Here is a 72,089-nt window from a genome sequence, read left to right as displayed (position 1 = left end):
TAAGCAGGTTGCTCTCTAAAATAATAGTTAATTAGTTAAATATATATTATTATATATTGAATTATTGTTAAGAATTAAAAATAAATAGCTTCAGAAAATAAGCAAATATATAGTAATATGGGGGGAACTTTCAGCTTTCAGTATCTGTGCGTGCTTTAAGTATCTGAAAGTTTACAGATAATGCACAGATCTATTTCCACATATCAGACGTCTTGTCCTGTTCTGAAAACATAACTGACTGTGTTTACATCAATTTCATATTAGAAGTAGATGAAAGAGCTGGTCTTGATGTAGCAGGGCAGCTTCACATGCACTAGAACCTCAGCTTCCTCTTTAGGTGTGTTTGACTTAAAGCGGTGCTGCTTCGACCAATAGGTGTCTGACATCAAAATACCACGACAGCTGACGGATCCATACGCTCACTCTCGTGGTGCTATGATGTCACACACAGATCGCTCGCTGAAGCACCTCTTCAAGTCAAACACACTTTTTGTCGTCTTGCGCATCTAAGTTAATCGCATGCATACGATAGAGTTGCTGGGGAAGATTAAGAATTCAGAGACCACTTACATGAATTACATGAATAGTAATTTTAATCAGATTTATTATTTCTAACATTCAAATTATTCATTATTATTGATGGAAATCAACAGCATCATCAAGTGTTAAACAATTTTTTTTGTGGCAAATATGCAGGTAAAACATCTTTATTAAGGCATGAGGCACTGGAGCCACAAAGAGAATGAGGGTGAAGTAGTTGATGAAGATGATGATGAGCAACGTAACCAGGGACCGGAGGAGGCTGTGGTTTTAAATACAAATGGGTTCTATTTAGAATTTAATTAATCAAGAAGCTGTTAATACCAAGTGAAATAAGAACAGACTCTTTTTACACTGAAAAAATAGCTGTAATTTCTTGTAATAGTAGATACTGTTTATAACTTTTTAATATAAATGACACCAAATTTGCTGTTAGCACACTTTGCACAAAAAACTAACAAATAAAAAAAAAAAACAATGCCTTTACAAAAAAAGAAAAGGGAAAGCTGCTAAAAGCAATTCTAAGCTTCTAAGCCAGTTTATTGCTAAGAAGAAAATGATGGGCTCTATTTTAACGATCTAAATGCTAAATCTATAGCGCATGGTGCAGGTGCACTCAGGACGTGTCCAAATTCACTTTTGCTAATTTAACAACAGGAAACCAGCCCGTGCACACAGTAATAACAAAGAGTGTTTTTCAGCTTAATGTGCAATAAACCAGAGTTTCATCTCCCATCCCCTTTAAGAATGAGTTGTGCTCGTGTCATGGTGGATTGCTATTTACATGACGGCGGAAAAGCTAAAGTCCGCCTAGTGTTTGACTGGGTAGGTTTTCCATTTTACTGAACAATTTGAAAATATGTAACATTATAAAATACACTGACTTTTTAAATGCACATATATATATATATATATATATATATATATATATATATATATATATATAAAAATTTAATTCATCATTATAAGCAGTAATAGGCAGAACTGCAAAGAATTCTGATACTGTACTCAATGACTGTTCATCCTTACACTTTTACAGGTATGTAGCAACACAATAATAATCTTTTGATCTGTAGTCCTTTAGTTTTTAATATCTGGTATGTGTGCTGCTGATCATCCCTGTGTTAGAGTCAATGCCGTGCTGTGGACCGATCCAGACCGACTACCTCAAGCATGTGACAGAAATGTTACACCCCTTACCGTATTGTGATGTCGTTTTCTGGCGTGAATACAAAAAATATATATATATAACCTCTCCTAAACAAGAATGTGTCATATCCAGTGGAGACATAATTACTGATTGTAATGGGTTATACTGTTTTTCAATGCTTTATCTTGCATTGCACCTTTTTTACCTCATTACCATGATAGCACTGAAACGACATACAACAAGCTCTACCCTTCATTGCTCAAAAATCACGTGTGAATAGCCAGCGTTTGAAAGTAGTTTTACTTTCACAAAACTTGAAATCTCATCATATGACCCTTTTAAAACTATATTAATATGCCTATATTTAACACCACACAAGCAGAGAGTGCTCTCGCTGAGTATTGACTAGCACTCTCTGTACTTCCTCTGCAACCATTTGATGTTTGGTGGCCATATTAACCTGGGTCTGTATTTATCAAACTTCTCAAAGCTCAAGTGGTTAGGAGTTGCCAGCAGGGGCTGGTGGTGGTGCTGAGGAGACAGAGATGCACAAATCTTTCAGGAGAGGAAGAATGCACTTAAAATGTTTGACAACGAGCAGTTAAATCAAAATATTACATTTCCTCAGTTACTCAAAACCAGAACATTTCCATTACTAAAGTACATCATAATTAAGTTATATGCTCTTTAAAACAACACTCCCATTATTGTCAGTAAAGAGATCTACACTGTTTGATATGAAATCTTTTCAGTGATTGGTCCATGCACGTAACCGGAAATCCTGTTTGCAGCACAGCAACAGTGTTGGGTACATTACTTTCAAAAAGGAATTCATGACAGTTACTTACTACATTATCAATATTGTATTTAAATGACTTATTACTTATTAAAGTAATTTAGTTACTTAATAAGTAATGTAACTTTTCAAATGGTTAAACAGAGAGTCTAAACTAGGAGATGGGTTAGATATATGAGAACCTACTGCAGTTATATGACATTGTTTGGTGGACCCTCTCTATTCCAGTGGTTGACGACTAGATACATCAAAGCGAGAAGGTGTGGGACAGTACTCATGTTCATCTTCTTCAAAGAGAGTGGAGGAGTTTAACTGTGTTTTGGACCTCATCACCTGATTTGCTGACAATTGAGTTTGAATTTGTTTTAATAAACATCTACATATAGACTCCCTTGGTTTACGCCTCTCCTTCATTGCGTTATAATAATTAAAAATAGGCAATATACATGTTCTGTGTAATGAAGGGTCATAGACGGTTGGATCCATGTACGACAGGGTATAATCGTGGTCAGACAGGCAAGGTCAAAACAGGAGCAAACGGTACAATCAGGGGGATCCAGAAGACGAAACGCTAACAGGCAATAGGTCGGCAGGCAGGCAGAGAACAATCACAGAAACGAACACGGTCTAGGTCGGCAACAGATAATCAAAACAGGAGTAAACGCTCGGAATTGCTGTATACACAAACAAGACTTCGCAAAGAGTGATTGTGGGGAAGTTCATTATAAAAGGTAGAGGTGAATGAGAAACACCTGGTGGCTCTAATCAGCCCAAGACATGGGGTTGTGGGAAATTGAGTCCTTGGCGATCAGTACTCCGGTGAGAGCTCCCTCCGGTGGTGGTCGGAGAGAGCCACAGAGGTGCTGTTCGTGACATTCTGAATTAGCATATAATATACATGGGTTACAAGGAAAAATAATAATATAATACTGCTTTAATTTGTTGTTGTTTTCCCCCAAAATGTAAAAGGTGTCCTGTTTAAATTGAAAAATTGTTTTTTTTTTCTTCTGAGCAAAAATTAAATATTACACATTTTCCCCTGAAGTAGTAAATTTACCCACTAAAATTTCATTCAGTGTAACAATCTTGTCTGGCATATTTACAACAAAAATGTAAACGTATGACACATTATAAGAAATTACTTTTACCACAAATACCATTTTTTTTGAATTTTTATAGTAAATATGTTGTTAGTAAATTTTTATAAAAGTAGACAATTTACTTAAATTTACTTTTAATATTTGTGAATTTCTTTTGATGCAGACATCTTAACATCTTTGATTCCACATTTATGCTGCATAATATTAAATTAAATGTCTAATACAGAAGCAGACTCAAACTGTATATTTTATAATACATTCTGAAACTACACTATATAGTCAAAAGTAAGATTTTCAAATGTTTTTTAAAGTCTCGTGCTCACCAAGCCATTTTTTCCCCAATATATGTAATTTATTCATGTGATTCCTGTGTAAGTATTTATTATTAGTATAATTTTGAAAAATGCTGAGTACTGAGTTTTCCATTTTTTTGATGAATAGAACATTTACAATAATGAGATTTATCTGGAATAGAACTTTTGTAACGTTACAATCTCTGCCATCAACGCCAGTGTAAGGAGGAGGAGGAAGCCGACGTCGAATCCATTTACAGAAGTTTATTAACAGAGGTTGAAAAAGAAAGCATAAACGTTAAGCCAGGCAATGGGTCAGTAAAAGTGAAACAGTCCGATCTTACAACAAACACAGGGATAATGCAATAAACGATAGTGAGAAGGCAGGCAGTGAATCGTAACCAGAAAGGCAGTTCAGTCCAGGCAAAGAGTCCAAACACGTGGCACACAATCAGATAAACAAGAACGCTTAGTAAGGCAGGTAGACTGGCAATACTTTGCGACGATCTAAAGGAGGGCTCGTGGTTTCAAGGCCCTGGACAGGAAATGATAGTAGAAGAAGACAGAGGGAGTGAGGTACTGCTAGTATTCTGGTGATGGCTCCGTCTGCTGGCTAGGTGTTACAACCAGCAATAATTTATGTCCAGGGAAATTTATTATTGCTGGTGTTGATGGCGGAGTGAATCTACGTTGTTAAGAGGTGGTTGATGGTCCTAGTGGTTGATTGAATGATACAAGTATGGCAGACTTTACTTTAGAGGTCTTCATTAGTGCACTTGACAAATGTCGAAAATATGATTCAATTAGTATTGTGGATCATTACCAAATTCCTGTTTCAAAGTAGCAGCATAAGAAAGAGAGAGAAAAAACGCACTGTGTTGTAGAAATTGGTGGAAGTAACGGAGGATGGTTCCTTGTCTCAGATGCCTGCCCAGAGTTTGGGAAGAAGGAGCAAAGAGGAACTGCAGAGGTTAAGGGGTTCTGAAGCCAAAGCTGTTTGTCGCCCCTTTGAACCTGTTTTTCCAGCCTACGTCTAGTAAAGTAACTATTTAAAGACAATGCAAGAATGAATTATTTTGGAAGTATTTAAGAACTGTATACTGGAGAGCATATCATGTATTAAATGAGCAAAAAGTAACATCCTTGTCTCAAGCTTCTGTCTTTGCTGACACAAGAATTTGATTATTCCTGCACCCCTTGATAACCAGTCTAACCATGAATAAGGTAAAATCCACCCAAGGCTGAAGAGATCAAGACTGTTATTATTGTCATAAGACTGGCTTTTTGATTGCGGACGGTCTAGTGTTAAAGAAAACAACTGCGCTCTACTGTAGCTTCTAATCTTTTTTTAATAGGTTTCCATTCTGGGTAAACCTACAGCACAGTTAAGGGTTAAAATGCTCTGTGACACTGGCACATCCCAGTCCTTCATAGTTGAGATGGGCATTGTTAAAGTCCTGCTAAACCAAAACCATTTGCAGTCAGGTTTGTGTATAAGTTTTTGAAGGTGTTTGTGATCGTTTACCTGCCAAAGGGGTTAAGTTTATCCTAGGTAATGATTTGGCTGGTGGGAAGGTTTTTTTACATGTTGGAAGTGTTTAACAAACTCGTTTTATCAGATCACACTGATGATTTGTCAGAAATATATCCTGAAACTTTTCCTGCTTGTGATGTCACTCAGGCTTAAGCTCAACAAATAGACACTGATGATTTGTCTACATCCTTCATGGCGCTTATATTTGTTAAAGATACTTGGCCAGCTAAAAATGAAAAAAATAATGAAAACTCCACCCAATTCAAGTTGTTCTATTGTGAAGTTCTTCTCTACTTTAGATTTTCTTAAAATCATGCAAATTTGACAAAAGACATACATTTCCTTTCAAAACTCTTTTCACAAGTTTTGCCAACTTGGAATATTTCTCACCCGGATCGGTAGCACATATCCTATCAAAAGCCAAGGTGTTCTTTAACATTTTTCATCAGATGTTAAAGGCAATATTTCAAAAGCACTGTTTGGATACAGGTAAGGATTGGGATGAGGGAAAGTGTAGGAAAGTCTTAGTTTTAGTCACGCTGATTTAGTGTTTGGTCACACTGTCAGAGGCCCACTAAAACTGCTTAAAGCAAATATGCTAGCACTTGATTCTATTTGCAAAATCAACGTGTTAAATTATGCCAGTAAATTATGAGAAATTCATTGGCCTCCGCACAGAAAAACATTAAATATTAGTTCGATCATAAGTCTGTGCAGCATGCTTTAGCGGAAGATGATCAGGTGTAATTCATGATTACTGATGTTCCTAGTATGTTTAATGATGTACCATCTTGTACCACAGTTCTGCAGCCTGACACTAATGTAGAGAACACTGCTCTGACCAAGCAACAACCGTATTGTGTGAACAGCACGAAAAGGACTGTCACGAATACTGAGATTGTGTTTTTGCTAAAGCATAAATTTGCCAATCCTAGCTGTAGTACATGTCATGTCTCCTTGTTCAAAAAAGGAAGACACTGCCCAATTTTGCACTGACTATCATAAAGGTAAATGCTGTAACAGTGCCAGACTGTTTCCAGTTGACAAAGTGAGGACTGTGTGGACAATCTTGATTTAGCTCGATATGTCAGTAAGATAGATCTATATAAAGGATATTGGCAAGTGCCTATCTCAGCTTTTGTAACACCTAAAAACGTCCTACAGTATTCAGTAATGGCATCCGAAATGCATAATGCACCGCCAACTTTATCAGCTTATTAATATTATGCACACCTGGCTGAGTTTAGTCCAACCTGCTCCAATTTTTTTTTTGCATCTGATACTTTGACACCTTGTGTCATCTAATTTTAGCTGTATGTGACGGCCTGAGTGGTGGCCGCACATGAGTGGTAATATACCCGTATCACCTTTTTCACACGCGACACACTTTGTAAATCATGTTTATTTATTTATGGTTTAGTTTAACTTTCTTGTCAGTTGCATTTAATCACATAAGCATACATGGTTTATAACTTTATTTTCCATAGGTTTCATTTATAACATACATTGTTACTGATTTGGAGTGCACACAAATTAGTTGCTTTGTATCTGTTATTTACCTTTGTTTCTATTTTGAGTTAAGTTTACCGGCGACGAGTGGCGACGAGTGGCGACGAGTGGCGACGAGTGTCAGGCCCAAGTACTTCAACTTCCTGGTGTGACGAAAATTAGAGTCCGGGTGGAAACTGGGAATTTAAAGGCGAATGGGTCTCCCTGGACGTACCATTCGGAGAGATGGCCGGGGGACGAGCAAGAAAGGAATAACTGCTGATTTTATTAATTATATTTAGTTGTCTATTTGTTGTTTGGTTATGGGTTAGGTTCTTTGGGGATGATTTAGTGTTTCTTTGTGCTAGGTTTATCTTTTTGATTTGATTCATCTTGTTGAATGTGAAGTGTTGTTGATTTCCCTCTTAATTTGTAATGGGTCCATCTTTCTCTTTATAAGCTGTTGTGTTGTCCATTTTTGGTGGCTTTTGTTTTTTGGTCTGTCTCTGTCTGTCTGGTTTGTTGTGTAAAGTTACTTTTTTGAGTTTAATTAAAAAGGTTTTTTTTTTGGTGACTGCTGGTGTTCCTTGTCTTTGACCTCTCGGTCCCTCACATATGGTGTCAGAAGTGGGATATTCCAGCCAGTCAAGGACACCAAGCTGTTTTATTTTCTTTTTTTTTTTTTGCCCCACGTGGCAGTGTTTTGTTACTGTTATGAGCCGTGCTTCAAAGAAAGGTATACCTAAAGCGCCTCCCCTGCAGCAAGAGGAAGAAAAAGGTAAGGAAGACCAGGATGTGGTGGAAGGAGTTGAAAGGGGCAAGGCAACTGGAGATCAGGATATCTCAGTGAATGAGTTGGCAAATTTACTTCGGGCCCATATGGCAAGGATGGATGGCCAGGAGGCCACAAGAAAGCAGGAGCAGGCAGCTCAGGAGCGACGCTTTAAGGTTTTGCAGCACCAGTTCAGTCTTTTGCAGTTGGAGGTCCAGGCACGAACCTCTCCTAATCCTTCCTCTCCAAATCTTCCCTTACCTGATACAGGCCAAGAGGGCCCTGATGTGGATTTGGCAGTTTCTGATGGACACTCTGAGGTGTCTGTTCCTCAGCAAAGTGGTAATCCAGTGGAGGGCAGTATAGGTCCACCATTGTCTCAGATACCTCGACTGGAGAAGCTGAGCGACACGGATGATGTAGAACATTTTTTAGTTACCTTCGAAAGAATTGCTATTGCCTGTAGGTGGACCAGAACTGATTGGGTTTGGCATTTAATCCCTCTACTGACTGGTAAAGCAAGAGCCGCTTATGTCAACATGGATCTGAATGAATCTATTGACTATGATAGAGTGAAGTGTGCTATCTTAAAGAAATATGATGTCAATGTTGAAACTTACAGACAAAAGTTCCGTTCCCTGACAGTAGATCCAACAGAGAGCCCAAAAGAGCTTTACAACCGGCTCAAAGAACTCTTTGGAAAGTGGATCCAGCCTAAAAGGAAAACAGTAGAGGAGGTGAGTGAAATAATCATTCTGGAGCAATATCTGAGAATGTTGTCTTCTGAACTCCAGGTGTGGGTTCGAGAAAGGGATCCCAGCATCCTTGGCAGAGGTGTTTGTTGCTGCCAGAGGAAAAAAACTGGAAACTGGTCAATGATCGCCGTTCTTCTGATGTGCCTCACTTCCAGCCAAGGAAGGTAGAGGGGTCTGGTAAGCCATATATGGGAAAAAGTGCTGCCCCTAACTTAAATTTTGCTTCTAAACAACCTCCCATATGTTACCTGTGTGGCCAAGAAGGGCATACAAAGCCAAATTGTCCAAAGGTATCAGCTCAGTTTACACAGCTATGCCTAGTACCCGGGAGGGAGGCAACAAAGACCCCAATTCCACTGAGAACTGTAAATGTAGAGATAAATGGTGAGAAATTGACTGCTTTGATTGACACCGGCAGTGACAAGACTTTGGTGAGAAGAGAATTTATACCGCCCTCTTTAATTAGCACAGTGGGCAGACTACCTATTTGCTGTGTGCATGGGGACGAGAGATTGTTACCTACCGCCAGTGTTTATGTGAAGATAGGGGACCAGACCTATCTGGTGGAGGTGGGGGTGACTGATAACTTGTCTTTCCCTGTGATTCTGGGCCGGGATATACCAGTATTGTTGTTGCGTACAGTACAGCAGTGCCAGATGGTGGTGACTCGAGCAAAGGCGAACCAGTCAGAGGAGATTGGGCACACACTAAGCACTTTGCCTTTTTTCAATGAGGAGATTGAGGCTGGAGTGCCAAAGAGGAGAAAGACTAAAATGGAAAAGAGACAAGAAAAGGTAAAATATGCTGCTCGTACAGTACCTGAAAATACACTTTCTAACTTGCCTGTAACTTTCAGATACCCACTAACATCATTCAGCTGCAGCAGGAAGACTCTAGTCTCACCGAGTGCTTTGCTAGAGCTGCAGGTGAAAGGGAAAGACCGCTAAAGGACGGTGCAGCCAGGTATGTGATAATGAAGGGGTTGCTCTATCGAGAAATCGGGGCCCAGAAACAATTGGTGGTTCCACAGTGTGTTCGAGAGAGGGTGTTGCATCTCAGCCACTCGATTCCTTGGGCTGGCCACCTGGGGAAGAACAAGACAACTGCAAGAATCAAAAAGTATTTTTTTCTGGCCTGGTTTGAATGTAGATGTGGCTCACTTTTGTAAAAGCTGTCCTGTCTGTCAAAGTTTCTCTCAAGCGTCCGTCAAAAGCACCATTACAACCGCTTCCCCTTATTGGTACTCCATTTGAAAGACTTGGAATGGATGTTGTTGGTCCCGTGGAGATGAGTCGCTCTGGGAACCGCTTTATGTTGGTGATAACTGACTATGCCACCAGATACCCAGAGGTATTTCCATTAAAATCCGTGAAGGCAAAATCAGTAGCTACCTCCTTGGTTCAGTTATTTTCCAGGGTAGGATTTCCTGCAGAAATTCTAACTGACCAGGGCACAAACTTTGTCTACCCTGTTGAAGCAGGTTTACCAGCTACTGGGAATCAAGAGTCTGCGTACTACCCCCTATCATCCTCAAACCGATGGGTTGACTGAACGATTCAATCAGACTTTGAAACAAATGTTACGCAAGTTTGTCAGTGAGACTGGTCGGGATTGGGACCAGTGGTTGCCCTACCTTCTATTTGCATATCGGGAAGTCCCACAGGCTTCTACGGGGTTTTCACCTTTTGAATTGTTGTATGGCCATGACATCAGGGGCCCGTTGGCTTTGTTACAGGAAATGTGGGCGGGAGGTTCTGGAAAAGATCCCCCTAATGTGGTCTCCTATGTTATACAAATGAGGGAAAAGTTGCAGGACATGACTGCTTTGGCCCAGAATCATTTGGCAGAAGCCAGGGAACAGCAGAAAACCTGGTATGATCCTCTGGCTCGAGAAAGAAATCTGGAGGTCGGGGGAAAGGTACTTGTCATGTTGCCCAGTCAAGAGAGTAAACTGTTAGCCAAATGGCAGGGTCCTTATGAAATTAAGAAACGCCTGGGTCCTACAACATATGAAGTCCGAATACCTGGTCAGGATCGTTCCAGTCGAATTTTGCATGTTAACCTATTGAAAGAGTGGGTTCCCCGTTCTGAAAAAGCACAGTCCCTCATGATTCGCTCAGTGGTAGAGGAAGAATTAGAGGAGCCGTATCTGCCACAGCCAGTTCCTGGAAATCTTGGGCTAAATCATCTAACAGCTTCCCAGAAAACACAGGTACAATCTCTCTTTACTTCAAAAGTATTTTCAGAATACCCCAGCTTTACACACCTAATTGAGCATGATGTAGTGCTGAAGTCTGGTGCTGTGGTGAAACACCAGAGTTATAGAACTCCTGAACTGTTCCAGGCGACTTTGCAAGAGGAGGTGGACCTTATGCTCCGTTTGGATATTATTGAGCCGTCAAACAGAGAGTGGTGTCATCCCATAGTCCTTGTGCCAAAGAAAGATGGGAGCATTAGGTTCTGCATTGATTTTCGATATTTGAACTCTGTATCCCAGTTTGATTCCTATCCTACCCCTCGTATCAGTGACTTAATTGATCGCTTGGGTCAATCTATGTATCTGACGACAATGGACCTATCTAAGGGATATTGGCAGATCCCACTGTCTCAATCCTCTCGTCATCTGACTGCCTTCAGAACTCCAGGTGGGCTCTTCCATTTTAAGGTACTACCCTTTGGCCTTCACGGGGCTGTGGCAACATTTCAGAGGTTAATAGACCAAGTATTACGTGGTTTACCATTTGCTGCTGCATATCTCGATGATATTGTTGTTTACAGTAACACCTGGGAGGAACATGTGCGGCATCTCCAGGAAGTTGTGCAGCGCCTTCAGAGGGCCGGCCTCACTGTCAACCCCAATAAATGTGCTATAGCTAAACAAGAGACTGAGTATCTGGGCTATGTCATTGGCCGGGGTGTTGTACGACCACAAGTTCAGAAAGTTCAAGCTTTGAAGAAGTGTGTGGTGCCTCTGACACGCAAGGACCTGCGATCCTTCTTGGGTATGGCTGGATTTTACCATCGGTTTGTCCCCAATTTCTCTAGCAGAGCAGCTCCTCTAACCGACATGGTGGGGGCACGTTGTTCGAACCGGCTGCAGTGGACTGAGGAGCGGTTGAGAGCTTTCCAAGGTGTTCAGGGAGCTTTGACAACCGACAGTGTTTTGCATAACCCAGACTTTAGTCAGCCTTTTGTTGTACAGACAGATGCCTCTGAGAGGGGAGTGGGAGCTGTTCTATTGCAGGGGCCTTCAGAGAGCCGTCGACCAGTGGCTTATATTAGTCGCAAACTGTTTCCAAGAGAGGTACGCTATTCAACAATAGAGAAGGAGTGCTTGGCCATAAAGTGGGCTTTGGATTCTTTGCGGTATTACCTACTGGGACGTGAATTTAGCTTGGAGACTGATCACAAAGCTTTGCAGTGGTTGGAGAAAATGAAGGATTCTAATGGAAGAATTACAAGATGGTATCTTGGCCTACAGCCCTTCCGATTTAAAATTCAACATGTGCCTGGTAAAGCTAATGTTACTGCAGACTATCTCTTTCGCTGTAATGGCGAGATTTCTGAAGGAGGGGGAAATGTGACGGCCTAAGTGGTGGCCGCACATGAGTGGTAATATACCCGTATCACCTTTTTCACACGCGACACACTTTGTAAATCATGTTTATTTATTTATGGTTTAGTTTAAGTTTCTTGTCAGTTGCATTTAATCACATAAGCATACATGGTTTATAACTTTATTTTCCATAGGTTTCATTTATAACATACATTGTTACTGATTTGGAGTGCACACAAATTAGTTGCTTTGTATCTGTTATTTACCTTTGTTTCTATTTTGAGTTAAGTTTACCGGCGACGTGTGGCGACGATTGTCAGGCCCAAGTACTTCAACTTCCTGGTGTGACGAAAATTAGAGTCCGGGTGGAAACTGGGAATTTAAAGGCGAATGGGTCTCCCTGGACGTACCATTCGGAGAGATGGTCGGGGGACGAGCAAGAAAGGAATAATTGCTGATTTTATTAATTATATTTAGTTGTCTATTTGTTGTTTGGTTATGGGTTAGGTTCTTTGGAGATGATTTAGTATTTCTTTGTGCTAGGTTTATCTTTTTGATTTGATTCATCTTGTTGAATGTGAAGTGTTGTTGATTTCCCTCTTAATTTGTAATGGGCCCATCTTTCTCTTTAAGCTGTTGTTGTCCATTTTTGGTGTCTTTTGTTTTTTGGTCTGTCTGGTTTGTTGTGTAAAGTTACTTTTTTGAGTTTAATTAAAAAGGTTTTTTTTTTTTTTTTTTTTGACTGCTGGTGTTCCTTGTCTTTGACCTCTCGGTCCCTCACACTGTATATTTGAGTTAAAGTTCATTTTCTCCTTAATTGACCTTTCACAAAGACCCACCCTCCTTAGTTACTGTTGCCATGACAGATAAACAATGCTGCTCTCACACTACACACGTGTTCTCACAAAGCGTAAAATACATTGCAGAGCAAAGAGAAAATTGACAACACTTTTGATATTAAACAAGGTCTCATGACTCTCAGCTTTTAAACTGTTATTTTTAAATAAATTCAAACTATAAATAGCGTTTTGTGGCTCTTTAATGTGTTGTGACAGATCACTGTATTGCCTCGGTTCAATATATGTGAACTAACCTTTTAATATTTACATAAAACACAAAATGAAAATTAACCTCTGAAAGTTTTTTTTATTTCATTTCAGTTTTAAAAGGGTCACCCAATGCCTTTTTTGTATTTTGTACTGTTCTCTGAGGTCCACTTATAATTTTATAAAAAAACAAAAAATTACATAAAAAAAAAAACCCATAATAATTTAGAGGTAATGCACGGCGAGTTGTAGACTCGGAAGTAAACGGCCGCTGCTGTAATTGGCTAATAGTTGTGTATTGTATATAGTTGTTAAACAGTCTGTGTTCTTCACAGATGTACACTGCTGTGATTTACGTTAAAAATACAGAACAGTGTCCCAAAATGTTTTCCTCTTTAACTGTATAGTTATTAAAATCACAAACCTCAGTATGTTGAGTTGACAGTTTGGATTCTTTAGTCCACCAGCGAGCAGCTTCCCTCCTGAATCCTGCAGATGATTGTTACTTAGGTCCAGCTCTCTCAGGGGTGAGTTTGGTGATTGTAGAGCGGAAGCCACAATTTCACAGTGTTGACCAGTGAGATTACAGCCTGCTAATCTGAAAACAGAAAGGATAGTTTAAAAAGAATGTGTGCTGATGTCCCCACCAGACTGAAACACTTCAGTGCTTCTCAAACCTGTCCTGGTGACCCTGTTATTGTACATTTTGGATGCCTTCCTTATCAGTTGAATCACAATTCAATTCATGTCTTGGAGTCTCCACAAATGAGTTGATGAGTTCAATCAGATGTGTTGGATGAGGGAGACATCCAAAATGTGCAGTGCTTGGGTACTGAGGACAGGTTTGAGAAGCACTGCCTTGGTTAACAAGCTTTACCATATAATATAATGCCATATAATAACATTCGCTCTCTGTTCCAAAGAAACAAAGAAACAAACAAAAAACTGCACAAGTACATTACATGATTAAAGCACATAATTTAATTCATAGGTACATTATCGTTAATAACTAAGGGTATTTGGTCAGGGTTAAAGCTAAACTCAGCAACAGGGGTAGACTTAGTGGACTTTTAAACCTTAATAAAACATAACACTTTCAATATAACGCTTGTTGAACGTTACATTTAATATAATTGTGTTCTGTTTTTCAGACTTACAGAGCTTTTCTGGAGTTCCTGAGAGCGGGTAACAGTCTCTGACTCCCACCTTTTGATTTAATGGTGAATTTTTTAAGATCAAACTCATCCAGTACCTCCTCTGACATCAGGATTATGTTTGCCAAAGTTGAGCATTGTGCAAGAGAAAGACGTTTTTTTGTTTTGTTAGAGTTTAGAAATGCCTGCATTTCCTCAACAACTGAGTTATCCTTCATCTCAATCAAACAGTGTGTCAGATTTATCCATCTTTCAGGACTAACATTGGTTTTTTGACTTCGTTTGAGGTTGTGGATTATTTTCTTAATACTCTCTGGGTTGTTCTGGGTGTGTATCAGTACATCCTGTAAGAGTCTCTGATTGGACTCCAGTGAGATGCCATGAAGAAATCGAAGGAAAAGATCCAGGTGTCCATTTTTACTCTCCAAGGCTTTATTCATTGCTCCCTTAAGAAGCACATCCACATTCTCACAGTGGAATCTGGAATTTTCTATCAGGAACATTTTCAGAACCTCACTGTTTTTGTGTAAATAACAGTAAAACAAATACAGTGCTGCAAAAAACTCTTGAAAGCTGAGATGCACAAAGCTGTAAACCTTCCTTTGATGAATCACAGACTCCTCTCTAAAGATCTCAGTGCAGATCCCAGAATACACTGAAGCATCAGTGACATCTATGCCGCTCTCTCTCAGATCCTCCTCATAAAACATCACATTGCCCTTCATCAGCTGATTGAAAGCCAGTTCAGCAAGTTTCACAATCACTTCTCTGTTGGACTTCAGGAGTTTCTCTGGATGTCTTTTTTCATACTTCTGGTTCCTCATGTTTGTTTGAATGATCAGGAAGTAGATGTACATTTCAGTTAGAGTTTGAGGGATTTCTGCACTGTGATCTTGGTTCAGGATGTTTTGAAGCACAGTGGCTGAGATCCAGCAGAAGACGGGGATGTGACACATGATGTGGAGGCTTCTTGCTCTTCTGATATTTGAGATGATTCTGCTGGCTTGATGCTCATCACTGATTTTCTTCCTGAAATATTCCTCCTTCTGAGGGTCATTGAATCCCTGAATTTCTGTCATACGGTTTATGTAGTCAGAGGGGATCTGATTGGCTGCTGCTGGTCTGGTGGTGATCCAGATGAGAGCAGAGGGAAGCAGATCTCCTTTCATGAGGTTTGACATCAGCAGACCCAATGATGAAATCTCAGCCACATCAGAAACTTTCTGAATGTCTGAATACATCAGTGAGATTCTGCTTTCATCAAGACCATCAAAGATGAACACAACTTTACATTCATTGTAAATCTTTGGGTCCAGATCTTGAAGTTCAGGATGAAAGTCCAGCAGAAGTCTGTGAAGACTGTACTGATGATCTTTAATCAAGTTCAGCTCTCGAAATGTAAGAACAAACATGAAATCTACATCCTGATTGGCATTTCCCTCTGCCCAGTCCAGAATGAACTTCTGCACAGAGACAGTTTTTCCAATTCCAGCGATGCCTTTAGTAAGAACAGTCTTTATTTTGTTTTTGATCTCTCTTCTAATCTCCTCATCTGCTGGTTCAGGTGAAGGATTAAAGATGTCATTGCAGTTAATTGGAGTGTCTTGAAGTATCCTGTAACTTTTCTCAATCTGTAGCACCTCATGCTCTTCATTCACTCCTTCACTCTCTCCCTCTATGATGTACAGCTGTGTGTAAATCCTGTTCAGGAGGGTTTGATTCTCTTGTAGTTTGACTCCCTCAAATAAGCTTTCGTACTTTTTCTTCATGCTGGTTTTGTGCTGCTCTTTGACTCTCTGTAGATCATTAAGTACTGGTTGATGAGAATTGAGCTGCAGATCTGTTTCTGTGTAAGAATGACTGAAGTGGTTCTGACCGTACGAGGATATGAAGGTCTGAGAGGACATACATCTGAAAAGAAAATTAAAAAGTACAAAGACAAAAACACACAGAAAGAGCTTTAATCAAAACATAAAATATTAAAATAATCTTAATTTTAAATCATACCGCAACCACATTTAGAAAGATGTGTTCGATTTTAAATTTAAATTTAAAGAATGTATTGCAGCCAGCAGACCCTTAAAGATCCAGATCCGTCAAAATTAACCTGAGGCAGAATTCACACTGAGTCCCTTAATATATGTGCAAGTAGACAAAAACGAATAGACATAGAGAAGCACAGAAGATTATTAATAAAGCAGCCTTATTTAACAAAGAGCCTACTTTTCTCCTCAGTTTTTTGTTATATCATGACTTTCATAATGGTAACAATATTTTTTTTTCTTTTTTAATAAAGAACTGTTACGTCCCTAGGATGTGTATATATTTATGTTGACTTGCAGCTCCCCCTGAGGTGTGCATGTGCTCTTTTTGTTTGTTTGGTAATTGTCTACAGGTGAACCTCATCAAGAAAGTGTGCTACAGACGGTGCTGCTATAAAAGAGCAGTGTGAACTTTGTTTGGAGGGTTCACGTCTCCCCTGCTCTAGACTTGAACTTTGATTTCATAGTTGTTGTGTTGTGTAGTTAAACACCTGTTGACCAGCTGAGTGGACTAATTGTTTAGTGACATCTACTTTAATTCTTTTCTTTTTGTTAATGGTATTGTAAATAAGTTTGTTTAATGATAAATGGGAAGCTGTAAGGTGAGGGTGCCATTTAATTTTTGAACTTACTTTTGTCTTTGTTTATGGTTAGTGAGGGAGTGGAGGAAAGCTTTCGTTGCTTATTTCTTTTTACCCACCCCCCATTCCACCCCCCGTTAGTTAGATGCTGTTTTGTTTGTTATTGTGGCCTGGCTCTCCCCTGAAGACTTTTGTTGCTTCTATGCCATTAAGCAGCCTATTCCCTAAAAACTTGTAATTTCATTTCTGGGACTGGAGTGATCTTTACTTTTTTACTTTTTTCCATTTTTCCTTAAGTTTTAAGTTACTTTGTTACTCCCACCCCTAAACTTGGGGGATGGAAACGTAACAGAACATTAATTCAGAAGTTCTGTATATTTCACTTTTGTTATTTACGTGTACATTATTGTTGTGTTAAACATCTTACTTTACATGAATATACTCACACAGGATCAAGGTGTGCTGATTTATGACTGAGATCAGGGGGCTGCTGTGGAGAGGCTGCTCTCTTTCTCTTTCTGCTGGTAGCACTGAGAAAAACAGAAAACATTGTCAATATAAAGGCTCCTAACATTTTGCTCTCAAAAGCATTTTCCTGCTAAAACCATGATGCTGATCAACAACCTCCACATTACAGTCACAGGCCTTTAAAGGGAAATACATTTTTAATACTACGGCATGATCCCATTCATTTTCAATGGAGAGCTGGTGATTTCTGGTGACAAGAGTGCCAGTGATCGTTGGCGACAAAATGTGGGCGACGCAAGTCAAGCAACAAATGTTCAGATTTGTTCAACTTTATGCAAATAAAAAGCGAATGTGACCGACAACCAACAGGAGTGAAGAATCTGTCAGCAGCACTCACACATCACCGTCTCGAGGACACGCAAGACAGGACAGAGGTCCAGAGCGATCTCACCAATTTAAATAAACTGACTGTAACAACAAAAGTGGTGTGAGAAAAATAAACAGTTGACAACCTAAAGTAAGTTTGAGTCATACATTGATAATTCTTATTGTTGATGTAATTCTCTGAGCACTATATATATACATATATATACATATATTATACATACATATGTGTATAATGTGTATATAGATTGTGGAAGCATTTTCTGAAGGTATGTCCAGGCGTGCAAATAAATACCATTCAGTTTTTTTAACCCACCAATCATTTTGTGACTTAGGACATCAATGTATTTTCACGAGTCGCGGGGTTTCATTGTTCAAAATCCATTGAGTTGGTTAACTAATTGTAACTGATAGTTCAATGATGTAGTGTCCTGATTAACTGATCTCATCTGGAGTCAAATCTACAGCAGTCTTGTGATGTTATGGCAGTCAAATATTCTGATAACATTTTTTTTACATTTCATGAAATGTAATGACTTGAAAGCCTTTCAAAATATAAAAAAGAATGAATACAATACTTCAAAAATAATCCATTTATATAGCATACACCCAGATTAGACTCTGGATATGATCCATGAATCAGGTCACTACACAATGACTATGTTTACATGTAGAGCTCCACCGATATGTGTTTTTCAGGATCGATGCCGATACCAATTATTACAGATTAAGCAGACAGATAACTGATATTTTGAACCGTCTTAAGCAGCAAGTCTGTTTAAGGCAGTTCAAAAATATCAGTTATCTGTCTGCAGCAAGTCTGTTTCATATCAGACAGCCTTCAACAAGATTAAAAGTGTGACAAAATATTGTATAGCAAAACTTAGCTCTGTGAAGACATCCAGAGATGAATAAATGGTTAATGATTTGATTTTAGGTGGATGCTTAACCCTCCTTAATATCTTGCTTCTCCCAGCGAGGATAGCAGATTGCTTGAAAAGATGTTATTGATGTCGTCACACTAGCACAATTAAGTGATAAATTGCAGGCATTACAGGCAAACAGTCTATGACAGTTATGTATTGATGTAAGAGGCACTTGCTTAGGTCACACCGAATCTATCAACATTTATCAATCAAGGCAGTCAATTTGCGTATAAATTCATGTACTTCAATCTGGTAGTGAACTCTGGCAGGATACAGGAAAGAGCTGATGCCACCTTGACTTACGTGACCTGCCAGAACTAACTTTATCACTTCATTTTAGTCACATAGTTTTAATTTACAATGCAGTGAAGATGAAGCCATAAAACATTATTTTATGTATCTTTTAGTCAAACAAAAGTTGTAATTGTTGTAGTAGTTTTATTTGATGAATTGCTGTGAGAACCTCCATGTGTAGGTCTATGTATATATTACGATAGTTTTGCTCAAATTAAACGGTCAAGTTCTCATGAAGTCACACTCAAAGCAGTTCTGGGCATGTAGTTGATGTATTTATGTCCTCTTTTAGTGAGATATATGCTGAAAACATTGTAAACATTGTGTACTTCATTATGTGTGTAGTAAACAAAGTGCACGTCTGTGCCATTCACATACAGAGACACGTGGCAGAACATGCAGTATTTATATTTGAATAGGCTTCTGGCAGCTACATATTAACAGATATTAGTCCATAGTGTGAGTTGATTAAAGTGTACTGATTAAATTTGATTAATTCATCCAGACATTGACTTGAATTCAGTGATATTCTGCATAATACGGTAAATTGGCAGCCAGTTGTGTTTCTACCATAAATGCAACGCTTTTCTTTACCCGCCATGATTTCTAGGATAAAAAAAAAACAAAAAAAAAACTATAATACATCCAAGTTCATAATACTCACACAAAGTTCACAGCAGGTCCATCCCTGAGATCGGGGGGCTTATGCATGGAGTTGTTACTCTTCATAGACACACAGCTGAATCCTGAAGATGCCAGTCTCTGAGAGTCAACATCACTGAGATCGGGGGGCTCATACATGGAGTTGTTACTCTTCATAGACACACAGCTGAATCTTGAAGATGCAGATCTCTGAGAGTCAACATCACTGAGATCGGGGGGCTTATGCATGGAGTTGTTACTCTTCATAGACACACAGCTGAATCCTGAAGATGCAGATCTCTGAGAGTCAACATCACTGAGATCGGGGGGCTTATGCATGGAGTTGTTACTCTTCATAGACACAAAGCTGAATCCTGAAGATGCTGGTATGCGAGCGTCAACAGCAGACTCCTCATCTCTCTCCTCAGACATACTCAGTTTATAAGCACTCATTTTTATTCTGCTCCTGTCTCTCCAATCTTCAGTCTGTATGTGGAAACAGAGAAAATACACTATTTTAAAACTTTGTGTAAGTTGCTGCGTAGAAGTAAGAAGGCACAGACTAAATGCCTGGACGCTCTGTAGTCATGGTTTAAAGTAATTTTAGAGCAGTATAAAACGGCTGTTATGCACAAAGCACAAAACACAGAAGCAGTAACACACTCTTGGCTCATTAATTGGGGACAATGATAATAATAATCCTAACAAAATTGCTAAAAGCATAAATCCTCATCACACAGTTTCTTTAAACAATCTAACTTTGAAGGCTGCATCGCACAAGGAATAACAGTTTATAATGCTTGCTTTTCTGAAATCAGTAGAGGTCGACCGATGTATAGGTTTTGCCTGGAGAGAGCACAGTGCATGTTTTCATGTCAATATAAAGTCATTCATTTGTTGACTAGATGCTGCATTGGAGAAAGAACAACGGTTTGTTTTAGTGCTATTTGTCAGAGCACTTCATTGAAAAAAGTGAAAAGCCTCTGCTGTGGTGGCAGAAAAATGTTTCAGTAAAACTAGCATCACACAGAACTGTAAAGCTATCGGTGGCAACCAGCCAAAATAAAAGTGCAAAATACCAAAAAATTACAATACCAAAAAAAATAATTATATAGTAACTATTAAACAATGTTCTTTTAATTTAAATAGTAAATCCCCTTCATTTGCTAAAAATAAATAAAGTTTGATTTTCAATAAAGATGTTTATTTGGATTTGGTATGATTCATAGCTGATATAGGTTTCTAGCTGCTGAAGTGCTTGTGGTCAGCTTTGACGTATTTTTCATTTAATGATGCAATAAAATGTTCTCTATAGGTGAAAGATCTGGACTGCAGGCAGGCCAATTCAGCATCAAACTCTTCTATTGCGAAGCCATGCTGTTGTAATAGCTGCAGTATGTGGTTTTGCATTGTCATGCTGAAATACACAAGAACTTCTTTGAAATAGTCATCTGGAGGGGAGTCTTTATATACCTTTCAGCCATTAAGTGCCCATTAAGTATGCACTTACGCACTTTTGAATTGAATATAATGATAACAGCCTGGAAGGTCTCTCTCCTCTTTAGTCTGGAGAACATGCCGTCCATTATTTCCAACAAGAATGCCAAATTTGGACACTTTGGTAAAACCAAGTTGCTGTGTAAGTGAGGCCAGCAGAGGGGGTGCTCACCCTGTGATCTGTGAGTGACAGGGACACTATACTATCAAATACCACCGTCTAAAGACACATTAAGACACATTAAACTGAAGTCCTGACTTTCTGTGATTATTAAAAATCCCATGGCACTCATCGTAAAGACTAGGGGTGTAACCCTGATGTCCTGGCCTAATTCCCTCCACTGGCCCTTAGCAATTATGGTCTTCCAAATAATCCCCTTCCAGTAGATTGAATCTAATCCCTCTCTCTGCTCTCTAACTGTAGTTGGTGTATGGTGAGCGCTAGTTCTTGAATGATTTCTTAAGTAACCTTGAATACAAAAAATCATCAAGGCAAATGATGTGCCTCGAAGAATCATTTTATCCATTTACAAGGGATTCACTTAATTTTTGGCCGCCGAAAATATCTGCCGCACCTCCACTCCCTGCAGTGTTCTGGTTTCACTGTCCCTCAGCCGTCATCACTGCTTCGTGTGATGCTCAGTTCAATATTTCACTCCATGAATGTGCTTTCTGGTCATTTACCTATCATGCTAACTGGACAGGTTACATCCACTCAAATAACGCACCATCAAGTGTTTTCTATGAAACGTTAGTATATTTGTTCCTGTTTGCGGTAGCACTTCTGTGCTTTGAAGCATCTGTCCTCTCTTGAGGCCCTGTTTACACTAGTGGGTTTTCATTTTAAAATTCATAACTTTTGCTTGACCTATCGCGAACGCCTTACGCTCCTTTGAAAATCAGGCAGCCAAAAACTACATTTGAGCCATGACTGAATGACACAGTTCGTACTGTCAGACATGAGTGCCATAAGGCTGAGTGCAAATGGAAAAAAGACAAACTGCAACTGTTGTTTCATTATCAGAAAACTTATACTAAGAGACATTACATTTCTGAAATCCTTTTGTCAAATTGTAACAAGCTATGTGTTTTAAGACTTTCAATTCTATTCTTCATGCCCCACAAATGGTTTGTGCTGATGTCTCCTCTTATTGATAAAGTAACTTCTACCAGGGCTCTTATTTCAACTCTTACTTATGGCCCTTCAGTCTCTGTCCTCTGGACTGATTACCTGCCCAGGTGTAACTCATTATACCCTCTACATAAACTGTGCTCAGACTCAACCTTAGTGTGAAGTCTTATCCTTGCCCTGGCTGGTTATTCTGAGCGTTCTTGTTGTACTGTTGATTTCCCATGTTGATCTTGGGTCTTAAAACATTACACATTATATAATCTGCACTTTTAAAAGTTCTTTAATCATATAATTTTAGCCACCATCTCAGGTGATTGTGTCATTCTGGTGCTTCTTGGTTTAACTGCTATGTTTGACACTGTGGACCATGAAATCTTACTTTCTCATCTAGAGCAGTGGGTGAGCATCAAGGGCATAGCACTGCAATGGGGTTCAGGTCCTATTTAAAAGGGTGTACTTTCTGTGTTAGCCGTGATGGTTCTGTATCCTCGTCGTCTCCTCTCTTTAGTCTTAGGCTCTCTCCTTTTCTCACTTTATCTGCTATCTCTTGGTTCAATAACCAGGAATCATGGCTAGGCAGATTTGTTAAAAATGACACTGTCAGACCAATACTTGATTTGTCTAGATAATACGAAAGGATGGCTTTTTTAAGTTTTAATGAAATTAAGAAGGAGTGATGGGTTTTGGTGGAACCACTGTGGCCCATCTGATTGATTTGGGTTCCTTGGCTCAGTACATCAAGCCCACCATCACACAGTAAAGGGTGAAACATGATTCAGACCTTAAGCTCAATAGTCAGATCAGGGCAGTAGTTAAATCGAGCTTTTTCCAATCGAGGCAGTTATAATATGACCACATTTCCCCTATTTCAGCCTCGCTTCACTGGCTGCCCATACATTTTAGGATTTAATTTAAGATTCTTCTATTTGTTTTTTTAACCCATTCTCTCAGGTCAGCTCATTAGCCAAAAACAAAGCTCAAGCTTAGCTGTAGCAGCTCCTAAATTATGGAAGGACTTGCCTCTGCCCATCAGACAGGCCTCATAATTTTTTCTCTAAGTTCTCTTAATGTGTTCTTAGTTTTCTATCTATACACAAACACACACACACACACACACACACACACACATATACATATATATGAGAAAATGAAAATACAAAAATACATTGCAACTTCATACATTGAATTATCATTTTGCATATCATAATGTCAATATTAATTTTGTTAACTGTACGCTTCCACAGTTTTACACCAGACAGATTAGGTCTGGTATATTTAGTTACTATATTACTTTATACCATAACACATTTATTTCAATTCTCTGTTCACAAAATAATAGAAATAAATAATAAAAAACATCACATGATGTATTCATCCGAATGCAAACGGTATCGGTTTTAATGGAAAATGTCATGGTCTCTGCTGGTAATTGTTTAACTTTTAAGCTCTAAATCCTAATGTAATATCCACCAAAACACACGGCATGAAACCGTGATGGTTTTAATGGTTAAAAGTTTGTAATGTTTGGTATTTGTATCAGAAATCATCGAATGTATGTGATGGTTTGTTATTATTAGCGGGGTCACCCTGTGTTTTATGAAGTTATTTGTCATAAATGCGGTAGGATTACTATAATGATCGTAATTACTGTGTAGTTGAGGGGGGCCTACTCCCGGGAAAAACCAGGACTGTTTTTAACTCCCACTCCTTCCATGCTTACGTGCCACTCACATATTTCTATACATAAATCTATCAGAGTACATTATTGATACCTCTCGGTCATTTTTAAGTGAACTTCTCGAGGCTGTTTTACGACTTGGACGACCTGAGCTTCTCCTCGGCCTTCAATACTTTCCCCCCGAGCGTCTCTCTGGCGAGAAGAGAACTACGCTCGAGTTCGACAGAACATCAGTTTAAACACAAAACGTAACACGTTATATTATAGTTTTAAACGTTTTAACACACTTACCGTGACATGTGAAGATATTTGTTACAATTATGGTTCTGCGCAAGTGTCTGAGACGATCACTTTCTGTTTCACTTTAAGGACGCCCAGGGATATGACGTCACGTGTCGCGTACTGCGCATGAGCAAAACAGCCAATAGGCATCAGCGAATATTGTCTCCTAGATATAGAAATGTAATTTTTGCACCCCTCGAATAGAAAATTATTATCCTCATTGAAAGACAAAGCAAGAGAAAATGAAAAAAAAAAATTAGACTGGTATTGTGGACATGATCATTTTCTGATCCAAATCATTATTATTAGTAGTAGTAGAAGTAGTAGTAGTAGTTGTTGTAGTATCATTGCTATTATTCTATTATTATTATTATGGGAGATACACATCCATGTAGGGCCCATATGTAAACCAGTAGCTCACGCTTATAAGCAAAGTTTATTTGGAATAATTTAAACATGGTTATTATAACATGTACATTTATTACAAGCACAAGCATCTAAAAAGATCATTTTAAGCTCCTGAAAAACTTCATTTATTGTAAAACACATCATAACTTGTATTCTGCCTGCTGTAAGCAAGGTTTGATCACATGAACATTACGGCTTGCTTGTTTTCAACTTTACAAAAAAAGTGAAGCTCTCGACTAAAATTATTCTGCATAATGTTTCTATATGCATAGTCTAAAATACATTTCACATAGAAAACAGCGCAGCTTCTCGCTCCTCTGTCCTCGCTCCCAACGACCCTTTAAAAAAAAAAAAGACAACAATTAACCAACATTGGAAAGTTTTTTAGCTTCTTTTTAGAAGAGACCAGGAGATTCTTAGTAAAGCAGGAGTGTTTGCTGTAGTCATTGGCAAGAAGTCTTCAAGAAATCTCCAATAAAAATCTAACTGAGACCCAGCGCAGTGAGGTTTATAGGTTTTCAAGGTGGAGGAGTACGTAGAGGTGGAGACCACTGAAACAAAAGCATGCAGAAACAGAACAGGAAGTTTAATCAGAACATGAATCACATTGTCAGAGTGGATTCTCTTTAAACTCCATTTTTCTGCATTCATGGTTTACTCTACTGTTCAATTTTTCAAAGAAATAAATCAGATTTTTAATTGTTTTACAATATAAAGAGGCAGTTTTCAGTGTAATATTTTACATTAGTCTTCTTACTGTTTAAATAAATGTAGACTCGGTGAGCATAAACATATCTAAAAAACTAAAACAGTGTATATATATATATATATATATATATATATATATATATATATATATATACAGACCAAAAGTTTGGACACACCTTCTCATTCAAAGAGTTTTCTTTATTTTCATGACTATGAAATCTGTAGATTCACACTGAAGGCATCAAAACTATGAATTAACACATGTGGAATCGTATACATAACAAAAAAGAGTGAAACAACTGAAAATATATGTCATATTCTAGGTTCTTCAAAGTAGCCACCTTTTGCTTTGATTACTGCTTTGCACACTCTTGGCATTCTCATGTATTCTAAATAAATGATCTGTATATGTATATAGGTGATAATGCGTAGAAGAACTTTTTATTTTGTCTAAATGGTTCCATAAAGAACCATTAACATGTTTCACAAAAGGTTCTTTGTGACCAAAAAAGGTTCTTCGGATTGTAAAAAGGTAAGAAACTGATTTTTTTTTAAAAAGACCATTGACTGAATGATTCTTTCTGGAACCAAAAATGTTTCTTCAATAAGAATAACAGCAGGTGTGTCCTCTGTACGTGGAAAGAAACTCACCTCAGCTCTCGAGAAGAAACCTCAGCACCAACTGAGCTTTAAATTATTATAGAGTCCATCTCTTCTGTTCGCCTCAGTGTCTCCAGCGTTGCGTGTTCCACACAGATTTACAAGAAGTAAAGATATTTGTTATCGAAAAAAATTCCAGCACACGCTCGGTGACCTCGACCTAGCTTAAGTGTTTTTATCCAACACGCTTCTTTCACACGAAGTGAGAGTTTCCTGTGTTGAGCGGTGATCTCCGTCCAGCAGACAAGTTGCCTCTCTTCAAACATGTGACCCTCTCCAAAGTCCCATCTAAGAGCATGCAGCCAGATTCTCGAATGATACCGAATGCTCAAAACCTGTTCAAACAATAAACACCTTTTAATACGGACCCATGACTACAAGCTGTCGGTCTATGCAGTTTGATACAGAGAAACCTCACCACTCAATGCTGCTTTTCTTATTCTTTCAGGTATATCATGAAATATATCTCACACTTTAGCATCAATACACTCCTAGCTAATAGTCAGTAAGGATAGGTTTAGGTATTGGGTCACATTAAGGATGTGGAATATGGTCATGCAGAATAATGTTCTCTATACATACTTATAAAGGCATGAGGTCAAGGTTTTCATTTTTGTTCATGAGGTTCATCAGACAGCTAAGTATCAACTAAAGAAATAATTTACCACTGTTATTGCAACGCGTTACCTTTTTTTTCCCCATAGAAACGAGAGTTGAGATTAAAGAGTCAGAGAGGCCAAACGATCTCCATCATCCAAACCATTCCCAGGTACTGTAGATGCTATAGTGGATTTTAAGTTTTGTCTTCCGCCACATGCGCTCAGCCTTTCTGCATTGCCTTTTCATGATCTGCACTGCTGTTGATTTTCTCCAACATGACTTTTGTCTGCCAGTCTTCTTACTGACTTTCACAGGTGCAATGTCATCCATGACATTCTTAACTTTTGAGTCAAATGACTCCAGGAGAAGATCAACGCAGTCGGCAGAAATGCTTGGCATTGAAGAAACAGCCTTCATAAATAGCACACTTGTGTTCTCATTAATGCATCTCTTTCTGACAGTGACAGATCTGGATTCAGTGGTAGCAGAGATCAATATATCAAAGAAAATACAGAAGTGATCAGACAGTGCTACATCCTTGATAACAATGGACGAAAGCTGTAAACCCTTACTGATGAGTAAATCTAGCGTGTGCCCATGGTGATGTTTAGGTCCATGCACATGCTGAAACAGTTAAAAAGTGTTTAAAACAGTTACAAATTCTTTTGTAGTTTTGATTTCTGCATTTTCTATGTGGATATTAAAATCCCCTGCAATCACAAAACAGTCAAACTCTGAAAAAATCATTGATAACAATTCTGTGAACTCTTCAACGCTGGAGAATATTTTGGAGGCCGTTCGTTTTGCAGTCTTGTGCTTCATTAGAATGTTCTGAAGTCCATTGTTTACATCAGAGACGGTCGCTTGAGGAAAGCAGCATGTAGTTGTCGTTCTGCTCCTGACGTTTCTGATAATGGAGTCTCCGACTATCAGAGTTCTGGGCTCGGCAGCTCTGTGATCTGAACGCCGCTGTCTGGTCGACCTTGAGCGCCTGTTTGCAGCGTTGTTAGCTACTGGCTGATATGACTCCTGCTCAGTCACTTTCGGGGATTCCTCACCCAAATTCATTAAAGATTCAAATCTGTTCTCGAGCTGTACAGGGGGTGATAAAATACCAGTTTGGAAAGTTATGGAAAGTAGAAGCAATGCGGTAATTAGCAGGCAGATTGAGATGGTAAGAAACTGGTGTAACTTGATTAATGATTTTGAAGGGACCCACGTACCTTGGACTTAATTTCTTGCAGGGCAGCCGGAGGCGGAGGTCCCGGGTTGATAGCCAAACCCAATCGCCAGGTGAGTACTCCGGTCCATCTCGGCGACGACGGTCCGCTTGTTCTTGAAACCTTCGGATTGCTCTTTGGAGATGGACGTGAGTGGAGTTCCAAACTTCCTCACTCCTTTGTAGCCATAAGTTGACCGCGGGTAGTGCTGAGAGTTCCCCAGACCAGGGTAACAGTGGAGGTTGAAAGCCCAGTACACATTGAAAAGGAGTTAGCCCGGTAGATTGTTTTCTTAGGGAGTTCTGCGCATACTCAGCCCAGACTAGATAGCAGCTCCAATCATGCTGATTGTCGTGGCAGTAACTCCGCAGGAATTGAGACAGCTCTTGGTTCAGATGTTCAGCTTGACCATTGGATTGGGGGTGATAGCCTGATGTCAGACTCACGTTAATGTTGAGTTGCGAACAGAAGGCTTGCCAGACTTAAGAGGTGAACTGTGGGCCACGATCAGAAACTATATCTTCAGGTAAGCCGTAAAAGCGGAATACTTGTTGCAAAAGCACCTCGGCAGTTTCCAAGGCTGTGGGTAATTTAGGCAGAGGTATGAACCTGCACGATTTGGAAAACCGGTAGATCAGTCACGAAATCGATGGCAATATGAGACCATAGTCTTTCTGGTATGGGTAGAGGTTGTAGGAGTCTTGCTGGGCGCTGATGAGAGGTTTTTGTGATGTTACAATGTTTCGCACTGTTGAACAAAGTGGATAGTGTCAGTGCGGATGGTTGACCACCAGAAGCGATTGCTGACTAGCTGAAGAGTTGCTGTGATGCCTGGATGACCGGCGCTGGGGGTATCATGAACCCAGTGGAGAACTCTTGGTCGTAAAGCTTGAGGCACATAGGTTCGGTTAGGTGGGCATGCTGGTGGAGCTGGTTCAGAGAGTTGGGCCTCTGTGATCTCGGTCATGTTGTCCCACTGGACTGGAGCAACAATACGGGCTGACGGTAGAATGGGATCTCGAGTGAATTTGTGAGGGGTGTTCTCGAACTGCCTAGATAGGGCATCCGCCTTAGTGTTCTTTGAGCCTGGGCGATATGTGACTTTGAAGTCGAATCGGGAGGAAAAACAGAGACCATCTGGCTTGTCGCGAGTTTAGACGTTTGGCCGATTGGATGTACTCAAGGTTTCTGTGGTCAGTAAGGATAGTGAATGGTAATTTAGCCCCCTCTCTGTCCCCCACATCATAGTTGCGTTCAGCTGGCGAAGTCTTCTGTAACGAAGGGTCAAAAACATTTGGATCCATATGCAACGAAGTTTATTCGTGGTCAGGCAGGCAGGGTCAGACAGGAGCAATCGGTACAATAACAAGGGAGATCCAAAAGACGTAAACGATAACAGGCAAAAGGTCGATAGGCAGGCAGAGAACGATCAGAGAACAAACACGATCTAAGTCAGCAACAGGTAAATCAAACACAGGAATAAACGCTCAGAATTGCAGTCGAAACAAACAAGACTTCGCGACAAGTGTCCGTGAGGAAGTTCTTTATATGGGGCGTGTAGATGGGAAACACTTGGCAGGGCTACTCAGCCCAGGGCACGGGGTTGTGGGAAACGGAGTCCGTGACGATCAGTACTCGGGTGAGAGCTCCCTCCGGTGGCGGTTGGAGAGAGCCACAGAGGTGCTGTTTGTGACAGGTACATAGATCTTCTCTACGGTCTTTCACAACGGTATGTGCTACATAAGTCCAATGCAGCAAACCAGAGGTTAATCTAACTGACCCAGGACTCTGCATACCTACATGCTATTTAGTTTTCTCTATTTCTGCTAACACTTAGTTTCTTATCTTTTTTCCTTTTTAAAAAAGAAAAAAAAATCGTAACATCAGTCCCTTTTCCTGTTTGCTTTAATAGATTTCCATTTAGCACTACCATTCCTCCTCTAGTTTTTCTATTAAACCATCATAAACTATGATTAAAATTTTTCACATTTTCTCAAATCTCCTTTCATTTAGTTCATGCACTAATTCTTGACCTGCCCTTGTAAATACTTCTCTAGAATCTCTAGGTTTCCCCATATCATGTCCAAAGCTCTCAATGTTCTCTTTTCATCTTTTTTGTCTTCTTCTATTTTTAACAGTTTTCTTAGTATCACTTCTAATATTTATGGTAGGCTATTTTGTGCTGACTATTTTTATTTGATTGAACTTCTTCTGTTCTGTATTGGCTTGGATGGAAACCAAATAACTCTGTATTAATTAAAACCGATATAATTCTAGGTCTTACCGAACTAAAACACGTTTTTTAGAGTACTTTTCTTGGACAAAAGTTTTCCAGTACTCTCTTCGTATTGTTTCTTCTAATAGGTTTTGTCTCTGGATGTAAACTAAATTTGCTTAAATCCCCCTTCTCTCTCTATTTTTTCTTCATATTATTCTCAATATTTTAGTAGGCTATCTTGCACCGACTATTTTTTATTTGATTGAACTTCTTCTGTTCTGTATGTCTCTGGATAGGAACCAAATATCTCGGTATTAATAAAACCCAATATAATTCTAGTTCTTCCCGAACTAAAACATGTTTTTTAGAGTACTTTTCTGTTCTCTAATTTGTTTTATGGACTGTATTTCTTACAAGCAAGGCATCCCCCACTTGACAGAACTACAGCCCGCTCAAGACTTCTCTAATCTCAGTAAGCATTTGTCTCTAATTTACAAGATTTTTCTTCTTTGTGTGCACACTAAACTCTTTCTTAGTTTATTAAATAAGTCTTTTTGAATTATTTTTAACTATACTATAGTTTTCTATAGGATCTCTTACACATATTAAACTCTACACTCTCGCTTCTAGAACATCTTGTTTAGGCTGAGCAATCGGTCATTGATTATGGCCAGTAATCAATGATCAATATGCCCCACGTTGGGCGCCACATTTTGTGGTGCGCAAATCTCCTGCACCTTCTACCTTATTTTGTTTATCCTCAGGTAAGGTAAAGTAAATCGAGTGTGTCCTATCTCTAATAAGCATTTAATCATACTCACAAGACAGGTCACAGAAGACTTCTCCGTGGTCTGTTCTGCTCAGGTCTTGAAATCAGAGTCTTTTGGCAGGCGAGCATATTGGTTATAATAACACATAGTTTTGGGTCTAGATGCCCCTTTAAGGTTCTTTACCTGCCCGAAGACAACTCAATAACAGACACGAGAATTTGTTCCGAATGTGTAACTTGCAAGTGACATCGCTTCAGTTGCAAGGGAAGTAAACTGTTTCCAGCTCTCTTCAGTTTGCTTCTGAAACGCAGCCCCTCACACATCTTTATTTATACATAAAGAAAGAGCAACCCACATAAAAAGGTTACAATAGGGCACATTCCTTTCTTGTGGGGGCTTGATCCTGATTAGATATCATTTAGATGGAATCTGCTTGGGGGAGAGTTCAGCAAGGTGTCGGCTCTGGACGTCCTGCCCTTTGTGAGCGTGTTGCCAAACTCTTTACACACACACAGAAGTTCTTCTAAACCACTTTGATATAGGAGACAATAATGTCAATAAAAGTATGAAACAAGAATAGTAGTTCCAACACATAGTTTTATTATAAATAGGTTAAATACATTACAAATAAAATACTACTATAAAATAGAAATAAAAAAATTGTATAATTTGCGAGCTTGGTCGTTAAGAGGCGTCGTGGCGAGGCTGTCTGGCATCGGAGAAGCGTGTTGCCAAGGTGCAGCTTTATCTTCTGGCTCACTTCTAAGTGCAACCCTCCTATATAGACTACAGGTGCAAGTAAACACTTTTTGGGAAAGTCCCGTACAGCTGGAGACCTCCCTTTCAAGAAGCTCACTATAAAAACACAGCCATCTTATCAGCCTGCCCTTCTGCGAAGATCTTTCTAAGATGTCCTCCTCCCCGCGTCGGGAACTCAGCACTCAACGGTAACATTCCTATTCTTCAAAGTTCTTACTAATACATATTTTATCTCTGACTATACTTTAACTAAATGCTACATATATCATACCTAATGTATTTTCTCAATAAACTACTTTTACACGTGATGCTGTGGTGGTCTTTCTTTCTACTATTCAATAAAGTGAATACAATACCATGTGTACTGTGCAAACTTACAAAATTGGGAAAACTTCCTGTTTTCCTCAACACTAGATATTGCCAAAGGTACTTTTGTTAAGAGTTACACCAAAGAACCTGATTTGTCCTTATGTGGAATTAGTATTTTTGCCAAAAAAGGGAAAAATAAGCATATCTGTCACATTCTACAGAATAAAAAAAATATAATGTTCCCAAAGGTACATTTTTATTGTGTTAATAAACAGGAAAGACGACTGATTGCTTCCTCACAAATAGTGCATTTCCAATAAAATAGAAGAAATTCATTTTGAGATCCTTCAGCCTGTAAACAATGTTTTGGCAAAATATCTGGATATTTTTTGAGGGACTGAGGATAAAACAGTAATTTATCAGTGTGTAAAGGCTTAAATCTTTTGTAATTGTTTATATTTTACATAATATATCAAGGTGATATTAAACCGGCCCCTAATTGTATTTGGAATACTTTCAAAACAATTATTTTTATTTTTTTATTTTTTAAGGAGCCATGCTATCTTTACAACACACATACCTATACATTATATATCAAAGTGTATGGAATTAATAATAATGCAAAACTATACTTATCTTTGCTTTGTTAATAGAGGAGGGAGTTAATCGTAACCTTCTAGTAGCAGACATATTTTGGTTACGGGTCTTTCTAGGATGTTAGTTTGTGTCCTAACTTTGACAGTTCTTACAAGTCCATATCTGTCAGGCATGACTTCTTTAATTCTTCCAAGAATCCAAGATCCACAAGGGGCAGCAGCATCTACCACCAATACTACATCACCAACTGCAAAGTTTTTACTTGTTTTGTTCCATTTTTGCTTTTCTTGCATAAGAGGCAAAAATTCATGTATCCACCGTTTCCAGAATATGTCCGCTATGTACTGGACTTGCCTCCAACAACGTCTTGCATACAAGTCTGTTTTGTGAAATAATCCAGGAGGAAAGATAGGATCTGATTTTAAAAGCAAAATGTGATTTGGAGTGAGAGGCTCTAAATCCTGAGGGTCATCAGACATTGTAGTTATTGGCCGACTATTTAAAATACCCTCTACTTCACATAGTACAGTGTGCAATCCTTCTTCGGTCAGATGCTGTTGTTTTAGGACAGAAAGAAGCACCTGTCTCGTGGATCTGATCAAACGCTCCCACACTCCTCCTCGGTGAGATGCTCCCGGTGAATTAAAACTCCATTCTACACCACGGTGACGTAAAGCCTTTTGAATGTTATTTTGATTGAGGGCTGCAAGGGCCTCCCTTAGTTCCTTTTCTGCACCCACAAAATTTGTGCCATTGTCAGATCGTATGTGTTTTACTTGGCCTCTTCTACAAATGAAACGCCTAATGGCCTGAATACAGGAGTCTGTGTCAAGTGAATGAGTAACTTCTATATGAACAGTTCTGCTTGTCATACAAGTAAATAACACTCCATATCGTTTCATTGTGGTTCGTCCTCTTTTAATTTTTATGGGCCCAAAATAATCTACACCCACATTACTGAATGGGGGTAAATCAGCAACCAACCTTTCTTGTGGTAAATCCGCCATTTTTTGTTGGCCTATTTTGGCTCTGTTTCTTCGGCACACCGTACAGTGGGTTATGATCTTACGTGCTGCAGAATTGGCTTTGATGATCCAAAATCTTTTACGAAGTTCTGAGAGCATGAGATTTCTTCCTGCGTGTCCCATTCTTTCATGTATGTGACGGAGAATTAAGGTGGATATGTGGCTGTGATTAGGCAAAATGGCAGGATGCTTTATCTTTTCAGGAAGAGCAGCCTTTGATAGACGTCCTCCTACACAAAGAATTCCATCTTTTAACACTGGATCAAGCTTGTAAATTGGACTTGCCCTGTTGATGTTTTCAGATATTTTCTTGGAAAGTTCCTTTGAAAAATGCTTTGCTTGAATATACTGAACTATAGACTGTTCTGCTATCTCCAGGTCTGCAACATTTAGGCATTTCTTACCCAGTAGTGTCTTGTTCTGCTCTCTTTGTTGCAATTCCTTTTCCATACTTCGTGTAAATGGTCTTGAATGACTGTTGAAATTTGGTTCCTTCTTTTAAAAGCCAAGTCTTTCAAGATTTCTTTTAGTTTCAAGTACCAGGCTACTGTAACTTTAAGCTTAGTCCAATTTGAAAAATAGGACAGTCTGTCTGTCTGTGGGACTGACTTCATTGTGAACAATTACATTCACAGTTGGTCTTTTCTTTACCTCTGGATCATTTTCAGACAGAGAGTGAGCTTCTGTAAAGTTTGCTGAGTGCCAATCTCCTTCCGTTTTCCAAAGGATGTCTGGACAACGAATCCATATTTTATTTTGCAAGAACTTTTCTGCACTCTGACCTCTGGAGACATCATCAGCAGGGTTAGTTTTTGTGTCTACAAATTTCCATTGTGACAACTCTGTAGCTTCTCTAATCAAGTATACACCAGTATACTCCAAGTGCTCTCTTTAATGGAAGCTTGTCTTTGTCCAAGTCTAAGTTTCTTACTTCTTTGGTTCGATCAGTTTCTAGAATGCTGAATAGCACTAATCAACTGTTGCTTACACATTTGGAAAGGTGAAATCCTCCTCTTTCACAAGCAGCTGTTAAGTCTGAGATAAGCAAGACTGCTTCTTTAACATTGGATACAGACTTCAAACAGTCATCTACATAGAAATTAGACAAGATTGTGTTGGTCACCTCAGGCCTATAATCCTGTTTGTTGTCCTCAGCTGTTCTTCTGAGAGCATAACTTGCACAGCTAGGTGAAGATATGGCTCCGAAAATTTGTACGGTCATGCGATACTCCAAGGGAGTGAGACTCACATCACCTCCTGGCCACTAGAGAAATCGTAGGAAATCAACATGATCTTCTGCCACTTTTACTTCGTGAAACATTGCTTCAATGTCACCCATAATCGCAACTGGCTCCTGACGAAATCTCATCAACACTCCTGTGAGGCTGTTCGTAAGATCCGGGCCTTGAAGTAACTCGGAATTGAGAGAAGTACCCATGAATGAGGCTCCACAATCAAACACCACCCTTATCTTCTTTTTCTTCGGATGGTAGACACCATGATGAGGTATATACCACACTTTGCCCTTTGTACCTTTCAGCTGATCCTTTGGAACAAGTTCTGCAAACTCTTTATCAATACAGTCTGAAAGAAAGTTGGCATATTCCTCTTGAAATACAGCATTTCTCTTGAATTTCCTTTTTAAACTTTCAAGACGCTGCTCAGCTACTTGTCGATTGTTTGGCATTGATACATCATTCCTTTTGAATGGCAATTTGAGCTTGTAATGTCCATTAACCAGTTTAGCAGAACCTTCTACAATTCTCATGAACTGCCTGTCTTCCACTGACATCTCTTTAACATCTTCATATGTCTTCTCACTGAAATCAGCATTATATTGTGATATCATCAAGTCATGCAGACTCACCAGTGATATTCGGTTGACTTGAACTGAAGCACTTGCATCACTTCCACTGCCCGTTTCTCTTAGTGGGCCATTGACTACCCATCCAAGCAATGTTCTAATAGCGTATGGCCCCTCATTACGACTGTTAATAATTTCCCATGGTTTCAGGAGCATGGAGGCATTGGTGCCAATTAAAAGGTCAACATCTGCATCAATTGAGGGAAGAGACACTCCTTTTAGATAGGACCATCTAGATAATTCCTTTTGAGTCGGAATGTTGTTCTTATTGACTGGCATGGTAGCTTGTGTATACACATCTGGAAGGGTGATAAAATTGTTGTCATGTAATGCACTCACTTCCAACTCTGATATTACCTGAGTAACCACTGATTTCTCTTGATTTATTGTTCGCAGTAGAATGTTGGCTTTCCTTCCAGTCATGCCAAGTTGAGTCATGAGAGCCGTGGTACAAAATGTGGCAGAGCTACCTGAATCCAGGAATGCATAGGTTTGTACTATCTTGTTTCCATTGTTTGCTTTCACCTTGACTGGCACAATTGCTAGTACTTCTTCCTTTTTACCAGCCCCAATATGACCACAAGCATTGGAAGAAATTGCCTGACTGGCATCTGGTTGTTCTGGCATTCCTCTTATTTTATCCAACTTTTTAATGTGAAGCACTGTGGGGTGCTTTTGACTGCAAACTTTACAGATTTTACGCTTTGTGCATGTTTTACTCATGTGACCCTGGTTAATACATCCAAAACATATTCCTTTTTCTTTTATGAATTGGATTTTATCTTTATGCACTTTTATTTTAAATTGAGAACAATCATCCAACAGATGGCCACTTGTACATGTGAGGCCTTGATAAACAGACGCGAACCATAAAAAGGGGAACCGCTCTAAAACCAGGTCGTAAAACCACGCATCCTCCGCACCCCGGACCATAAGGGCAATCAAGATGGTCTTCAGAGCGATGCAGAGCGCCACAAAGTCTGCCAAACTTTTTCAAGAGACTGTCGCTGCAGTGAGCTCGGCCAAACCGAGCGTACCCACGTCAAGATTGGGATGATTGAAATGCAACATCTGGTCAACAGCACGATAACCCGTTCTGTGCACTGACCCGGGACCAGTTCTACCAAGCCACCAAGTCAAAAGGTGATGAGACTCCCGCCGTGAATCAACGTGTGTTCAGGACAACCTTACACTTTCAACTGTTCAATAAATGTTTTGGGATGTATGTAGAAACCGCTGTGTAATCTTCAAATAATCCGCTAACAGATAGCGTTCCATAAGTGCTAGATAATGCATGTTAGGTGTCAAGTTGAAGCTGATGATGTTTCCAATATCGTGGTGAATGAATAGGTGTGTTTTTTAAAATGCACAACAGTTTATAAACATTTATAAACTTTCGATAAGAAACAGAAGTGCAGAATGTCAGTTCTAACTGGGATAAAGTATGCACGAAACCGGAGTCGAAAGCAGGCGTGGACACACCCCTTCGACCTCTGGATTGGACAACTGCCCAGGGCACAGCCCAAAACTTGCACCACAAAACGCAGGAACAGAGCTCCCTCAGAGTCGAGAAGAAAGTTTCGGAACCACCAGGAGTCGCAGGGGAATTCAGGTCGCTGCAGGAATTGCCAAGGAAACGGAGAAACTTTGGAACTTGGAGAAGTTAGAAGACTCTGAACGAGAACGACCCGATACCCTCGACTCCGGTCCGCTCCGTTACATCACTCCACGGACACTCACTGCCCTTTCCGTAACCAACTCGGTTCATCCAAAGCGAACCACCAAGCTAGAGAGACGCCATTTGAACGGCCCGGGAAAGCCCGACCACGTCATCCCACGGACGAGCCTGACCAATCTGCAAGCCGGGATTTCCCCAGACAAGCCGAGTGGTAAAACTACCTTTTCATCTCTTTACTGAATCGGCGCAGACACATACAACCCCTGGCAAAAAGTATGGAATCACCAGTCTTGGATGAGCACTCATTCAGACATTTCATTCTGTAGAACAAACTCAGATCACAAACATAAAACAATCATGAAGTCATTCCAAAGTGCAACTTCTTGGCATTCAGAAACACTAAAAGAAATTAAGAAAAAACATTGTGATAGTCAACAAATGCTACTTTTATAGAGCAAGCACAGGGAAAAAAATATGGAATCATTCAATTCTGAGGAAAAAAATATGGAATCAGACAAACAAAAGAAGTCAAATCATATCACTAGTATTTAGTTGCACCACCTCTGGCTTTTATAACAGCTTGCAGTCTCTGAGGCATGGACTTGATGAGTGACAAGCAGTATTCTTCATCAATCTGATGCCAACTCTCTTTGATTGCAGCTGCCAGATCATCTTTGCAGGTCGGAGCCTTGCCGTGGACCATTTTTTTCAATTTCCACCACAGGTTTTCAATTGGGTTGAGATCTGGACTATTTGCAGGCCATGACATTGACTGGATGCGTCTTTCTCCAAGGAATGCTTTCACAGTTTTTGCTCTATGGCACGATGCATTGTCATCTTGGAAAATAATTTCATCATCCCCAAACATCTTTTCTATTGAAGGGATAAGAAAACTGTCCAAAATGTCAATGTAAACTTGTGCATTTATCCCCAGTGCCTTTGCCTGACATGCAGCCCCATATCATCAAGGACTGTGGAAATTTGGATGTTTTCTTTAGGCAGTCTTCCTTGTAAATGTCATTGGAACGGCACCAATCAAAAGTTCCAGCATCATCACCTTGTCCAATACAGATTCGTGACTCATCACTGAAGATAACCTTCATCCAGTCATCCACAGTCTATGATTGCTTCTCCTTAGCCCATTGCAGTCTTGTTCTTTTCTGTTTAGGTGTCAATGATGGTTTTCTTTTAGCTTTTTCTTTAGGCGATTTCTCACAGTTTGGTCACATACATTGACTCCAGCTTCCTCCCATTTATTGTTCATTTGTTTTGTTGTGCATTTTTGGTTTTCAAGACATATGGCCTTCAGTTTTCTGTCTTGATGCTTGGATGTCTTCCTTGGTCTACCAGTACGCTTGGCTTTAAGAATCTTCCCATGCTGTTTGTACTTGGTCCATATCTTAGATACAGCTGACTGTGAACAGCCCACATCTTTGGCAACCATGCGTGAGGAGTTACCTTCTTCAAGAAGTTTGACAATCCTCTCTTTGGTTTCAAGAGACATCTCACTTGTTGGAGCCATGACTCTTGGCCAATCCACTTGGTCTAGCAGCCCTCCAAGGTGTGATAACTGCAATGCTTTTAACTGCAGACTAACAAGCAGATCTAATCTGAGACAGGTGCACAATTAAGGAAAGGAAATTGACTGAATGAATCCTTATTTTCTCCTCAGAATTGAATGATTCCATATTTTTTTCCCTGTGCTTGCTCTATAAAAGTAGCATTTGTTGACTATCACAATGTTTTTCTTAATTTCTTTTAGTGTTTCTGAATGCCAAGAAGTTGCACTTTGGAATGACTTCATGATTGTTTCATGTTTGTGATCTGAGTTTGTTCTACAGAATGAAATGTCTGAATGAGTGCTCGTCCAAGACTGGTGATTCCATACTTTTTGCCAGGGGTTGTATAAGCAAAGCTAAACCCTAACTTCGCTTTGTTGGTGCTCTTAGTGCGATCTCAGAACTAGCTAACAGACTTTGGACAGACAATTACCCATTTTCCCTTCCAACCCGTAAATGTGTGTATGAATGTATGTGTATGTTTAGTCTTCTCAGTGTAGTCTTGTCAATTAGAAGGTACTGTTTAATAAATTTTGCTTCATTATTACGAATTCTCGTTTGTATGTTATGTGACTGGAAAGTTAAACTCATGCCCAGATCCGTTGCTACCTGCTCGAGGTAAAGCTAAAATCAGATAAAAGAGTAAAGTCCAATTGATTTATTTTGCTGATCACAGGGTAAATTCATATTGGTAACATACATTTAAATTGCCCTAAAACGCTGGACATATTAGGTGATTTAAAGGTATATTGGAATTGCATACTAACGTGAATCTTTTAAGATTCAATTCCCCAAACTTGAATTAAGAGCTAATTCAAGTGATAATTCATAATTATCATAATTAATAAAAGGTATAATACTACATACAACACAGGCAAAAAGGTCCTGTACGGTTGTGATCTTTATACAGTGAGGTTGTGTCAGATTTTGTTGCATTGTCCACAGTGGTAGCAAAACTACTGCTAGAAGATTTAGGCTTGAACATTTTTACTGGAGACTTTGATGTTATTATGTGTCAACTAGTTGGATCTTGAATATTACCGAACACAGGGTCTGTTAATGTTTTGACTTGCTTTTCAATGAATTTGACCAAATCATGAAATTTAACTCTGTGGATCGCTCCACCTTGAAGTTCAGAGACCTTTGTTCGCCATCTTTCTCTAAGCTTGTACGGCAACTTGGCTACCAGAGCTTTTAGATTGGAAGCAAGATCCAACTCTTCCATGAATGCTATCTCCTCCATTGCATTACAGCATCCTCTGAGATACAGTCCAAATGATTGCAAAGCCTTTGGATCTTCTGCTTTGATGGCTGGCCATGACAAAGCCTTTTCAATGTAAGCATTAGAAATCTTGAATTCATTGCCAAAATGCTCTCTAAGAAGTGCTTTGGCTCTTAGATACCCTCTTTTAGAATCAATGTGAAGACAAGTTTTTACCAGTTCCCTTGGTTGCCCCCTTGTGTATTGTTCTAAAAAATATAGTCTGTCTTGAGCATCATCCACCTTGCATTCAATTGCATGTTCAAAACATCTCATAAATGCCCTAAATTCCATAGGGTCGCCATCAAAGACTTTTACTTCCTTTGAAGGTAGAGAAGACAGAAGTGTTTGCTTTATGAGAGAGGATGTGATATTGTTTTCCTTTTGTAGAATACTATGCAATGTTAAGTCTTGGGTTGATGTTGGGGCAATTTTAGGCATTGGCTGTTTTTTCCTTGACCCATGAGCTGGAGTTTGCCTGAAAGCTGTCTGAGACTCACTTTCAGATTCTGATGTCTGGTCAGTATTATTTGCAGAATCAGATTTTGGTTCTGGGTGGGTTTTAATTTGAGTGGATGGATAACTTTTACCTAATTTATCTGAAACGGTCTTGACATTCTTTGGAGGAACCTGCTTAGCTGGATTCTTTAAGGAAAAGAGTTCCTCAGGATGCACATCTTGCATATCCACCTTGTGTGTTGTTGGTTCCTGTTCATCTTCAATTATCTGTGAATCCCCTTTTAAGATGCTAACTTTAGCAGAGGCAGCCGCCAATTCAGTCTCCAGTCTCCAATGTTTCCTTTTGCTTCCTTAGTAGTTCCATTTGCTGGCTGATCATTTGCTCCTTCTCTTCTAAGGCATGCTTCTCCTTTAATGCAGCACACTGTGCCTTCAGAGCTGCTTGTTCTGCTTCTGCAACCTTTAAGGCCGATGAATATGAACTCTGAGAGCTTCTTTTTGACCTATGAGACACTGAAGAAATACTGTCAGCAGGAGCAACATCATCATCATCATCAATGTCCTTTGTTTCTATGGCCCTTGATAACCAGGAATTTACTGATGACAGAAAGTCTTGAATTACATGCATCTTTGATTGATACCACTCATCACTATCCTTTTTACACTGTTCATCACCCAACAAACACTGAAAAGATCTGTGTGCCTCTTTGAATTCTTATATTATATATTTTGAAGTCTTACTTCATCAGTGTTCATCCTATCTTCCAACAACTCATTGGTGATGTTTGATCTGCATGTTAGCTGCGCCAATCTTGCTTTTCTATGCGTCCGCATCTGATTAACTTCATCCATGTTTTGTGCAGAGTCCATAGCACCCAAATTAGATTGTTCCATAACTTCTTTATCAGTAATCTCAAGCATATTTGAAATCCAAGAAAATCAGAATTTAACACCCAAATAAATTAAACCAACATGGGAATATAACCTCTTTCAAACTTAAAGCAGTGCATGTCCTTTGTTTGCAAATTTTCCCAAAGAATTCTTCTACCCTTTCTAGAGCTTCAAATGTTAACAAGCATCCTTTTCAGATCCTTCCAATCAATAGAATATTTGCTTGCAGTTAAAATTTCAGACTTTACATACCAAACTTGAAGCATGCTCTGGCCTGATCTTCCATGCTCAATCCAGAAGAATCCAATGTAATCCAAACAATAATCCACTCCAATTGTTTCCAGAGCAGGTCTTTAGACTGATGTGGTGACTATCCTTAAACAATTTGTCACCTTAGTCACCTCTTGGGTCTGCTGAGGGTTTAGACGCTTACTGAAACTTTGTTTGTCCAAAGAACACCAACTTCACTGTGCATTTCTTGAAGATTTACTGCAGACTTGATCACAAAAAAAAATTTAAAACAAAGTTGGTTTCAAGGTTTTTTGGCTGCCAACAAACAAAAGGTAAGGTCTAAAGACCATGTGCTCCCAGCAGGCCCTTCTCCAGTAGGCCACACCAAGACCTTTAAGCTTCCACATCTCCAAAATAAAAGACAGATGCAAAACAAAAGACATTAACTATATTAACTATATTAACATAAGACATTAATTATAAAATAAAGAAACAAAATGGCTCCTACAGATATATATATATATATATATATATATATATATATATATATATATATATATATATATATATATATATATATATCATATATATCACATTGATTCTTCCAGTTCCTTTTAGTTAAATGATATCATTTGTTACTATAAAAGTAAACTAGCATGTCAGTGAATTACATTTTTTATTTGGTTTTGGATTTTTTCATTCATACTCAAAAATTATTTAAATCACAGCTTTCTTTTTTTTTGTTTTTAATTTCTTAATTGAATTTGATGCTTTTGTTATATCTCTCAGGTTAATTAAAAACAAGAAAAGTGACAAAATGTTTCAATATCATAAAGATTTGTTTTGGTAATACCATAGATGCATAAGGTTCTTTATGTTATCATTAATATTACTATTATCATTATATTTTAGTCATTATTGTTTGTATCTATTACGTGAAACTTTACTACATGTGATTTTTTGTCTTTTTGTTAGATTGGGATCAATCCACTTTTGACTCACAAACGCCTCCGAATCGAATAGTTGTAGTTCTAAAGGTTTTTTGTATGAGGCCTAATCAACTCTTCACAGTTATGTTTTCTATCAGATTCTAAGCGCTCAAAATCACATTTACATTAAACTAGGCTACATTATGGACATAATTCATTTTTTCTCTGAAACATTTTTTTCTCTATTCATAAAAACAAACAATTGAATTTCTGTTAAATTAGACACCTCTCTTTTACTGATGCAAGCGCGCAGCTTTAACAGCTGATGTGATTCGCTCATAAAACTGAGCACCACTGTTTTACACCAACTCGGAACAGTTTCTATCACATGTGACTATGAAAGACCACCGAGCCAATCAGAGCAAACAGGGCGGGGCCCCACGAGCATCTATAGGCTGCAGACAGGTGTACTTGCTCGCAATGGCGTCTCTGTAATGATCGCTTTCTGTTTTACTTTAAGGACTTCCGTTAAAAACCCGATGTCGATGTGTCACGTGTTATTTGCTGTCAAACGTCGCACTGGAGTCAACGAGATCCATCTGCAGATACAGTCACACTCCATTGCTCTGTTGACTTCCATTCATAGGCATGCGAAAGAGAGAGAGATTGGAAACCCAAGCTTCTTTCATAAAATATACAATTCAACAATTAATCAAAAATAATAAAATATTTTTGAAAAACAAATATATTACATAGATTTAGAGAGCCATTTGTTGTGTTTGGGTCCAGTGTGAAATCACGGGTGTTTGAACACAACACACACAAACACACTTTTACATCACTGTGTGTACTACTGTGTCTGTGTGTGTGTGTGTGTGTTTAAGGTTTAATGTGACATAGAGACACTGAAGAGTTGCGATTATTAAGTCTAAACCCAGCGAGTAGAGGTTTAGTGAATGTGTGTGTGAATGTGTGTAAGTGTGTGAGTGTGTGTGTGTCAGAGACGCTGTAGAAGGACAGAGAGCCGCTCGACTCGTCCAGAAACACTCCTACTCTCTTACAGGAGTCTCCAGGAGAAGAGATATCAGTGGAGTTATTATTGTGAAGAACAAAGTATCCGTAATCAGTGCAGATCAGACTCCAGGAGTTCAGATTACGTCCAAATTCACAGTTATTACTCTCTCCTTTCCTCTTGATGTCTTTATAACACACTGATATTTCAACAGCTCCACTCAACTCAATCTCCCAGAAACAGCGTCCAGTCAGAGTCTCTGAACACACAACCTGAAGTTCATCAAATCTGTCTGGATGATCAGGATATGGCTGTATCTCTTTCACTCTCGTCACCTTCCTGTTGTCTTCAGACAGAACGAGTCGAGTGTTTGCTGTGTTTGGGTCCAGTGTGAGATCACAGGCGTCTAAACACAACACAACACAACACACACATTATAAAACACACAATAAAAAAACTGTGTGTGTGTGTGTGTGTGTGTGTGTGTAAAAAACTTACATTTGTGGAGTCCTTCTGTGATCCTGATCTCACCTCTGTGATCCACACTACAACCCATTTAAATACATTTATTAAATCATGGACCAGTGGCATACAGCAGATCTTTACAATATTAATCATAATACTGTTGTTATGGGTATAATGCAAGCCAAAACTGTCACAGATTGCTGGATTGCTCCTGTCGATTGCTCGATTGCTCCTGTCTGCTGAGGCTCGATTGCTCCTGTCTGCTGAGAGGTTGGTTTGTTTGTAGCTGCGTGTAGCTTCGCTTTTCAATTTATCACCTCTTCTCTAACGATCAAATATAATTTAACTGTGTACATATCGTTGATACTATTAAATTAATCTAACTAATTAGACTGCTGTTAGTTCGTTCGCTTTAATCTAAAACTCGGCGGTGAGTTAGTACTCGTTAGCCGATTCACTTTCGCTCCCACCCGCGTTTTCGCGCCGATTGTGGGCTTTTTCCCCGCTCCTGTTCATTTGTTCCTCGCGCTCGTTCGCTCCATTTTCACAAGCTCATCAAAACAAGAGTGGTAAGTGAATCCTTACGGTGAGTAAATGGCTTCTCCCTGCATCGTCTCTTGCACTGTCTGTCACATGTATAGCTTGTCCTTCTCTGTTAGCGATCAGGGATTCACGTGTGATAAATGCAGGGAAATAGCTAGGCTGACAGAGAAGGTTTTAGAATTAGAGACACGTATCCAAACTTTAATTGAGGACAGTAAGAATGCGAGGGCTGTAGATACTGCTTTGGATGCGACTAGTACAGTGAATCATGTACATTGTTCGGTTCCAGCTTCAGAGCCCGTGCAGCAGGGCAATTGGGTGACCGTGAGGCGGGCTAGTCGCGGGTCAAAACACTGCTCATCCGTTCCGATCAGAACATCAAACAGGTTCTCCCCACTCAGTGACGCACCCACTGAGAAACCTGATCAAAGTGCCCTAGTAATTGGCGATTCTATTGTACGGAACGTGAAAACAGAGACACCAGCCACCATAGTCCAATGCTTACCGGCAGCCAGAGCGTCTGACATCTTGTCAAATTTAAAAGTGCTGGCTAATGCTAAACGTAAATTTCGTAAGATTGTTATTCACGTCGGCGCTAATGATGTTCGACTTCGCCAGTCGGAGATCACTAAAAATAATATTAAAGAGGTGTGTGAATTTGCAAGCACGATGTCGGACAATGTAATCTGCTCTGGTCCCCTCCCTGCTTACCGGGGTGATGAGATTCACAGCAGATTGCTGGGTCTCAATGGCTGGATGTCTAAGTGGTGCCCGCAGAACAACATAGGCTTTATAGACAATTGGATGAGTTTCTGGGGCAGACCTGACCTGTTGAAAAGAGATGGTCTTCACCCCTCTTGGGGTGGTGCCGCTCTTCTATCTAGAAATATGGCATATAGTCTTATAGCTCCAACATGACCAACTAGTGCCCAGGTCAGGAAGCAGACAGACCGGCTAAACCGACCGTCTGCTAGCTGCCTCACGTCACAGAAGGCAGTTAATTCTCAGCACATAGAGACTCTTTCACCTAGATATCACACTATAGAGACTGTGTCTGTTCCCGAATTAGAATATGCAGAGAACGTCCAAACCTAATCAAAAGCAATAATTTAATTAATGTCCAACAAATTAAAACTACCTATAATTCAAATAAGCAAACGATAAAACTTGGCTCAAGCTAAATATTAGATCACTTTCCACAAAAGCACTTTATGTATATGATTTGATCAATGATCAGAAGCTAGATTTGCTTTGTTTGACAGAAACCTGGCTAAAACCAGATGATTATATTACTCTAAATGAATCTACCCCAAAATTATTTCTATAAAAATGAGCCACGTTTAAAAGGTAGAGGGGAGGTGTTGCTACAATTTATAACAATATTCTTAGTACTTCTCAGAGGGCAGGCTTTAAATATAACTCATTTGAAGTTTTGGTGCTGCATATAACATTATCTACAGAATCATGTGCTAGTGATAAATCTTCTGTCATGTTTGTACTGGCTACTGTATACAGGCCACCAGGGCACAGCACAGATTTCATTAAAGAATTTGCTGATTTTCTAACTGAGTTAGTACTGGCATGAGATAAAGTCTTAATTGTTGGCGATTTTAATATCCATGTTGATAATGAAAAAGACTCATTAGGATCAGCTTTCTTAGACATTTTAAACTCCATTGGGGTTAGACAACACGTCTCTGGACCTACTCATTGTCAAAATCATACTCTAGATCTAATACTGTCACATGGAATAGATGTTAAAATGGTTGAAGTACTGCAGCAAAGTGATGACATTTCAGATCACTATCTAGTCTTGTGTGAACTCTGTATAGTTAAACCTGTAAACTCTGCACCTTATTACAAGTATGGTAGAACCATCACTTCCACCACAAAAAGAAAGCTTTCTAAATAACCTTCCTGACTTATCTCAATTCCTTAGTTCATCCAATACGATGCAAAAACTTGATGATGTAACAGAAACTATGCACTCTCTTTTTCTAGCACTTTAGATACAGTTGCTCCTTTGCACTTAAAAAGATAAAAGAAAACAATCTGACTCCATGGTATAATGACAACACACGCACCTAAAGAGCAGCCCGGAAAATGGAGCGCAGGTGGAGAAAACCAAATTAGAAGTATTTCGTATTGCCTGGCGGGAGAGTATGCTGTCATACAGAAAAGCATTAAAAATAGCAAGATCTGATTATTTTTCATCCCTTTTAGAAGAAAACAAACACAACCCCGGTATTTATTCAGTACAGTGACTAAATTAACAAAAAATAAAGCATCAGCAGGTGCTAATATGCCCCAAGAGTATAGCTGCAATGAGTTCATGAATTTCTTTACTTCTAAGATTGATACCATCAGAGATAAAATTGTAACTATGCAGCCGTCAACTACAGTTTCACATCAGATAATGAGCTTTAGATCCCCTAGGAAAAATTACACTCTTTCTCTATTATAGGAGAAGAAGACTTGTACAAACTTGTTAAATCATCTAAACCAGCAACATGTATGTTAGACCCTATTCCATCTAAACTATTAAAAGATCTGCTTCCAGAAGTCATAGATCCTATTTTGAACATTATTAATTCATCATTGTCATTAGGATATGTTCCCAAAACCTTTAAACTGGCTGTAGTTAAACCTCTCATTAAGAAACCACATCTTGATCCCAAAGACTTAGTAAATTACAGACCAATCTCTAATCTCCTTTTCTGTCAAAGATACTAGAAAAGGTAGTATCCTCACAACTGTATTCCTTTTTAGAAAAAAATGGTGTCTGTGAGGATTTCCAACCAGGTTTTAGACCGTACCATAGTACTGAGACTGTTCTCATTAGAGTTACTAATGACCTGCTTCTATCATCTGATCGTGGTTTTATCTCGTTATTAGTGCTATTAGATCTTAGCGCAGCATTCGATACTATCGATCACAACATTCTCTTGGATAGACTAGAAAACTATGTTGGCATTAGAGGAAGCGCCTTAGCATGGTTTACATCATATCTATCTGACCGCTATCAGTTTGTGGCATTAAATGAGGAGGTATCATATCGATCAAAAGTGAAATATGGAGTTCCTCAAGGCTCAGTGCTAGGACCGTTACTTTTCAACCTTTACATGTTACCTCTGGGAGATATTATCAGGAGTCACGGTGTTAGCTTTCACTGCTATGCTGATGATACTCAGCTCTATATTTCAGCGCAGCCTGGTGATACACACCAAATTGAGAATCTAACAGAATGCATAGTCGATATAAAAAGCTGGATGATGAGTAACTTCTTAATGTTAAATTCTGAAAAAACAGAGGTGCTAATAATTGGACCTAAAAACCCCACATATAATAATCTAGAACACAGCCTATCACTTGATGGCTGCTCTGTTAATTCTTCATCATCAGTTAGGAACCTAGGTGTGCTGTTTGACCGCAATCTTTCCTTTGAAAATCATGTTTCTAGCATCTGTAAAACTGCGTTTTTCCATCTTAAAAATATATCTAAATTACGACCTATGCTTTCAACCTCTAATGCAGAAATATTAATTCATGCGTTTATGACCTCAAGGTTAGATTATTGCAATGCTTTATTGGGTGGTTGTTCTGCACGCTTAATAAACAAACTTCAGCTAGTCCAAAACGCAGCAGCCAGAGTCCTTACTAGAACTAGGAAGTATGATCACATTAGCCCAGTTCTGTCAACACTATCAAACATCGAATAGATTTTAAAATCCTATTAATTACCTATAAAGCCCTGAATGGTTTAGCTCCTCAATACTTGAGCGAGCTCTTATCACATTATAGTCCTGCACGTCCGCTGCGTTCTCAAAACTCTGGCCATTTGATAATACCTAGAATATCAAAATCAACTGCGAGGCGGCAGATCATTTTCCTATCTAGCACCTAAACTCTGGAACAATCTCCCTAACTCTGTTCGGGAAGCAGACACACTCTGCCAGTTTAAATCTAGATTAAAGACACATCTTTTAACTTAGCCTACACATAACACACCAACACACCTTTTATTATTCAAATCCGTTAAAGGATTTTTAGGCTGCATTACTTAGATTTGCTGGAACCGGGAACACTACTCCTAAAATACGATGTACTTGTGACATCGTAAAAAAGAATAGCATCTACGCTAATATTAGTCCTGTTTCTTTCTCAATCTGTTTTCACAGTTTGTATCCAGACTAGATGGTGGATCAGCACCCAGAGATTATGTTCATCAGAGACCAGAAAACCTAGATGCGCCCGTGGACAGATCACCAGATCCTGATGCACACACACACACGCACACACTAAGTCATTTACACTACCTGACACAGCTGCGTTTAAAATTGAACTGGAGGTTAAGTGCTGGGCGTCCGGTCAGAGGAGAACTGACCCCAACTGAGTCTGGTTTCTCCCAAGGTTTTTTTTTCTCCATTCTATATGCATGGGGTTTTGTTTCCTTGCCGCTGTCGCCTCTGGCTTGCTTGGTTGGGGACACTTAACTTCTAGTGACTATCGTTGAATTGACTACAGAGACCGTCTCTGCATTTAATAAGAAATTGGTCACTCTCGTCACTATATATCCCTGTCATTATACTGTACAGTGCTTTGATGCAACCTGTGTTGTTAAAAGCGCTATATAAATAAAAATGATTGATTGATTGATTGATTGACAATTATTTATGAGTTTCACAATTTGAAAACTTTTTCATTACTTTTTATGTTATTTTTTATTGAGATGCACCTGTATGAATATATAGGCTACATAATACTATTAACATGCTCACATGTGTTTTTGTTTGTTTTTTTAGTGATCAGAAACCTGCTCCACAGATGAATCGTGACACTTTCAATTGAGGGTCTTCAAACTGTTTACCTCTAGCAGCGCTGTACTAACATCAGATATTCAACTACACTGTTATTCTCTGATAAAACAAGCTTGACTACTGATTATTGTTATTTTGTTTCTTGAATCAATGGAAAGAAGCAGCAAACACTTAGATATCAGGTATGGTTTACAGGTTTCACTTGTTGAACAGTTTTCAGGAAGAAGTCTGTTCATATCACTTTGATTAGATCAATATGCTCAATAATGTATCTGACTTTCAGTAAGTATGTTTTAATTATACTGTGTTGCAAATAAATTACAACTAATTTTAAAAAGCCTGTTTTCAATCTCCTCACGTTTTTTCTTACCTGCCCATAAATCACAGTCACTGATGGGCCATTATTAGAGAAGAGGCCCTTTGTCCCTCAGGTAAGAATCACTGAATCTGAATTTAAATCAATATATTGTTTTCTGTGAAGAAGTAAAATAAATATTACAGGCTACTAGACTGGTTAATCCAAAGTTTTGAGCAGAACTATTCAGTCTGAGATTTATGGCCTTATTTCAGCTACAAGTTTTTTTGCCAAAAATGTACAAACCACACATTTTTTCTAAATAATGCAGACATGTACATCCACCTTCTTCACATATTAATGTAGCACAGTTTGTGCTGAATATAAAATAATTTAATGTTGACCAATAGTGTGTTATACAGACGTGGACAAAATTGTTGGTACCCTTTGGTCAATGAAAGAAAAACTCACAATGGTCACAGAAATAACTTTAATCTGACAAAAGTAATAATAAATAAAATTCTATAAATGTTAACCAATGAAAGTCAGACATTGTTTTTCAACCATGCTTCAACAGAATTATTAAAAAAAAATAAACTCATGAAACAGACCTGGACAAAAATGATGGTACCCCTAACTTAATATTTTGTTGCGCAACCTTTTGAGGCAATCACTGCAATCAAACGCTTCCTGTAACTGTCAATGAGACTTCTGCACCTCTCAGCAGGTATTTTGGCCCACTCCTCATGAGCAAACTGCTCCAGTTGTGTCCAGTTTGAAGGGTGCCTTTTCCAGACTGCATGTTTCAGCTCCTTCCAAAGATGCTCAATAGGATTGAGGTCAGGGCTCATAGAAGACCACTTTACAATAGTCCAATTTTTTCCTCTTAGCCATTCTTGGGTGTTTTTAGCGGTGTGTTTTGGGTCATTGTCCTGTTGCAAGACCCATGACCTGCGACTGAGACCAAGCTTTCTGACACTGGCTAGTACATTTCTCTCTAGAATTCCTTGATAGTCTTGAGATTTCATTGTACCCTGCACAGATTCAAGACACCCTGTGCCAGACGCAGCAAAGCAGCCCCAGAACATAACAGAGCCTCCTCCATGTTTCACAGTAGGGACAGTGTTCTTTTCTTGATATGCTTCATTTTTTCGTCTGTGAACATACAGCTGATGTGCCTTGGCAAAAACTTCGATTTTTGTCTCATCTGTCCACAGGACATTCTCCCAGAAGCTTTGTGGCTTGTCAACATGTAGTTTGGCATATTCCAGTCTTGCTTTTTATGATTCGTTTTCAACAATGGTGTCCTCCTTGGTCGTCTCCCATGTAGTCCACTTTGGCTCAAACAACGACGGATGGTGCGATCTGACACTGATGTTCCTTGAGCATGAAGTTCACCTTGAATCTCTTTAGAAGTCTTTCTAGGCTCTTTTGTTACCATTCGGATTATCCGTCTCTTAGATTTGTCATCAATTTTCCTCCTGCGGCCACGTCCAGGAGGTTGGCTACAGTCCCATGGATCTTAAACTTCTGAATAATATGTGCAACTGTAGTCACAGGAACATCTAGTTGCTTGGAGATGGTCTTATAGCCTTTACCTTTAACATGCTTGTCTATAATTTTCTTTCTGATCTCTTGAGACAACTCTTTCCTTTGCTTCCTCTGGTCCATGTCGAGTGTGGTACACACCATATCACCAAACAACACAGTGATTACCTGGAGCCATATATATAGGCCCAATGGCTGATTACAAGGTTGTAGACACCTGTGATGCTAATTAGTGGACACACCTTGAATTAACATGTCCCTTTGGTCACATTATTTTCAGTGTTTTCTAGGGGTACCATCATTTTTGTCCATGCCTGTTTCGTGAGTTTATTTTTTTAAATAATTCTGTTGAAGCATGGTTGAAAAACAATGTCTGACTTTCATTGGTTAACATTTATAGAATTTTTATTTATTATTACTTTTGTCAGATAACAGTTATTTCTGTGACCATTGTGACTTTTTCTTTCATTGACCGAAGGGTACCAACAATTTTGTCCACGTCTGTAAAAAGCACAAATGTCAGGGCTTGGCAAAACATCTAAAAAGCCCTAAAATCACCTCGAACCCCAGAGGTTTAACCAAAGATACTTGGATCTCAGCGATATCCCTCTTAGTTCTTTTCACCTTCTACCTGAGAAGAAACTCTGAATCCACATGAGTCAGGACATCTTTGGACATCACTCTTCAAACCGAAAGAATTTAAGTGCAAGTTTGAAACCTTGGAACCATCAAGACTGTTATCTGAGCCTGCATATGAACCCTCACCAATGAGGCAATGCAAGTATCATATATTTAACTAACCTAAACAGAAGTTTAGTACTAGCTATAGACCTTGTTATAAATGGTGCTGATGGTTTACAGTGTGGTTAACTGACTCTCCATAGTTTTATTCTCTGCTTTTCCTGACCCAAATCATTTAACATCAATCATTCTTTGCACTTTATTGTGTATTTATGCTTGTGTGTTCAGTTTGTGTGTGAATTAGCGTTTAGATGTGCACAAACTACACAAGTTTCTTGTTCTGCCTTGCAAATGAATGTCCCTTTACGATTTAAAACCTTGCTACATGCTTTGATGCATTGATACTGTAAGGCATTTTCTGTGGCCACAAAAATATCCTCTTAGATTTTATAAAAATTTAATCACCCTGTCTATTTAAAGCTGCTGTCTGTTTCTGATCCCTGCCAAGTTTTGAGTTTCCTCTCTATGAAGCGTTTTCCTGTGCCAACCTCTAACTTTGCCTTTTCCATGAGTTGGAGAGGCTTTTTATTAATAAAAATACAAAATAAAGTGTCCAGGGAAAGTGTCCAACATAAAAGGGGGAACTGGTGTCCTCGTCGTGCTGCAGGGGGAGTGCAGGTAGGGCAGTGTTCCAGGAGGAAGGGTCCAGGTAAGAGGCGGAGTCCGGCAGCCGCATACACTCCCCTTTCTGGTCCGGGGTGAGATGGGCGGCGGCTTCGTCCCATGACTTCATCTGACATCCTTTGAACCACAATCAAAGGGGATGAACAGCCCACCATCCTGACCCATCGGCGGTAATGTGTGCAGTCGTCGCCGGAACTACGGGTCTGATGGCTCGCATCTCTGGCGGTATGAGGATTCCCTTAAGCACCCTTCCTGGACCCACGAGGACAGCAGCATGCATGCACGAGGGAAGAGACCGGTCTCATGAGGAGAAGTGCGCTCAGCATTTAACTGCGGCAGTGACGAGGCTTGATTCGCTTCAGGTGTGCCTCGTCACACATTGCCAGACCTGTCCAATACCATGCCCCTCCTCTCACACACACCCCCTCCGGTCAGAAGCCTAGTGAAGGGCGGCGGATAAAGAACGTGGCGATGATGACAATCAAGGGAAGAGGTAGCTGACTCGTCATACCACATTAACGACTTGTGTCTTAAAATACAATGTTGCAACTTCCGAGTGGGTCACAAGTGTGTATACTGTTTTTGGCAATGTAAAGTTACTTAATATGCATCCTGCTATGTTAGTGACAATGTTGTGATACAATATTTTATAAAGTTTAAATAAGGTGTGCACAGAAGTTTATGAATGTAATAATTCAAGATTAAGTAATAAGTGTGATGGAACAGCATTGTAGTCTTTTTAATAATTTAATATGATAGTCAAAGGAACGTTTTTTTTTTTTCCAGTAACCCAGCAGCCAGAATTTTACAGTTTTTTTTTTTATGTTTTTTTGTGTTTTTACAATAACAGCATGCAAATAAGTTCAAATATCCATTCAACATCTATTCTCCTGTTTTATTGTTGTTTTATTATTGAACCTGACGTTATCACTTAAGCTGTGTCCTAACCAGCAGAATCTTTCAACTTTAAACACTTACTTTCTTAACAATAATGCATCACTGTATAAAGGTCTGTTTTTATTTGTTTGATACTTTGTGCATTTATAAAATAAAGAAAACAGATAGATATCGCTTTCTGCCATTTAAGTTTCCTTTCTGTGAAAAAATAAATAACAAAAATGAACTGAAACTCATCTTATATATCCTACGTTACCTGTTGCACCGTTTTTGCTCTTTTTTGTCTTTTGTCTTTTTTTTTCTGGTCTGTCTAAGTACTCAATTCTCATTGGCTAGCAGGTATGCATTAAAATCAATCGCACTGCCTAGGTCCAGGAACTAAGTTATAGGAACTACAGGTAATTTCCCTTGGGCCGTTTTTCTGGTTGCATTCGCACTGCGAACTCAAGTTCCAGTGGCACTAGAGAAACCAATTACATGTGTTGTCAAAAAACAGATCATTTGATGATCTACATGAAAGGGAAGTCATCGCATTGAGGTGTGTGAAGATTGCAGTTGACTGCTGGGTGGTATTCAAGCCTTTGTGCTCATTAAATCAATAGAAATCTTCACAAATATTTAGAAAAACGGTAACTACAACTCTGGCAACTTTCCAACAACTCGACTTCCTTTCGGTTTCATTTATTTTCCGTTGGTACTTCTCATTTTGAGCCAGTTCATCCTTGAATTCCTTCAAAGTTGCTTTAGGATTCATATTTCTTTGGATCTCCAATGTCAATTCAATGCCCTGGTGATTAAATTCAGCAACCTTGCGAAAATCATCTTCCAATAGTCTTCGTGATGTAAGAGACCCTAAATGAAGGCCGTTTAGATCCAAATGCAGGAAGTTTAATAACACTAGGCATTAACAACAAATCCAAAACACTAGGCAGAATTGTTAACCAGTAAAGAACAGGTAAGGGTTCCTCTGGTGGTTGTATGTATGGCTATCAGTCTTATTTGTCACAGATAATTAGAAAATATTTAACACACAGTTTAACACAGCTCAGAGGGACATAGAATGCTAACCCGCTTTTAAAAATGCTAAATGTTTTGATATTTGAAGTCTAAAACATTAAAATCAAATTCATAATAAAAGAATATTGTTAAAATTAAAATCAATACCCCAAGTAGGTGGCAGTCATTGCTAATAAGTTATTCATTGAGACTGAACTGAATCATGTAAACTATGTCAATGTCAGTTGAATTCATTTAGCACTATTAAACACGAACACATGATATTCCTGTGATTCTAACATTAATAAATGTTATAAATATAGGCTATACATTTTCTGCCTCCATATCTTAAATTATGTAATTATTCTACACATTTGAACAGACTGAATGTTGCAGTAAAAGAATACACTCATACAGAACTGACAATTAAGCAGACTTGACTTGACTTGACTAAACATTAATGCCATAATCATTATAATGAGAACTTTATAGAATTCTATAGTAAATCCTGTCCTTGTACATCTTTTAGAGCGCTGTTGAAAGCACATCATTAAGGGAGTGCTTTGTTTTGTTTTTTTTCTTTTTTTCTTTTCCTGTAAGGGGTAGGGTTAAGTGTAGGGTAATACCACATAGAGTTTGTACAGTATAAAAACCATTACTCCTATGCTCCCCGTAAACCAAAGTGTGTGTGTGTGTTTGTGTTTGCATGTGGACTCACATGCACATTTTATTTTAAATTTGTTTAAATTGCCAACTAAGTTTTCATTTATGTTCTAGCACTGGTACTTGTATTAGTATTTGTTTTTATATTTAAAAATATATATTTTAAAAGATTGGCCAAATTGTATTATTTTTTAAATAATTATTAAGAATGAATGAAACATGCTCTTGTTTTAACTTTTTTTGACAAGAATTGACAAGAAGTGCTCAACAATTTCTTAATTGACATATAGGCTTGTCTTTATGATATGAATTTGCTCTGAGTAAAGTAACACGACTTCATTTGTTCCAAGGAAAATTAATTCCTATAACTACAATGTTTTTCTTTGATCATTCACCTACTGCAGCCATCAAACACAGCAACACTGACTGCTGCTTATGCTTTGATAAATTCTCCTAATTACTTGTGGAAGTCTATGGCTATAGCTTCACTTAGTAGTCGAAAGCTGCCAATGTAAATAGACTTACAGCACAACAAAAACACAATCTGTTTAAGTGATATACGGTATAATGCTCTCATAGACTCAGCAAAACAGTGTCTGGATAAGAGGTAAAAAGCGTGTTTCATTCAATAAACAGAAATATTTGCAGCATACATTATACAGTATAATTATTATTGTTAAACTTACTTGAGTTTTTCCAGATGATTGAGTGTTTGAGAGAGCAGCTTCACTCCTGAATCTCCTGGATGATTGTAGCTCAGATCCAGCTCTCTCAGGTGTGAGGGGTTTGAACCCAGAGCTGCAGACAGAGCAGCACAACCTTCTGCTGTCACCATACAGGCAGATAACCTACAAGGACAGTAAGTTGACTTAAAATTAGTGATCAACCAAGATCAACCTTGGGGATGAATTATAGTGGAGACAGAGAGCCATGCCTTCTCGTCCAACATTAGCGTGGGACCTAAAAAAGCACTTTTATGAATAATGGTCAAAAATTGCCATAAACACAGTCCTAAATGTTGTGGACAGCCTTCCCAGAAGAGTTGAATAAGTTATAGCTGCAATGGGTGGACTGACGTCATATTTAACCTTATGGATTAGGAATGGCATGTCACTTAAGCTTATATGCGAGTCAAGGCAGGTGAGCGAATACTTTTCAAACACTTTTGAATTTGCAATGGTTTGAACACCAACACAATTACAGCACCAACACTATAATATTCCATCTATTTTTGTGTGAAAATTTTTTAACATTTTTATGTTTTAATTTGTCCTACAACATGCCTTAGGCAGTGATTAAAATGCTCTGATTCTTTACAGGCTTACTGTTCGGTAACACTTTACAATAAGAATCCATTAATTAAAGTCTGTGTTTCAAGCTGAAACTGCCAAAAAATATATAGTGTGGTATTATTTTAGTTCTTGTCCTCTCATCTCTTATGCTGTGCTTGCATAATGTTATTTTACACAGACCCTTACGTACCTCAGTATGTGGAGTTGACAGTTTGGACTCTTCAGTCCAGGACAGAGCAGCTTCACTCCTGAATCTTGCAGGTCATTGTTACTCAGATCCAGCTCTCTCAGTGAGTGTGATGATTTTAGAGCAGAAGAAACTATTTCACAGTGCTGATCAGTGAGATTACAGCCTGCCAAACTGAAAAAAGAGAACACTCTGGTTATAATCTGGCAAAGACTGATCTTCTCTGTCTTCCCTGCCACTCCGACTCTACAGCATGATTTCACCAACAATGACCCCAACAAGTTCGGTGAGAATTCTTGGTGCAGTCTTTGATGTCTGGTTGACCTTCTAACAACACACTGCAAAAACCATTCATATGTGCTAGTTTGCATTAAAACTTTTGCACAACATTTTTAGGATAGACTGTAATTCTCTTATAGTTTGTACTAATCTGAAATGAAAAAAAAATTTATATTAGGAGGTTTTTCATCAGTTTATTTACATCATATAATTAATTTCTTTTTGAAATCTTGAATTGTAAGTCACTTTAGATATAAACATCAGCCAAACAAATAAATGTAAATGTAAATAATGCCCGCTGGGGTGCTTGTGTCCCTATTAAAATTAAAAACTTCCTTGGTTATCTAATGTCACTATAAAAGTAAAGATGGTTGACAATTTTCCTGGATTTACAAGCAAAATGTCTAGTCCATAAATTCAGATTAAACAGGAAAATTCAACATACTTGAGTTTGCCCATTAAGCAGTTTGGATGGTTGAGACTGCCAAAGAGTAGCTTCACTCCTGAATCTCCTAAGTGATTGTAGCTCAGATCCAGCTCTCTCAGGTGTGAGGTGTTTGAACACAGAGCTGAAGACAGAGCATCACAACCTTCTTCTTTCAACAAACAGGCAGACAATCTACAACAACAGTAGGTTTATGGTCTGGTTATGTTTATTTAGAGCTGCACCATTATTTGTTAATTAAATTCAAACACCCACACAATCTTATTCCTGAAAGCATGTTTTGTTGCTGCCCATGTTAATGAGTCGGAGAGCCATCATTGCAATTGTGATGTGTGTCATTCACTAATATGGACAGTGACACATGCTACTCATGCTCCACTGACGCTTATGATGTAAAATACATTCAAATCAGCTACTTAACCAGAAAGAGTAATGCAAACAGTCTTTAACTACACTTCATTATTTCAGATACAGATATTTAAATAACAGAAGGATTAGTATAAAACTTCAAAGATTCATATAAACGATTCTTGTTTACAGTCATTGGCATAACAGTCATGACAGCAACCAGTGCATGCCCCCTGAACTGCACTATGGTTATGAAGCACATACAGACACACAGAGCTCATGTCTAGAAAGAGAACCCATATAAGCAAATGTGTGCTTAATTTACTTAATTTTGACCAAATAAAACCAGTATCCTATCAGTTTCTTACATTAAATTGAACCCTTATCTCTCTAACACACAAGCATTCCTCTCTAAAAGTCAAGAAAGCCTTTTAAAAAGTGTGACGAGCATTAACATTACTGGTTATAGTGAAAGTGATTAAAGGCCTGTTCACACCAAGCATGACAGCTAAGGTTATAAAGATAACAATACAGTTCTAAAAGTCATTGCCATTATTAAAGAATAGTAGTCCACAGCTACGATAATGGCACAGAGATGCAGCTTGAGTTCCTAAAAAGGAATATCTCCACATTACGTAAGGAACAAAACACTGGTTCTCCTTGCCACACTCCCGGAATCCTAGTTGGCATTTACTTCTTGCCAGAGACTGACGCCGGTATCTGCACACATGCTTTTAAGCTTTCTGGTCTCTAACGTCACCTGCCCTGATGTCTCACCAATCCATTGGACAAATTACACAGCGGATTCAGAGTGTGGTTAGTATGCATCTTATTCCTTCGAGGAACCATTTGAGCATAAAAAAAATTCTGACGATAAATTTAAGTGTTATTGAATGAAAAATTGGTCTCTGTAAGAAAATAAACATTATTGACAATATTAGTACCTTTTCACAACCTGTTTTTTAATGTTGGAAGTAGTGGTCATTGCTGCAGTTCACGGGCATTAATTACTCACATATAATGGCATATAATGAGTTTAGTTTAACAATGTAGAACAGAAGCCTTTCTTCTGTGCATCTTGCTTCTTCATGACTGAAAGTCTTGGCATCTGCAATTATTAACATTAAAACGGAAAAAACACAAACAAAAAAAAAACTATGTGAAACAAACCTCAACACGTTGAGTTTACAGTTTGGACTCTTCAGACCAGCAGCAAGCAGTTTCCCTCCAGAATCCTGCAGGTGATTGTTACTCAGGTCCAGCTGTCTCAGAGGGGAATTTGATAACTGTAAAGCTGAAGCCACGATTTCACAGTGCTGATCAGAGAGATCACAGTCTAAAAATCTGAAAAAAGCAAGGACTAAGGTAAAAGGCATGATACTATGCTGATGTCCCCACCAGACCAAAAGATTTACTTATTTACGTGCTTCTGAAACCTCTCCTGGGGACTCTCATTACTGTATATACTTAAGTCTTTCAATCAATCACACTCAATTCTTGCAATATCTACTAATAAGATGTGTTGAATGAGGGAGACACCCAAAATGTGCAGTGCTGACATACCCATGACAGATTTGAGAAGTCTCTTGTCTCTTCCAAAATTCAAATAATAACCTGATTTAACTAAAACGATATTATGTACAACTTGGCTGTAATTTACAAGTAAATCTTAAAAGGGTCATATGACGTGATTTCTATTTTTTCTTTTCTTTAGTGCGTTATAATGATTTATTCTACAACATTATATACTTGTGTGCTTGTGGTATTTGGCCAATCACAATACACTGCATGAGATGGAAAATCAGATCTGACTGTGCTTGTCAGAAGAAGGAGCTTTGTACGATCTGGCAAAATGAGCCAGAGGTTGCAACATTCCATTTTAAGATACAGTCCGGAAATGTGCAAAAACATTGTCTGTTTTTTGTATTTTTAAATTCAAAAATAATCTATCAAAATAGTCCAAAAAAACCAAACAATCAAACAAACAAAAACATAATTGCATTGATTACTTGAGATTAGAAACATCACTTAGCATGTATGCTCATGAACAGAAACAATAATATAACACATCAAACTTCCATCCCAGCTTGTGGTAAACTTATTTTCACACTTACACAGCTTTTCTGCAGTTCCTCACAGCAGGTACCAGTCTCCATCTGCCCTCTTCTGATTTGATGTTGTATTTATTGAGGTCTAGCTCATCCAGCACCTCCTCTGACATCAGGATTATGTTTGCCAAAGTTGAGCATTGAACAGGAGTAAGATCTTCTCTTTTTGTTTCACAGTTTAAAAATGCCTGCATTTCTTCAAACACTGACTTATCCTTCATCTCAATCAAGCAGTGTGTCAGGTTTATCCACCTTTCAGGACTGACATTGTATTGTTGACTTTGTTTGAGGTTGTTGATTATTTTCTTGATGCTCTCTGGGTTGTTCTCGGTGTGTATCAGTACATCCTGTAAGAGTCTCTGATTGGACTCCAGTGAGATGCCATGAAGAAATCGAAGGAAAAGATCCAGGTGTCCATTTTTACTCTCCAAGGCTTTATTTATTGCACCCTTCAGACACAAATCCAGAGGAACATTTTCACACTGAGTCTCTGTCAGGAACATTTTCAGAACCTCACTGATTTTGTGTAAGCAGCAGTAAAGCACATACAGTGCTGCAAAAACTCTTGAAAGCTTAGATGCACAAAGCTGTAAACCTTCCTGTGATATATCACAGACTCCTCCCCTAAGATCTCAGTACAGATCCCAGAATACACTGAGGCCTCAGTGACATCTATGCCGCTCTCAGTCAGGTCTTCCTCATAAAACATCACATTGCCCTTCATCAGCTGATTGAAAGCCAGTTCAGCAAGTTTCACAATCACTTTTGTGTTGGACTGCAGGAGTTTCTCTGGATGTCTTTTTTCATACTTCTGGTTCCTCATGTTTGTTTGAATGATCAGGAAGTAGATGTACATTTCAGTCAGAGTTTGAGGTATTTCTGCACTTAGATCTTGTTTCAGGATGTTTTGAAGCACAGTGGCTGAGATCCAGCAGAAGACTGGGATGTGACACATGATGTGGAGACTTTTTGCTCTTCTGATGTTTGAGATGATTCTGCTGGCTTGATGCTTGTCACTGATTCTCTTCCTGAAATATTCCTCCTTCTGAGGGTCATTGAATCCCAATTTCTGTCACACGGTTAATGTAGTTGAAGGGGATCTGATTGGCTGCTGCTGGTCTGGTGGTGATCCAGATGAGAACAGAGGGAAGCAGATCTCCTTTCATGAGGTTTGACATCAACAGACCAACTGATGAAATCTCAGTCACATCAGAAACTTTCTGACTATCTGAAAATATTAGTGAGATTCTGCTTTCATCCAGACCATCAAAGATGAACACAACTTTACATTCCTCATAAATCTTTGAGTCCAGATACTGAAGTTCAGGATAAAAGTCCAGCAGAAGTCTGTGAAGACTGTACTGATGATCTTTAATCAGGTTCAGTTCTCTAAATGTAAGCACAAACATGAAATCTACATCCTGATTGGCTTTTCCTCGGCCCAGTCCAGAATGAACTTCTGCACAGAGACAGTTTTTCCAATTCCAGCGATGCCTTTAGTAAGAACAGTCTTGATTTTGCCTTTCTTCTCTCTTCTCAACTCCTTATTTCCTGGTTTGGGTGAAAGATTGAAGATGTCATTGCAATTTACTGGAGTGTCTTGGAGTGTCCTGTAACTTTTCTCCATCTGTAGCACCTCATGTTCTTCATTCACTCCTTCACTCTCTCCCTCTATGATGTATAGCTGTGTGTAAATTCTGTTCAGGAGGGTTTGATTCTTTTGTAGTCTGATTCCCTCAAACAAGCTCTCATACTTGTTCTTCATGCTGGTTTTGTGCTGGGTTTTGACTTTCCGAAGATCATCAAGCACTGGTTGACGACAATCGAGCTGCTGAGATGTTTCTGTGTCATGATGACTAAAGTGACAGTGACAGTATGGTGACATGCAGTTTTGACAGGACACATATCTGATGTGATCAGCTCTCAAACCACTGAAAATATATTAAGATTTTATCAAAACAGAGAAAACATTTAAGTGTCTCGAATATTAAATAATCTTATCTGAACTCACAACATAACCACATTTAGAAACATGTTTTTAATACATAGATTATGAATTATTTTGGTCAGCAGACCCTTACTCATCCTTAATTATTGTGTAAAATATAACACATACATACAAGTGCTGGTCATATAATTAAAATATCATAAAAAGTAGATTTTTTCACTAATTCCATTCAAAAAGTGAAATATATATATAAATATATATACTATATTTATTCATTACACAAAGACCGATATATTTCAAATGTTTATTTCTTTTCATTTTGATGATTATAACTGACAACTAATGAAAATCCCAAATTCAGTATTTCAGAAAATTTGAATATTACTTAAGACCAATACAAAGAAAGGATTTTTAGAAATCTTGGCCTACTGAAAAGTATGAGCATGAAAGGTATGAACATGCACAGCATTCATTGCTTAATTGGTGCTCCTTTTGCATAAGTCTATGGCACTGCTCAGTTGTTGTGAGAGCCAAGGTTGCTCTGATAGTGGCCTTCAGCTCTTCTGCATTCCTGGGTCTGGTATAACGCATCTTCCTCTTTACAATACCCCACAGATTCAGGTCAGGCGAGTTTGCTTGTCAATTAAGAACAGGGATACCACGGTCCTTCAACCAGGTAGCAGTCCTGTTGGAAAAAGGAATCTGCATTTCCATAAAGGTGGTCAGCAGCAGGAAGCATGAACCAACACCAGCAGATGACATGGCACCCCAAATCATCACTGACTGTGGAAACTTTACACTGAACCTTAAGCAATGTGGACTCTGTGCCTCTCCTCTCTTCCTCCAGACTCTGTGGCCCAAATTTCCAAATGAAATAAAAAAAATTCCTTTCATCAGGAAACTTTTAACCATTTAGCAGCAGTCCAGTCTTTAGCCCAGGCGAGACGCTTTTGTTTGTTTGTTCTGTACTGCATCTCCCATACTCCTATGAAATCTAATTGTCTGACCACCACCAATTGTCTGTTATCTATTTATTAGCAATAGCCTTTATATACTCCAATCTTTTTGTTTCATGTTGCTGCAATGTTTAATGTTACCCAGTGTCTTGCTTCTCTGGCTCTGATTTTGAACTCTGACTTTGAACGTGCTGCAAAAGGATCTTTTGTTTGAGTGTACAAGATCCAGCAGTTTTTCCTGTTTTTATTATTTCTCTTCTGAATTCACGATTTCTCCTCTCACCATAGTGAAGGAGTAAGTGGCTTGGCTGCAACAACTGTTGTCCCAAAGTCAACTAGGAGAGGAGATGGGGCCTTCGCCCAGTTCATCTGGACAATAGCAGCATGGCTGGGCTATGAAGACGAGGCTCTCAAGAAACTCTTTAGCTCATGTCTGGATGACAATTTGCCTCAGTCAGAGATTCAGAATTCAGAATTATTGACATTTGGGGTATTTGTAAAGTACTTGGGCCATTCAGAATTGTAGGCAACACCTGGTCTCTCTAAACCCTTCCATAGAGACCTTCCTATTAATTCTGACCGAGTGACTCCTACTGAATAGCTAAGGACAAGAAGAAGCTAGATGGCATCTGGTCTCGATTCCAGAAGTGGAACAGCCAATCTCTCCCAGGCTCCTTGCCTTTCCAGGCCCACCCAGTATCCTTGTACTACCAGCTCCACATAATCTACATGCTTTGCTGACCCTATTAAGGCTTCCTGTTTTCGCTCCTGTCCAGGAATCCTCAGAGTCCACCTCTGAATCCACTCTCAAGAGCCCAGAGTCCACACATGAACCTGCTCTAGTCTGAGAGTTCTTAGAATCTTCTCCAGAGCCCATTCCAGCCTGGAAGCCCACTCCTGAACCCTCTCCTGCCGTTCCTCTTGCTCTCCCGGCTTACCCCTTGCCTCCTGCTCTGCCGCCTCCTGCCCTACCGGCGCCCCCCAGGCCCTCAACTCTGTCAGTCCCATCCAGGAATTCCTTACTGCCATTGTTCCTGGGTACATTACATGGATCTGGCCCACTGTCCATCCCTCGGATCACCTCTCTCTCACTCCTAAACCACAGACAATGCCAGAGGCATCTTACCTGGGCTAAGGTGAAGAACTAGACTGTTGAGCAAGTTGCATGAAGTGTTACGTTTCTATGATTATTTGGGGTGCAATAACATTTGCCAGCTTTGGTCCTTTGTGTTTTTTGAAAACCTGCACACACTGCCAAAAGCACCAAAAGTTGTTTAAATGGGTATGGTGTTCGTGTGCATGACTGACTAGAAATCTCATTAGACTTATAGTCAAGAGAAAATAAGAAAAAGACCAAAAAATGCAGATGACCAGATGAAAAAGATGAAGGCCACTGTCAAAGAAACCTGGGCTTCCATACCACTTCAGCAGTGCCAAAAACTGATTTAAAGCAAAAGGACCCCCTGCCAAGTATTGAGTACAAATATAGAAAATATAGTAGTTTAGCAGGCCAATTCAGAAGCTGTACATATATACTATACCATGTCTATATGGTCGCACATGATTTTGGATAATTATGGTAATAAACATTTCTGCATTTCTCATATTTTGCTATATTTCTGTTGTTTGACCACTACCCTATTCACAACAATATTACGGTTTCATGTCTACTTTGTTGATCGCTTGTTTGACCCCATTATCTGATAAGTTATTCCGTCCATGTGACAGACTATATTTTGTAAACTGCTGCTGTCACATGAAAACTGGAAATGCTAAAACCCCTCATGGCAAGAACAGACAGAGATGAGGTTAACTGAAGTAAGATTCTTTGTTTCGTTTAAGAGATCATGCAGGTGTGTAACTGTGTTAAAACAGTTAAGTGACTAAAAAAAATACATCCAACTTCATGATACTCACACAGGGTCAAAAGTCTCAGCAGGCCCATCAGTGAGATTAGGGGGGTGAGGCATGGAGATGTTACTTTTCATGGACACACTGCTATATCCAGGAGGTGCTGCTCTCTGAGTGACAGCATCACTGAGATTAGGGGGGTGAGGCATGGAGATGTTACTTTTCATAGACACACTGCTATATCCAGGAGGTGCTGCTCTCTGAGTGTCAACATCACTGAGATTAGGGGGGTGAGGCATGGAGATGTTACTATTCATGGACACACTGCTATATCCAGGAGGTGCTGCTCTCTGAGTGACAGCATCACTGAGATTAGGGGTGAGGGCATGGAGATGTTACTCTTTATGGACACACAGCTGAATTCTGGAGATGTTGCTCTCTGAGTGTCAACATCACTGAGATTAGGGGGGTGAGGCATGGAGATGTTACTTTTCATAGACACACAGCTGAATTCTGGAGATGCTGCTTGTTGAGTGTAAACATGAGCACCCTCCTCTCTCTCCTTATAAACACTCATTTCACAGACTGTTCTGCTTCTCTTTTTTCCCCTAGATGAAAGACTTCAGGCCTGTACATAGAAACAGAGAAAATACACTGAGTCCACCATTATCAGCTTGTAATACTATAGCATCAGCAGCTTGGTTGCCGCTAATCTTGCTTACACTGCTAATACTGCTAATATTTTCACACATTACCACAGTTTTAGTCACCGTTCTCAAAAGACTCCATCATTCAGCATGTCAGTGGCATGTTAGCTGCAGGTAAAGTGCACACTGTTTCTCTGTTGCCTCTGTTCTCAATGTTTCTGCACAGTTATGCATGATCATCGCCACTGTCATTCTGTATTTTTTCAAAAATGTTTTACAACTAATTCACCAATTCACTATCTCAACAAATGAGAATACTTCATAAGACCAATAATTTAAAAAAAAAAAAAAAACATTTTCATTGAATTATTGGTCTTCTGAAAATTATATTCATTTACTGTACACACATTGACTACTTGGTAGAGGCTCCTTTTGCTTTAATTACTGCCTCAATTCGACAATGAATTGGAAACTTAACACTGGATTTCAAGCAACTTGGGCTATGAGCTTCTCCACTCTTAGTTTCCAAATGAAATACAGCTTGCTCTCATCTGAAAAGAGGACTTTAAACCACTGGGCAACAGTCCAATACACAAACTGAAATAAACAAGCTTTTCCATGGCATTTTAATTTATTGAGATGCACCTGTTTGCTGCAGTAGCTATAGTCTACACTGACTAAAAAGTGACTGATAAAGCGACCTGGAAATAATTTGAAATTTGTTAGCACGTCATAAATGGCACACGCCAGCAGTTTTCTGTCAGGGATTTGTCCCACCTGGCAGCTCGCTTCCGGTGTAGACGTGGTGTTAAATTGGCTTAGCTTTTTTTTGCAGAACTAATCATTGTCTAGATTATGTACATATTAGGGCTGTGACAGTGGCTGTAACAATCACCTCACCGCGGTTGTCTATTGCTATCGGCGGTAGTTCACATGACATCACATGCTCTAATGTTAATACACAAGTTTCTATTACATTGCCATGTATGGCGTTTCCTTTGTAATCTAACTCATACATACAACAAACTTATTTTGGGCCGGACAGAACATGAGCTCTAAGACGTATAAACAGTAAGGAGTTATTAGTATGATCATGAACACGATTGCTTGTGCTCGTATGATAAACATTGGGTTGTCACTGTGTTACCCGTCTGCAATCTTTTCTCTCTTGGTTCACAGTTGCAGGGAATTTGACTTTGTGTCTTTTGTTGTGAAATTTGCAGAATCATATTTTTTCCTATGCTGGTTACAGTCACGCACATCAGGAAAGTGCTTTAAGTGAAACAATATTAGCTACTTTTTCACCATCAAGCTGAATAGTTCTCTTTGTATCAGTGCGGGTCAGTACGGTTCTGGTTTCATTTTCCTCTGTGGGGCTGATAACGGATCTCTTTGGAATTCGATTCAAATACATAAGTCGTTGCCGCAGTAACACAAAGGAGGTGAGAATAACCACAACATTATGGAGTGTAAACTAAACCTATCTTAACAGTCTACTCAGAGTTATGAGATTCAAATGAATGACAATCAGCTGACGTGTAATTACAGTTACTTATAGTTAGTAGAATGTCTAAAGAGGACTGTCAGAATAAAAAGTAACTGTATGGCATTCTTACGTTTTGGAGAAAAAAGCTGGTCTGTCCCTAAAGTACTGTGATACTTCCCAATTAAATCATAAAATATGTGTCAGAATACCATGACAACATTTTTCCTTGTTTCGTCTTACCCTATTAATGACTGAAGACTTGTTAACACGTTTTATCTATGATGAATTGTTCATTAAAGAATCACAAAAATCTTGTGCTACGAGCATTGTCCTTTGTCCTACAGGCTACAGAGGAAGTTATTTCACACAACTACTCGGAGCTTGTGGTTTTTGAACACGGACTGTGAAAAAGGCCTATTGGGCTACTTAATTTTTGTTTCTATCCATTCATAACTTCTACTAGCAAAAAAAGGGGAACCCCCCCCCCCCAAAAAAACAACAGCTTTAGGCTGACTAGACTAGACGTGACAAAGCAACTGTTGCAAAACATATTATTATTTTATATGTATTTTATGTTTGTGTGTGTAATATATGTTCATTTATTTATTCATATTGTTCAAATTGTATTATTTGTTGGGAAGTATTTTATGCATAAGGAAAAGAAAATATCTAAATAGCAGCCTTCTTTTCCACATTTTGATGCATTCCATAAATGTAATATTTTTCCTCTGTATTTTTATTATATTATTATCTAATTGTATTCGTTTTTAGTTAATGTTATCTGTATTATTTTATTATTATCTTTACTATTTATTGTTTGCATGCGAAGCTCTTCAAGGTGTGGTGTTGTTTTTGTTCCTTTTCTGGAAAACGATTTTTTTTTACCGGTTCCGTCCCTGAATGTTTGCATAATTACATGCTTGACATCCGGACTAAGGGGACCGGTCATCCGGTTTTGCCACATTTTAAACTGCGTTTGTTGTGTAAAGTTTGTTTCTTTTTATCGCTGTATAATGAACTGTTGTCATGTTTTCTGTCAGATTTTAGGCGCGCAAAGGCTTCACGCGCTACATACTTTTGCAGTAAAGTACATTACGGACGCCTCTTGGTCCATGATGGTCTTTAGTCCAAAATATTACGAGTTTAGCCTGAAGCCCCTGCGCTTCTCGTCCACCTTTTTAGTTTCTACCGTGATAGAAACTCAGAGAAAATAGAACCGCTCGAGTTCGACATAAACATCTGTTTAAACGCAAAAGCTTCTCACAGTAACAGCTATTCTAGCTTTGAAACCTTTTAAGAAACCTACCCGTGAAAACAATTATTAGATAATCCTCCGCACCTGCTTCTCTGAAAAGATCACTTTGTCTTTCACTTTAAGGACTTCCGCTAAAAACGTAACGCTGTTGTGTCACGTGCCATTCGCTATTGCGCACCTCTCTGGAGCAAACAGGTTCAATTACTGCTTGATATTGACGCAAATATAGAAGTAGAATTTTTGCGCTCCTCGAACAGAGAATTATCCTTAATAAAAAAAAAGAGAGAGACAGCAAGAGAGAATGAATAGTGAAGTGCTAAGTTAAATTAAATTGTTATTGTGGACATTTAATAGCCTACCATTTACGTAATAAATTGTTATGATTCATACTATATTATAATCATTGAATATATTTACCATTGCCACACTTCTGAACAGGTCTTTGGATATCTTTATTGTCTTTTCCAGAACCTTCATTATATATTCAGTGATGGAAACTGGACCTGAGCTGATTTCTCTCTCCAACTGATTAGCTTTTTTTATCTAGTAAATAAAGACATTACAGACACATTTATTGTTTAAATAGCTTGTGCTGTGGATCATTCCAGAGAAGAAATGATAAAAGCATCACAATGACACAGGATGACGGATGTGAGCTCTTACCCAGGCTGACAGAGATCAGATGTTGACAAGAATGTATTTTGTAACGTGAATATGTACTGTCATCTTTTTCCATTGGTTATTTTCTTTTATTGGGATACATTTTTTATTGCTTTTGGATAAAGGGGTCATATGCAGTTGTATACAAATACTTCTTCAACAGATATCAAAACAGACCGATCCTCTGAAACCCTCCCACCCAGCCTCAGCGGTCCCCTTAGTCCAAGCCACTTTGACAATGAAACCGCAGCCAATAAAACAAATCACCTGTGAATATGTCCTTTGTAAATAAAGTCTGTCCACAGGTCAAGATGTCTAGGACATGGCACCTGAGGTGAACCACTAGCAGAAGAACAGCAAATGAGCACTTAAAAACAAAGCCCGTAGACAGTCGGTGTGTTCAAGTCATGTCAGATACATTGTATTTATGAGTTAAACGCACATGAGCGACAGCACAGAGTCGTTATCATGCACTCAAAAAAATATTTAACCCCAAAAGTTAAAACTTTCAATTTTCCATCCAATTAATTCACATAAAGTTAATGCAAAAATGAACAATTGCTTAAGCTTCACCCGTTCATGTTCAGTTAATGTAAATGAATTAAATTTTATGATAACCAATGAACTGGGATTTATGCTTGTTTAATACATAAAATTTATTTATTTTCAATAAGTTATTGTTACTTGCTTTATATAGTCACCTTACAATTTCTTACTTGTATTAAATGAATAGTTTTTAAACATTTATTGTAATCGCTCCATCAGTCAAAAGTTACATTCAATCTGACCAAAAATAGAAGACATACTGCAGTGCTTGACAAATAAAGCCAGCTGTTTTCTAAAGTTTTATGAATCCTTCAAACACAGCCTTTCAGTGGTTATGTTTTTAGTTTTTTACTTAAAATTTTAGTGTGCCTTCTAGTAACAGGGATCAGCAAGGAACCATACTTAAACATCAAACATTAATTTCACATTTTCAGGGTAACACTGTAATATGATAAACACTGTGCTTTCTCCTACAACACAAAACACAAATATATCAAGTTTTAAACACTTTTTTTTATTCATACAACAGGTTTTCACATTTCAGCATTTAGGTCTGCAACACGTGTCTTACTCACAGCAGAGGGGTGTACTGCATATCTACACAAGGATGCCTGAACCTAGCCCCAAAATATCCATGTTTGAGAATGTTTCAATAACTCATACCTACTGGATACTTACATTGCCACATTCCCAAATATCACATACCTAAAAGTAAAAAAAAAGAATGTGAGAACATTAACGCTTTTACCACGTAAGTGAACAAGTAAACTTTAGTGTGAACAGACTATAGTTCAATAAAACAACTCTTACTGTAATGAAGTGAGTGCTCCAAACTGGAGACAATGTGGAAAGTCACAATGATCAGGTCTCTGAAATAGTAAAGATGACATATAATTTGTGTTTTTTTAATGAAATCACAACTTTGCAACCTTTTGTATGCTCATATAACTAAATGTCAAAAGACCGAAAAGATGACTGATTGACCTTAAACAGATGTGGAATGATGTCACTGTGTTTCTGTAAAATTAAAAACGACATAAAAATGACATGACGTTACATGAAAAGACTTTTAACATGACATGATCCTACAAACTTTTACATGTTGGTGTTCGGATAGTGTGTTTCTACAACTATTCATCATATTTGTAAAGCATATTTATAGAAAAGCAAAAGCTAATGTTACGGTGGCTAATCTATTATTTTTAAGTCTTGCCAAAAAGATTAGTATAGTCTACCACATATATCTTAAAATGATTCAAGTTTCAGATCATTGATGACAGATTAGTTTTTAGCCGAAATCCTTTGAACGTTGCACGTTCTGTTTGCTTCGAGATAAAAAACTAAACAAAACACGCAAGTGTAATCTGATTAAAGTTAAATGCAAAACTGATGCACATACTCAAACGATAGTGACGTTACATGTTAGCAAGGCGGAAAATATCTAACGTTAACTTAGTTCATTCGCCAAAAAGTGCCGTGACAGTGAATCAATATGGATTACATCGAAGAATCAAATCATAAAAATAGTTTATGTTTAAGTCTGCATCAATTATGAATGAAGAAAGTATCTAACCTTGTATAATCTCCTCATCATTAATTCTTCCTTGCTACCGTTGAGTCTCCGTCGCGCCTATAGTCGACTTCCCGCCTTCAGTGTTTTAATCTAATATGCGCATGAGCAATTCGCTTTACTTCAACAAATTAGGTATAGTTTTTTTAATTTGATCAGTTTGGTTTGAGCCACTATGTTCATGCTGAGAAAGCGTAATGCGTAATAATAATAGTTATTTTATAGTTTTTACATAAACTTTATTTAAATTGTTTGCTTCATTTCAAGTATTGGCAAGAATCATTGTGTTGTCATGCTTGGAAAAACAAGATATTTCACTATATCTGACATTAAACACTTTGTTGGCGTTTTATACAGTGTGACTTTTTTCAAATTCTTTTATCATTGTTCATGCAGACTTCCTGACTACAAACATGTTTGAGAGGCCACATGATATTAGTAGATTATTTAATGGAATATTTGTACTTTTAAACATTTATTTCTCACAGAAGGATCTAAAAGAGAATCAAAGATATAAAGGATTCTGTGCTCTTTGAGAACATCTCTGCACTGGATCTTAGTTTAGGGGAAGTGTTGATTGAGGAAAGAGGACTCTCTTAACAGACATCTCAACACATTTTGATATAGATGAATGACTAAATGTAATCATATTGACAGAAGTTTAATAACATGTTTTGGAAGCCACGGAGTTTGTAACTTTAAGCTTTTGCACTCTACCAAATACAACCACACCAACACTATCATCCTGAAAAGAGTCAATAATAAAGGTAGATGTTTTTAAAAAATTATTCTGTTCTCAGCCTTTGCGAAAATGAGGTTTTTGTAATCGTGCTGAATGTGAACAAAATGTACTTATAATCTTAAAAGTAATAATTAGAGAAAATATATTTAATATAATGTATATAAAATAATAGGCCACTTTAAGTGTGCTTAAAAACTTAACGTCAAATGAAATGTGTTACTAAATCTTAAATAATCTTATGTCCTGTTTTAAAGAAGTTCACTTATTTTGTTGTTTTGACTATCACTAAACCATAAATATTTGATTAGAATTTTCATTGCAGTGTTAACTGATACATTTAAAGTTAAAAAATATTAAAATGACTATACATGTTTTATCATTACAAATGTTCAATTGCAATACAGTCCATTGATAAATTTAGCATTTAGCCGAACTTTTTACTCAGATTTTGAACATGATTTACCATTAACAAAGTATTTTTATAATTTCAAATACACGTTTGATTATAACATAGCGTAACATAGACGAGGAGGCTGTGTTTGAATCCATATGCAGTTGTTTAATAGGTACAAGACAACAGACAAATGTCTGAAGACACCAGAGAGTCAAGAAAACTAAGGCAGTCAGATCAGGAAAACAATACAAAAGTGCAAATCCAGGAATCGAGGAACAGGTAAACAGGCAGATAATCATACACAGAGAAAACAGTCAGAATCAATTGGAGGAACATTAGGAACATTCTGGTTTCCTGAACAGGAAATGATGAGTACTGCTAATACTCGGGCGAGGACTCCTTCTGCTGGCTAGATGTTTCACATAGGCCTATTGCATACTAGTTATTTACTGTCACCTTGCATCGAGAGTCTGGTGTGCTAATATGCTTTTATGTTTAACTTTTTAAGCCCAATTAAA

At 38.6% G+C, this 72,089-nt stretch overlaps 2 protein-coding genes across 5 annotated transcripts in view; both read right to left on the bottom strand.

Annotated features, from left to right (window-relative positions):
- LOC122334574 (NACHT, LRR and PYD domains-containing protein 3-like) overlaps window positions 1-24,223 on the bottom strand; it is a 498,320-nt gene extending 474,097 nt beyond the window's left edge. For all 4 annotated transcript variants that reach the window (XM_043232590.1, XM_043232585.1, XM_043232600.1 and 1 more), the window contains exons 1-5: window positions 24,120-24,223; window positions 19,544-20,007; window positions 17,254-17,337; window positions 14,188-16,095; window positions 13,455-13,628 (exon numbers count right to left, since the gene is read on the bottom strand). In XM_043232590.1, coding sequence (XP_043088525.1) covers window positions 13,455-13,628; window positions 14,188-16,095; window positions 17,254-17,337; window positions 19,544-19,974 — 2,597 coding nt within the window. In that variant the 5' untranslated portion in view covers window positions 19,975-20,007; window positions 24,120-24,223. The remainder of the gene's footprint in view (window positions 1-13,454; window positions 13,629-14,187; window positions 16,096-17,253; window positions 17,338-19,543; window positions 20,008-24,119) is intronic.
- Window positions 24,224-41,950: 17,727 nt separating this feature from the next.
- On the bottom strand, window positions 41,951-64,637 carry LOC122334614 (NACHT, LRR and PYD domains-containing protein 3-like). The gene is given in 11 exon segments (XM_043232632.1): window positions 41,951-43,674; window positions 43,767-43,813; window positions 55,544-55,705; window positions 56,340-56,510; window positions 57,061-57,234; window positions 58,579-58,752; window positions 59,523-60,075; window positions 60,078-60,580; window positions 60,582-60,954; window positions 60,957-61,447; window positions 64,338-64,637. Coding segments are annotated over 11 exon segments (3,438 nt in total). The 5' UTR covers window positions 64,589-64,637; the 3' UTR covers window positions 41,951-43,135.
- Window positions 64,638-72,089: the final 7,452 nt, after the last annotated feature.

This window comes from Puntigrus tetrazona, chromosome 3 (genome assembly GCF_018831695.1).
Source record: "Puntigrus tetrazona isolate hp1 chromosome 3, ASM1883169v1, whole genome shotgun sequence".
In the NCBI taxonomy this organism is placed as follows: domain Eukaryota; kingdom Metazoa; phylum Chordata; class Actinopteri; order Cypriniformes; family Cyprinidae; genus Puntigrus; species Puntigrus tetrazona.
Note: the sequence above shows the minus strand (reverse complement) of the source record. Positions and strands in the feature narration are given on the sequence as shown.